Source organism: Squalius cephalus (assembly GCF_949319135.1).
Source record: "Squalius cephalus genome assembly, chromosome: 17".
NCBI lineage: Eukaryota > Metazoa > Chordata > Actinopteri > Cypriniformes > Leuciscidae > Squalius > Squalius cephalus.
In genome coordinates, this window is record NC_137138.1 from 14,910,945 (window position 1) to 14,983,033 (window position 72,089).

At 38.1% G+C, this 72,089-nt stretch overlaps 1 protein-coding gene across 1 annotated transcript; it reads left to right on the forward strand.

Annotated features, from left to right (window-relative positions):
* The first annotated feature begins 7,521 nt into the window (after positions 1-7,521).
* Positions 7,522-55,411, forward strand: efna5a (ephrin-A5a). Its single transcript, XM_079847368.1, has 5 exons — positions 7,522-8,364; positions 44,008-44,300; positions 53,291-53,356; positions 53,499-53,573; positions 53,690-55,411. Exons 1-5 carry the CDS (start codon positions 8,240-8,242, stop codon positions 53,812-53,814), a joined length of 684 nt encoding a protein of 227 aa, XP_079703494.1. The 5' UTR covers positions 7,522-8,239; the 3' UTR covers positions 53,815-55,411.
* The last annotated feature ends 16,678 nt before the right edge of the window (positions 55,412-72,089 follow it).

Here is a 72,089-nt window from a genome sequence, read left to right on the forward strand (position 1 = left end):
CCATAAAGACCCTCCGGAACATGAGCCTCACCGTTCACTCGCTCACTTCCAGCAATATGGCCAAAACTGCACTGGAATAAAGAGAGAGAAATGTACCCTGTGATATCAGAGCGTGGAACATAAATGTGAAATTTGGACAAACTAAAAAAAGTCTGAGATCTGTGAGTTAGTCCAAGTTGTGCTTAGAAGAGCAGTTCAAACTAATGAATCATAGGCCTGACAGATGTCGTAAATCTTAATAAGGAAGCTATTAAACGCATCAAGCAACCAATAAATCATTTCTTCGTGTCAGCAGTGTTTAGCTCGTAGATTAGTAATGAGATGAGAGAAGTCAGAAAGAAATGACAGCAGCTTTCATGGCATGACAGGGTCTGGTTCTCTGCCACTGGTAATTTTCAGCTCTGTCGTGTTTGATGCTCGCTGGACGAGCAGTGGTCACCTTGTGGTGCTTTTCTACCGCATTGGATATAAAGGTCACAGGCGTTCACCCGTGACATTACTACACAGAGACACCAGCTGCTTACTGTTCTGCACGCCGTAATATCTTCGCTCAAATGTTATGGGGTGCCTTGGTGCAGAGTGCACATAGGGATGGTGAGTTATTTTAATACGCAAAAAAAGGCTAGAAAGGCGCAGTTTGATTCTGAATCTTGTCTGGAGGGAAAATAAGGAGTCTGATACAGTTTCCTCATTCAGTATGTGGGTTAGAGGAATAGTTCTACTCTCGTTTCATTCCAAACCCACAATGAAACTCAAATGTTTTGAGAAATATGCAATCTATTAAATGAAGTTAATGAGGACTGGGGCTGTAAATCTCTAAAATGATACTACAAACATAAATAAAAATGGTTCATATGACTCATGTTCCAAGGTTTCGGATGCCATACAATAGTTTTGTTTGAGGAACTGATTGAAAATTAAGTAATTTTTCATTGAAAATGTACTAATATCTGCCCTAGCTGTCCTTGGAACATTCATGAGAGTTAGTGAGAGAAGCAGAAGTCATTTTCGGTAATAAGAGTAATATATTAGATGGAAGAAGAAATCTAACTGAATTAAGTTTTAGTTGAAATACTAAAATTACAACAACTAAAACTGATTTGAAAACTAATTAAAGCTCAATAGAAATATATGTTTTTTTAAAACTTACCAAAAACATACCATAAAAAATAAAAGCCAATTCAAAATATTAATAAATGCCAAAGAAATACTAAAATAACTCTGAGAGGTAGGATTTTCTGATTTGTCAATGAATCATTCTGTTGACTTAATTATCCAGGTGATCCTGTTCACAAAACCGGTCAGAATGATTCAGTACAGACAAGGAAGAAAGTCCGTCATACAGGTTTGGAACAACATATGGGCGAGTAAATGATGACTTCAATTTTTGGGTGAACAGTTCTTTAATAGGACGGAAAGGCAAAATTTCTGAAGCTTGCCAGGTTGTGAAAATAATTTTTTCTTTCTTTAAAAAAAAAAATGAATACAATATCCTCATTCAGAATATGGGTTAATATCTCAGCCGAGTTATTATGACTTGAGTGACATTTTCTCACAATTTAGTTTCACCTACGCCTTCTATTCACTAAACAATGCAAGCAGGACTCAACTGCTATTACCTTTTATCTTTTCAAAATTCCTCTCAGAAGTGACCCTTTCCCTTTCGATGTGTCAGTCATCATCAGCGGGACATGCAAAGAATGACTTAAGCAGGCTATGCCTTTTTCAGTCTGAGTAAAAGACCACCTCTGGCTCTCTGACTTTATTGAAATACATCTGTTTCATTCACGCTCTGCGGATCCCACCGGAGGGTCAGGTATCCCTCGGAAATGATGCCAGACATTCCTTTTTTTCTGTGTATTCCCACTTTTTCAAGCACAGACACTGTAATGCAGATCTCTGTCTGCGTTAAAGAAATCCCAGCTGGTTTGATTTGATAAGGAGCTTGTTGTCTCTCTTTTTTTCCCACACACACAAGGTCTTAGATCGGCGCTACATCTGCTAATGCTTCCACATGTCCTCAGATTGGACTTCCTTTGTCCCTGAAGACCTGTCCTCAACAAGTAGCTTTTTTCAGCAGAAACATGTTCCCATCAAAGAGTGCAGAATGAGTGTGTCAAGTGCTTTTTCACGGGGTAGGGTTCAAACACAGCTGTTTTAATGGGAATAGACAATTTAAACCTCAATCTCAAAGGTCTGATGAAAGACTATAGACATTGTTGTAGGCATTGTAGGCATGTGATTTCACCAAGGACAACACGTTCCTGGATAAATATCTTTATGTATCTTAGAACAACATTCCAATCAACCAGTCAGATTTGAGGGACAAGTTTACAGTTTATGTCAAATTTAGGTTTACAACCAGGGTTAAAGCAACACTAAGTAACATTTTTTACCTTAATGTTTCCAAAATGGTTTCAGTGGTTCATCAAGTCGTAACTGGCACTTCTGGATTCGCTTTGCTGCCCTATTTCTGCTATAACCACACTATGCAAGTTTGCCAAACCGGGTCGCGTTTCTGTAGTTCGAATGAGACATAAGAAAACTACAAATTTGACTTGCTTTATGTCACGCATTACAATAGTCATTATTTAGTTTTTCTTTGTTTCTGATGTTGCAATACATCATGCTTTCATGAAATCATGCAACATACTCTACCTTGTCTGTGGACATCGTTCATTCAAAGCTGGTGCTGGATAAACAGCGAGCGTGCGTGCGACAGTAGGCTGTGGGCGGCGAAACTATTTACAACAGCGGTAATGGACAATTCCGCTTCCAACCTGTAGGGCGACCGAAGAGGAAAAGTTCCTTAGTGTTGCTTTAAGTGCTTCTACATCCGTGTTATTTACCTATCATTTACCTCTGATTTTAGGGATAAGTTATGGGTAGGGTTAGGTGTAAGGGGATGGGGTTAGGACTAAATTTTCGGACAAAAAAGTTTCAGATCCAGGAACATGTCTTACTTGACAAAATGACGGTGTGCATTCCTGTGTGTGTCCATTTCATGAATGTTGTGATGTCTAAATTCACTTGTAGAATATAGTTTTAGTGTTTGTTTTTACATGTATTTTTGACAAGATTTTGTAGAATTTTTGTGTTTATGTAATCTATCAGTTATTGGCCATAACCCAATAATAATAATTAAATAAATAATTTAAAAAAATGATTGCATTTCATTTTAGGTCTTGCTTCAGTTTTTATTTTTCCTCACTTTGTTGGGTTTATAGAGTTGCCCAGAGTTACATCAAATTTTATTTGATTTTTTCTGCCTGGTCTACTCTACTCTACATCAGAAAATCCCTGAGGACTTATGTAGTATATGCTGAAAGAAATTCCTATAATACCTCCTGACATACACTTCTTTATCTGTTAGACTGTCATCTGAAAATTTGTTCGGGGAAAAAGATTACACGAACTTAGTCAGCTGAAACTGATAAGTGAGCTGATTGCAGCTGAGTGAATGAATCCGGGTCTTGTTCTGATCCGGCTCCATCCGGTGAGTGGCCCGCAGCAGCGAGAGCTTCCTCTTCTCCTCCTATGTCTGTCACGCCTGTGATCAGAGACATGCGGTCAGTCTCCACGGTAATGTAAAACTACGGAGAGAACTTCCCCTTTTTGGAATACTTGGCATTCCGATGTCAGTAGCGCTCATTTCATACGTTGAGCTTAAACAGGGAAGGTTCTGTAGGTCACTAGGATTTGGTACCTTGGAGCAAGGACATGCCTGTCAGTGGGAAACATGTGCTGAGCGCCGTCCGTCCTGTTGGAGGGCATTAGAAGCGTGATGTTTGTGAACCGCAGGTCATGTAGAGATAAGAGAGGTCAGATGGTTCACCACATTTGCACGTTACTCAAATAAATCGTGACTTTAAACAAGCTCAACATTCAGACATCCCTCGAGACATAGTCTCACCCCAGACATTGCAGAATTATTTCCATGAATCTGAAAATAACCTCTCGTTATTAGTATTAATCATCTCATTATATACTGAGTGTGCAGATGAAAAAAATTTATATATCTTTTTTTTTGAATAATTGGATGATACAGTTCATCTTTTATTTTAGGTGACCATTTACAATATGCCACACAAGTGATACTAAACTTATAATGGTTAATCTATTAATCTATGGTTAATTTAATCAATATTTGTACTTTAACTCTATTGAATTAGAAAGACCATTTTAATATAAATGATCCTGGTCAAAAGTTTGCATACCCTTGGTTCTTAATACTGTGTGTCGTTACTGATTCTGGTGAAAACTTTTGAACAAGATGAAGATGTCCAAAAAAAAAAAATGTCATACTGTCCTTCAGAAGCAACAGTAGATACTTAAATTTTTCCCTTGAAGTCAAACTAAGTACAATTTACCTTGATCTTCAAATTCAAAAAGTTTTCACCCCCCACTCTGAATGCATTGTGTTTCCGTTTGGAGCATCAGTGATTTACTTTTTTTTTTTTTTTTATAGTTGTGTTTGAGTCCTTCAATTGTTCTCAATGTGAAAAGATGGATCTCGAAATAATACAGTCTCTGCTGGAAAGAGTTCAAATATGCAAAAGATGCTGGAAAACTGAAGAATTTGCAGGATCTGAAGGATTTTTTAAGTACATTGTTTAACTAGGACAAACAAGGGACTCAAGAACAAACATCACAAAACAATACAATACAACAGTCGTGGATAATCCAGGTAACGACACACACTATTAAGATTCAAGGGTATGTAAAGATTTGAAGGGGGTCATTTTTATAAATTCAGCTATTTTTCTTTTTTTTGTCTTGTGGACTATGTAAACATATTTTAAGTAAATTATCTTATTCAGGACAGTACTAAATAAAAAATAACATGCATTTTGTATGATCCCTCTTATTTTGTTAAAATAATTAAACATTTTGCAAGGTTTATGTAAATTTTTGAGAACGACTATAATAAATCTATAAATCTGTCAAATATCAAAAAGTGATTTATTTTAATTGTCACAAGCATGCTTTACAAGCAAAACATTTGACAAAAAAAGTTTTTTAGGTTTCACGTTTATAAAACAGTAAGTCTATCTAATGATAGAACAATAGATATATTTCTCAAAAATAATTTAAAAAGTACTCTATTTGGTGACTTTCTTAGGAGAATGTCTATAGTTCAGTGGGCCTGCTGTATAGGCTATATGTTGCTGTTCTGTATGAAAGACTATTGATTAGACAGTCCAGCTGGAGTCAGTTACAGTTTCAACTGCTCAAGACCAGGCTCTTAAAAATAGAGAAATAAACAGCGTGACTGTAGAAGATATACTGTAAACATTTATTCTTCCAGGATTTTGTTCAGCAGATTGTAGGATGAGGAGAGAGAAATGGGAGCATATAATGGGAATATGGGAAGGGGTGAGAGGAGGAAAGGATTCTTTTAGCAAAGAAAAAACTGCACTCTAAAAAATGCTGGGTTGTTTCAACCCATGTTTGAGTTAAATATGGACAAACCCAAACGTTGGGTTTAATTGTTATTATTATTATTATTTAATTAAAAAATGTAAACCAACGGTTAGTTTGTCTATATTTGGCCCAATCATGGGTTGAAACAACCCAGCATTTTTTATAGGGAAATTGTCATTCATTATGATAGATTTCATCGCTTTGTTCAAGAGTACTCCATTAAAGAAACGTAAAAAGTAAACATGGGTGTAAAATGTTATTGTGCTCATCCATCATGTTGTAAAAGAGTAAAACTGATCAGAAAATTGCTTTGATGATCATAAATCACCTCAAATAAGATGATCAGTGTTTATGAAATCTAGTAAGGGACTTTGGACTTTACAATATTATATAGGCTAATGTAGTTTTGGTTTATTCCACACTTTTGGAATGAGGCTTTGGGGAAGAGAGTAAACATTTTCAGTTTGATGAAAACATCTTTTATTGGACAAAGAATAAAACCAAACAACCATGTAATATAGCCTACAATTGCAATCGTTTAAAATCAGTAACAATGCTTATGGCAGATGTAGAAAAAGGAAAATGAGCTGGACAGTGCATTGATGAGATTGTAGCTGAATGTAGATGCTCTCTTTTAATAGTAGGCATAAAGCCGGTGAGGTCCCAAAACACTGAGATCTCTTACATGAGAAATGGCCTAAAAATAAAACATTTTAAATGATAATGCGGTGGTAGGCTATTCTTTACATCACTGCAGTTTATTCTAGGTAGCCATCTGCAGACATGAAATGGAGAAAGAAAGCTGGGGGCTGGTGTGAAGTAACACAATAGACCATCCTGCAGCCTTGACATGGTGAACGCATGCCCACGTGTTCTCTTGGGCGGTTTTCAGTCGCTCCACTATGGGGCGTATTAGGGCTTTAAGGTCTACTGAGGGAGCGGGCAATGTCAACTGTTCAACTGAACCATGTATTTACTTGAGATGAGAGCGAGTGGGAACTGTTGTGGTTTTGAGAAAATGTGCCTGAATATATCAAAAAGCAAAACACACAAACCACCCACATAAACAAACACACTTTTTGAACATTAGGCCTACATTGCGTCGTATTTATGATCAGATGCATGCTTTCATTTGAACATTTCTCGTGAGGTATACCTAGGATAATTTAGCAATAAATAGTAGCCTATACATTTCACTTTATTTTTATAAATTAGCTTAGCCTACATATGAAACCGAAAATAACAAACAAAAACAAAAAAAATTAAGTTTCATTAGGCCTACTTATTAAAGGCCTAAGTGTAAAAAGTAGGATTCGTGGAATTAGAAATGTCACGAAATACATTTATTTACTCACAAGTATTTTTAGGCAGCATTTCCTCCAAAGCTTATCCTATAGGCCAACAGCCCCACGACTAAAGAAAATTCTGAGAAAGGGGCTATTTACCCGAGCATGCTGGTCTTGTTTAACAGGATGAAGTTAAAAATGAACGTGTAGCCTAAGTAATACTCGTCGTTCTATGCTGATTCAATTAAAAAACAACCGTATATTGATGGTGTTGTCCGATTCGTGTAATGAATCTATCGAATCCTACAAGGAATTACCGAAATTACTTAAGTGAATCTGTCAAATCCAGTACTGAATTAACGAATGACCAGAACAGCAAGACAATATTTTCCGTCAGTTTCATAGAGTTGGGACTGTGGGACACTCTATAAAGGCTGTTCAAAGTATTCTAACTGAAGTAGGCAGGCATAGCCTAACTATTTTGATATATTATCGTGAATGTTTCATTGGTTATTGGTTTTGGAAGACACTTGAAAACTAGCCTAACAAGTAAGTTTTTTGTTAAACATTTTTTTTATAGGCTAGGCCTATATATATTTTTCACAATAGTATTGTCAGAGGAGGCTACCATCTGCCAAAAAAATGGAAAAGAAAAAAAGGAAACTCTTTCAAGTGACATTACCCTGTGAATATATCCTTGAGAAATACATCGCCGTAAAAAAAGCAGCATATCACCTTTGGAGGCGGGTTGTCGTTTTTGTAACCGAGACGCCCATCATTCAAAATGCAAACCAATGAGAAAGAGGGAGAGAGCGCTGGAACTGTACCGTCTCTCTCTTTCTCTCTTTCTGTGACAGCATGGCTCATGCACCCTGACCAACTTAGCTGCCTGGAAGATTACTGTTGTGGACTATATCCTACCACTGAATCTTGAATGCGCTAAAAACCTTTGTGCATTTCGTCCAGGAAGGTAGTTTGCTTTCCTAATCTGAAGACAGCGCGTCAGGACAACATCTATGCAAATTCATTTGGTAAACGTCAAGGTTTACAAACAGAGCTCGGGTCTTCATTCACATGTTGGAAGATGAGGTGCCAGTGGACATACGCTGTTGTTTTCATTCACTCCAACTAACTACAGTGACAAACCGCACTTTGGGATGGGAAGTGAACACTCAAAGGACCTGAAATTTGTCTAATTGCTTTCTTTCCTCGTGGAAAACTAACTCGATAAATCGCAAGAAAGGATGTGCTTGAGATGAACGCATTATCAGACTGGACTATTGACAGACAGCGAGCGAATTAACCGGCTTCTTAGTGTTTCTTCTAAAAATGTACATGTAACTGTGACTCTTTGAAGGCTCTGACATTCCTTGCACTGCGGTCGTATAGATCTGTCATTACAATTAAAGAAACATAATTTAAAAAGAAAACATTCCGCGCGTGGGATATTCAAGGAAAACTGACGGGTCGCGCAGTTCGTCACCACCGGAACGCTGTATCGAAGGAGGCTGCGATTGAAACTTTCAGAAATGCCGCAGGTGGAGATGTTTTATTTTGCGTTTATCAGCTTGTTTATGTCTGTGTTGGGCCTGGATCCGGCGTCTAAGATTGTGGCGGATCGCTTCGCAGTCTACTGGAACCGAACAAACCCAAGGTGAGTTAGTTAATTGTACAGTAAATATAATAAAACGCAGCTTCACTTGTCAATAGAAGCGCCATAGTCCGCGATACCGAGCGAAGTAGGCTATAGCCTACTGCGGCTGCGAACTGAACAGGCTCGTCGACCCGCCAGGAACGCTTGAATAAGTTTCATGAATGATACAGCAGTCACAAAAAACACATATTGTAAGCGCAAAGCTTCTTTAAAAATACACGCGTGCACATTTCGCGCGCGATAGGCACTGACAGCGTTATTTTACAGTAATTTGGCAAAATGATATGTTACAAGCGCGGCAAAAAAACGGCGTTAGGAATTGCCAAAATAATCGAGGCGCGAATAGTTATAAAATTATTTACGTTGTCCGATTTAACTGCTTTTTAGTTAGTTTAGCAAGCTAGTTATCAAAAGTGTTCTCTAGTATAACTAGTGTAAATGGTGTGTGTGTGTGTGTATATATATACATACACACACACATAGCCTACATACATATATATATATATATATATATATATATATATATATATATATATATATATATATATATATATTAATCCTATTTTTTTTTGTGGAATTTTACCTCATTCTGCGATAACTTTGGACAGGATTTATATGAGAGGGGGTTCTTTCTGCTTTTGAGAGATTGACAGGCAAGCTCTTTCAAAGGAAAAAGTTATGCCGTACCACTAGCTTGTCCTAGACATTGCCCTCTAGAAACATCATTAGAAATAAATATCATGCCTCATTGGTCAGTTGTTCTTTAAAATCCAATTTACCTCTTTGAAATGTGATTTTGCTTGTTATCATAATTCTAAAAGGGCACAATTCTATCAATTCCTATTTCTTTTGAGTAATTTATAAAATGTGTGGCTGAAAACGAGCTAGTAATGGTTTTCAACAAAGGTTTTCTAATAAGGTAATATAACCTTCATGTGCAATGAAGGGTGTTAATGAAAAATAGCATCAGGAGTACTATTCTGACTGAATGTGAGATTGAATAAGTTGGTTTGATGACTGTTAATAGTCTGGGTAGTTTAATTTGAATAATTCATCTCTTAATATATTATTATTCGTGGGAGGAATTTGCTTAACAGATTAACATATAATAAATATATTTATATTGAAATTACACCAGGCTCGCTGTGCCCTTCTCTATGCCGCAAGTCTAGAGTTGCCTGAAAGTGCAGTGATTCCAGCTCATCCCCATTCTCGGTTGTCTCTCTTCAGTTGCCATGGGGCTTTCTCTCTGCCCTGCACCCCAGCCCCATGCTGGCTTTACACAATGGGTCAAACCCTGAGAGGCATTTCAGGAGTGGTTGATGCCCAGTTGGGTGCATGCTCATGAGAGAGAAGCGCATGCAGGGGTCACACGTTCAGTGATAACAGCACAAGGCTGCGGTTAACCATCATCGGACATTATTGAGCTCTGGTCAGGGTGAATTTGAGGGCGAGCCTTGTTTCTATAGCCTGGCAGCAGTGTGTGTTTGTGTGATTGTGAATATCTGTGTGTGTGTGTTGGAGGCTCCCTGCCTATGTTTTGTCCGGGCAAAATGAGGCCCCTCTAGCAAATAAATGAGTTAGTTCAAATGAGTATCTCTCATTCACATTCATGTACTCACCCAATGGCCTAATTCAAATCTGGCTGGGCTGTATAATGTAGCAGCACTCTCTGGCAAGACCCCGGGGCCTTAAATGTCACTCATAACCCAAAAACAAGTTACCTCCCAATCAGAATGTGTCTGCACATCGGCCTGATGTTGGACTTCTTCATTTAAACATTGATTTAATCTATCGGACCCTCGAAAGACCAATTCTTTAGCAGGTTTTAAGATGCTTGATCATTTCATTGTGTTGTTTTAAATAGCCTCTTAATGTCACTCATTAACATGCCTAAATTACGAACATTAGAGACAGCTGTACAAGAGTCCAACTCAAAGACTTAGATAGCCATGCCATGAAATATTAATTCATTTATAGATTGCCTACATTACAGCTTTAATTGAAGTTCTTAGTAGCTTAATGGCAATGAGATTCTATAATAATAAGAAACACAACTGTTTATAATTTTTTTCCCCTTAAAGTGTGCAGGGAGGCTTATCTCTTAAGGCTTATCTATCGTTATTTTGCAAGCGTAGGAGTTGCACTTTAAAGCAGCGGCGAACATACTGAGTGATTGCTAGTATTTTCACACGAGTGAGTACGGCGGAGTCTATAGAGATTCTTTAGAGGATTTAGGGGGGAATGGCTCCTTTAGTTTTTGGCCTGAGATTTGCAGTGCACCCATTCATATGTAAGCCTCTGTCTTGCTCTACATATGGTGGTCTTACAAGCTTCACTGGGTTTCGGGGGCTCTTTTTTTCCCCTCCAATGCGGTCCACGCCGTTTGCAATTACAAATTCAATTCAAGTTGGCAGATTTCCTCTGAAGTTTCCCAGCTCGTTCTCAGATTAGTCATTTCTCGAGACGTGTTCGTTCGCAGGCATTACTGGATTGGCTTGAGATAGAGAGCTTATTGTTTCCTTCCCTATCCTGCGTGTCTGAGAAAGTAGTGTTCTTGTAATCCAGATAAGCAATCTACATTACAAATATATTCATTTGTGACCCTGGATCACAAAACCAGTCACAAGTCGCACGGGTATATTTGCGGCAATAGCCAACAATACATTGTATGGGTCAAAATGATCGATTTTTCTTTTATGCCAAAAATCATTAGAATATGAAGTAAAGATCATGTTCCATGAAGATATTTTGTCAATTTCCTACCGTAAATATATAAAACATTTATTTTTGTGAGTGAATGCAGCACAATCGCAAACATAAATGGACAACTTTAAAGGCGATTTTCTCAATGTTTAGATTTTTTTGTACCCTCAGATTTCAGATTTTCAAATAGTTGTATCTCAGCCAAATATTGTACTATCCTAACAAACAATACATCAATGGAAAGCTTATTTATTCAACTTTCAGATTATGTAAATCTCAATTTCAAAATATTGACCCATGTGACTGGTTTTGTGGTCCAGGGTTTTGTGGTCCAATTTGTGCTAGTTCCTGGAATTTTTAACTAAAATAGATCTTGTGTTGAAAACGAAACCTGTTTATTTGTTGTTGATAGTCAGGATCAGTCAGGAATCAGTATTGAATTCCTACCTTAATCTTCTGGCTGTTTGTGTATGTGGTGCCATGGAAGCCGATACCGCTGTCCATCAAAGAGGTCTGTCGAATGGACCTAACAGCTGGGGAGAGGGATTTCAGCATTCTGACGGAGTCCCGTTTTAATCACTGATAATGCCTCTCAAATCTCTCAATAACAGATGTGGCACATTTCCTACAGTTTTTGAAGCCTTCTCAGTCAGGTGGTGTAGTGAGTAGTATGCTCTGCCTCTTTAGACTTGGGTTTTTTGTAACATTTCACACTTAAACACTTTCTAGGTTGTCTTTCTCTGCTAATTTCTTCACTACAGAAATGGGAAATCTCATGGATCTCCTGTAAAGCCCTCTCTTTTTCACCTCTTAACTCTAGCTTGTGCAATATGACCTCAAATGGTTTCCTTTTTGTGCCGGCTCAGTTTTAATCCCCACTTTAAAAACAAAGCCCATGGTTTGTGGTTTGTGGCCAGTTGATATTGTGATAGCTGTTCGGTGGTATTGTGTGGGGTTCAGTTTGTATTGTTCTGTGTGTTTACCCTCCTTTTCCCATGCTGGCACATCTAGCCTCCTGCTGCTTGGTTCCGCTTGGATTTCAAATGGGGGGTGAAAAAATCATGTCCAAATATTGACTGGTCTGAAGACCTCGGTCTTCTCTCAGCTCACGTGAAAGGGTGCCATTGTTCCTGTCTTAGTGGATCTTTTCCAGAGTTTCAAGTATTTAGGCTCTTACATGCAGGAAGTGCATACAGCAGGGCTTGTAGAAGGAAATATAGAGCGACTAAAGAATGGAAAGAGTTACAGATGGGAACCGCAGGCCTCTTGGTTTGAGTCCCACAATCGCGCCCCATCCCGATTAACCCTCCAGGGCTGTGTGGCAGTGTGCTGGTGCTCTCAAAAGATTTGGGCTATCAGAAGACTCACTCCAGCAGAGAGAAAGTTCTCCTGCAGGGTAACTAGAACATCCTGCTGTTTGATGACCCCTAACACACCGAGAGGTGCCTGACCCCCTTCCTTCTTCGCTCAGCTCTTGCGTTACGCTAATAAACTGTCATGATTGCGTCTCTGAGAGAATTCAGGGAGTGTCTCTTTTTAAATTAAAGTTAACCGTTCTTTCTTTTTTTTACGAATTCACGCTTGAGTCATCACAGCGATCGCTCATCCTCTCTGAACTTTTTGATGATAACTGATGCATTTCGGGTCTCTGTGTTTGCTTGAGGTAAGCTCCTCATACTCTGTGAGCTTTTAAACTGTGAGTGGTGAAATGTCTTTGCTGGGGTCTTTGAAGGCCTGGCTGAAGGTATTAACAGAGAGGCACTAAAGGGCTTAGGAGGTCATCGGCCCATTGTGTAAAGATACAAAACACTTCCTCTGAACCCCTTCACCCTTCTATGTCTCCCTCGGAGAGCCACGACCTCAACAACCATTCATATTAATCAGCTTCAGACCTTAATGACCTGATAAAGCTCCTGAAAGGATCCTAAAGTTTACTAAGCCCCCTTGATAAGAATTGGAGGAAAATGTAGCATGCGGTAATGACTACTTTGCGCATTCTTTCGCAGCGAAAGCGCAGAGCGGTTTGCTCTTTGTGCCCTTCATTACGGCACATTTAATCGCAATGAGAAATAATGAAGGAAGCATTTGTTCGACAGGCTAAGCTAATAAAAATGGACTGACTTGGCAGGAGTTAGCGTGAAAGGAAAACAAGAAAGAACAAGAAACAGAGAGATAGGATGAGAGAGAACGCTTCCTAGCTTGAAAAATGTGTCTCACAGATTTGAACTTGGTCTGTAACCTTAAAACTGCTTTTACCTGCACAAATGAGGGACTTTTGGATGAAGAATACCTTAATCTTTCTTTCTCATCCAGAAGGAACCTACAGTACAAGGATTACTTGAAGCTGCCTTCTATAAAATATTTCACCCTTTCAAAGCATGGAAAAATTGGATGATGAATATTTTTGTGCTGTGGTGAAGGACATAAATCTTTTCAAATTCACTGTTTGACATTAAGCTGCTTTGGCTACATTATTGTGAACATATTGCAATCACAGCTATGGTAGTGCTCCAACAAAATCATCAGATTGTTAATTAAATATTGTAGAGAAAAAGAAATACAATGTGACGTTTTCAATTTACCAAACTTTTCTGAACGAAAATAAATGATGAAGGAAAATCTCTAAGGATAATGCAGCAACTGATTTTCTTTTTTAAAAAATAGTTTATTTCTGGATAAACCCAATAATAAATTACACAGGAGATGCTTTAATCAGGCTGTTAATTGTTTACAAATATATTTTGGCTGATGTTTTTTAATGAAAAGTAAAACAAAACAAAAAATTAATGGTCAAAAAAACCTTTTTGGGATCTAAATGTTCCAGTCACATTCTTGGTTTGAGATTGCGGAACCGTTTATAGTAGATTATCAGTATGTGGTAAGTGGTAAAGCATTTCCATGTCACAAATTTGAGTACTCTCCGAGCATTGGGACCCATAAAACATTAAACGCTGTTTGCGATCTCAGAGTCAAGTCTGGCCAACAAACCTTCACACGCAATGTTGAGAAAATGAGGTCAATGTGACCATCATTGGAATCTTAAGGTCATTTTGCTATATCAGTGTGGATGACTATGCAAATTAATATCTTCTTTTCACTTTGCCACAGATTGCTAGATGTCATTAAATATAATTTTCTGTCTGTTTTAATCATTAAATTACACTTTTGTCACATTTGTCGTTAGTTAGTTTCCCTTTATTTTTTGTCCATATGAGTAGTCTAGTATTTGTCTTGCAGACTTAGGAGTGTATACGCGGCCATTTTCAAACTTGCTTCCATTTTGTGTTTTGAACGGAACAGCTGCAGATTTGGGAGGATAGGTTCCCATTTTTGGTTGCCTTTTTTTCTTCTTCACTTTCACTTTTTTTTTAATATGTAGCAACTGATTTCCTTCCAAACTCTGGTTAATTTATATCTTGCAGTCAGTCGATGCAAAATAATGAACTGTTTATTGATTTCTAGCAGTTTCAGTGTGTCGATCCCAATCCAAGCTAGTAAAGTATTCCTAAAACATTCGAGTTACACAACACAACCTTAAATGTACACATTTGATTTACTCCACAGAAGCACAGACATAATAAACCAGACTCATGCGACGGCAGCAAAACCGTGTCCTCTGTACGCTGGTGCTCTGGCACTAGTATCACTGGTAGGGGGAACATGCTGGCAGACGGTGGAGTCATAGAGGCATCCACTCCTCTTTTATGTATCTGCTGCGGCCAGGCCTCAGTTATTCTTGTGCATAATTGATGGAAAAGTTAGAATAGCAGAAGTAATGCGATGAGAGGGTGCAGCGAAGCGGCAAGGCGGACAAGCGCACTGCTGGCAGCCGGGAGTGGGATCGCGTGCGTGGGGCAGCAAACATTGCAGGGGATGAGAGGGCAGCTGGAGTAACAGGTCATCACAAAGAAGCAGGACAAAGTGTCAGCCGCTAGTCAATCAACCACTTCCTATCCCAAGAGTGACCTTCTGGCTAGCAAACGCACGCAAGATATATGCTGGTCAAACTGGAAGCCGTTTGCCCAGTTGACCAAACGTGTGACTTTTTTATTATACTTGATGCACTGCTTGTCGTTTGATTTGTAATGAAATGCCATTTTGAATATGCATATGGGCGTACGTCATTGTTTTGAATCCTTTGAACTCCCATGTGATTCAGTGAAACTGCAGGCATGCTCACGCTGCTCCAGTGACAAGTTGTGTGTCACACCTTGAGCAGTCACTACAAAGAGGTGCTAATGGGTGAACAGCCCTACTTTGTCTAATAGACAATGAGCCACTAACCAGTATCATCCTGTTTCAAAGCAGCCGTGCGACCATTCAGGGGCAGGGAGTCTGCAGGAAATGAAGGTATCTTCCCCTCAGGCTCTCTTTGAATCACTAGTTACTGAAACTAATCATTATTGGTCCTCCCAATTTGATCACTCTGTGATCACTTTAAGAACTGACGTGAAGCAAAACACTGAAACTCAGACAGGTGAAAACTGGAAGTGTCACATTTTAATAGGCTGAATAATTAGCATTACATTACTGTTCAGTATGTACTTGAATATATACCAGGAATAAGGATGTGGTCAGCGATCAAAAAAAGAACCTGTTCTTTCATCTCTGTCAGCTTTGCTGCTTTTTTTGGTTTGCCAACATTTTGAAGCATGAAGCAGGGAGAATAATCCTAAATGTGATTAAAAACATGAGTAAATGCACAGATAAATCTTTTCTTTTTAGGATTAGGATGGGAGCTTTTGTTGGGTTTAGAGAGCTGGTTGTGCTATTTATTAAAAATTTGAATGGCTGTTTTTATGGCTACATAAGTAAAAATAAAACTTTTAATAATGATACATACAATGATTACATGAGGCATATTTATGAACATTTTTATTTTTTCAGCGTTTAAAAGCACATTGTTTTTCTGTGTTTCTGTAAAATTTGTCTAGCATTAATTTTTGCTTTGAAAGATGCATATAATTTCTAATAAATCTACATTTATCTATCTATATGTTTTCCAAAAGCAATTCTTTGAAATAAATGTTCCCGGAATACAATGAACTAAAGTCATTTATCCATTAAATTAATAACTCTTGATTCACATGCTTCATTAGAAAATCATATCCAAAAAAAACCCCGATACATTTTTCAGGAGGAATTTTCTACAACCACTAGGCATGTACAGAAATACGATCCCATTGTAACTCAAAGGAAACCATCTGTCTTCGACATAAATATTATTGCGATGCCATAAAGGCTTCCGATGGAAACATAAGCACTAAATGTGCTCAGGAAACAAATAAACCATTTTTATGGCTGTACCTATGGCCCTCTGGGCATTTCTGCTTCCCTGAAAAGACACAAAGACAATCCTTCAAATCATCACCTTCTAATATTCTCAAAACTGCACGCAGTAATTTGCAGCAATTTACTATTTTATTACAGGATAATTACTCATGGTTAATGTAAAAAAAAATGAACATAGAATTTACAAAGAAACAAGATTTTACATTGTAGATTTGATCAGGTTTTTGATGAGGGTTTTTATGTGTCATGTATTGTTTATAGATTTTAAAATTTAATACAAGTGTGATCAAATTTATGATACCATCAACCCAGCCTTTCATGAACAGATTCATATTGTATGATGATTTTTTTTCTTTCTTTTTGGAAACAGTTTTTTTAAACGTAAAATATTAACATTAACGTCAGATAGATTTAGTTGTTTTGTGTTTTGTTGACCAGATGAGAATTTGGTTTAAAAAGAAAGTCTCAGTATCTTGTGACTATTGTTGTGGATGTGATGTGGATGGATGTGGTTCAGCTGGTCAGGTCCAGACACGCAATGCACATGGGATGTTCAAGTGCTATTGCCAGTCACAGATTTTCCATATAGCTTGTGTCAGAAAGCAAGGCTTTTTTATTCACTTTTTTTAAATTCACTTTTTACCCTTTAAATTCACATAAATATAATTGAGTTATTTTACATGCATTCTATTATATCATAAAATACACACTAATTTGTCTTTTGACTATCATTTTTAATAATTAGTTTTATTTTTGTCAATTTGATTCTTTATAATTTGCAACCATAATTTACAGGAAGCTTTTACATGTTATAATGTCCCTGTTTACTATCAAAAAAACTGGGGCACGGAGCAAAGCTATCGAGGGGAGTGTTTTCTAGAACCCACCAATTGAAACATCAGTACGGGCTCTGCAGATCTGGGGAAACCAATAAGGTTTTGTTGGGTTGCGTATCTCGGGCAGATTAGTGTAGAAGAGTAACTTGGGGTGGCCTGAATGAATGCAGAACATGTTCATTCTCTCAAGTTCACTTTAGGTTCTGGCGATTTGCATGGCAAGTTCACTTAACGATCAATCAACCTTAAAAGCATGTCACAACATTTCATAAGTGGGGAGAACAGCCACTACCGTCAAATTTACAACATTTAATTGTTGGCCCGGCACTGGCCCCTGCCAGCAGAGAGTGAATCATAAGTTATGTTCTCATATTAGCGTTTGTATAATTCAGATGCTCTACGGGACACCTGAAGTTTGCTAGGAGAGATCCGGTGTGAAAGTGAGAAGGTTACGGGATGCATGGGCCCCCTTAGCTGCTCCCCTCTCCCTTCTCTTCCTCCGTCGCCAGTTGTCTGCCACGTCCATAGACTCTGTCTTAAGGGCTGATATCAGATACGGTGGGGATGAAATGGCTTACGCTGGGCTGTAGCCTGGGCTCAACCGAGTTCTCACCCCTTTTTATTGTCCGCCTTAACTCTGATGTCATTTCCATCCCCTCTGGCGACCCTGTCGAACTGATAATATCTTTTGTCGGCAAGTCCCTTGTAGGAATAATCCCAATATGCATACCAGCCTTTGAACGCAAGGAATATGTGTTATATGGGTGTTAGGATACGAGCACGCAGACACTTTTAGCTTTCCCACTGGGGGAATGAATCTCTGTTTGCCTCTGTCTCATCCCTTATGTCTTATAATGACTTTGTGTTTTCTCTTTTCTTCGTTTGATTATTTTGCCTATCTCTCCACTCCCTGCCCGGGTGCGATATCTCATGGTGGCCATTGAATTCGCCATATGGAGTCGGTATGGCAGAGCCTATCTCAGTCCAGATGCTTTTCAGATGATTGTGTAGCACCGTGCGATTTTATTGTGAAACTCCGCTCTCGCCCAGACAGAAACACTAATTTCATTTGGTGCGCGCAGGATGAAGACGTGCTTTTGAAGACAGACCCCAATGCGGTCGTGCTTATCTGGAACAGCACGTCCTGCCACATTTGCACCCTTTTAATCTGACATCCTGGACGCTGGGTTTTGTACTCGGGGTGTGAACATTATTTAATGATGCTGAAATGTGATAATTTGTACAAAATGGCAATTCATAATGTTATCGCGTCACATTGAAAGGCAAAATGAGAATGTTACATTCGTCGTCTCATTTTTCACAGCCCTTTTGTTGTGGTGCAGAATTACGTTCAATTAAGGCAGAATTGTTGAAGCCGGTGTGGGAGTTCAGTGGGTTTAATTGTTTCTGGTTTTCTCACTGAGACAAAGAAAATTGCGATTGTGAGGCCAAATAAAAAGGTTTATACTGACCTCATGGCACGCAGTTTGATGTCAAAGCCAGAAAGGTCACAACCACATGGCTGCTGCTTCCAACGCTCTCTTGACTTCAGTCCATTAGCATCTCCAGCCAATTGGGTTCCAGCCTGAGCTAATCACCACTCTGAGATGTTTATGATGCATTTAGGATGTTTTATCTCTCAAATAAAAGTGTTTGATAAGTGTTTAAAAAGACAACCAAGGGTAATCACTCGGGCCATTTCACAGACTCTCACGCTTCAGAAATAAGTCCTGCTGCAAAGATCAAAGTCACCTACAAGTTTTTTCGTTCTTAAACATCTGTTAAATTATGATTCACAGAAAAAAAAAAATTGGATTTGCTCAGATTTGCTTCTCTGAATGTTCTCTCCAAATCTTGCAGTTGCACATTTGGTCAGATTGTTAAATAGTGTTTTTGTTCGTTTTATTCCGAGCGTGTTTGTGTTCAGTCATTTAGGTCATTATTCAGCTCTGTTGGGTTGCGGCTGCACTCAAATAACCCTTGATGGCACAGATATTTGCTGTGTCAAGGATAAATACGTTTACTGTTCAGGACTCACTAAGGGCAAAACAAATATGTATATATACCTCAAGACAATATCACCTTTCAGCCCAAGTAACAGATTTACTAACATAAAATAAATATATCTATGTATCCATCTATCCATATGTATATATTTTATAGTATGCAGACTGAAAAATATTTCACCCAGAAATTGCTAGTAAATTTCACAAACAATTACAAAGAATCAGCAAGTAAATATGGTAGGTCATTTGCGGGGGAATTTTTACTTTACAAATTACAGACATGGCCGATTCACACGGGATTAAGATCACAGACAACCTCTGCAATTATTACAAATGACTACAGGTCACCAGATATTACTCAGATAATACTTATCCTGTGCGAATAGGGCTAAAGACATTAAATTAAATGTGACATTTCACAGCAAAAACTGAAATAGTATTTTCTTGTAAAACGTACTCCAATAATCTTTATTTACAACTGGAAAAAAATATTTTTTTTACAGTGTATTTTTTATTTCTTATCTTAATGCCATTGGTGGCTGAGACCGAGGTACCACAGTTTGAATGTAGTTTAAATTATTGTAAATATAGTATTTTGGTAGAACGGGTAATTATTAACATTTAAGTAAAAAACAATAGGAATCAGTTAAAATTACATTTCTATTCTTTTAGAAGAAAATCAAATTTGAATATAATATGTCAAATTGATGTATAAAATGGTGGCTTTTAATGAAAAGAGTGCCCGTCAGGGTGGGGAAAACCAACTGAAAAGTACCTGGAAATGTTGTCCAGACCAGGATTGATGGGCCTGTGGCACATCAAGTTCAAGCCAACACACCCTGAGTCATTTTAATTCCAAATCAAATGTGTAATCACAGCAACAACCTCTGTGGTTTTCTGTGTTCCAAACAAACCAGTGGAAATGAACTGCAGCACGGAGAGCAGGCCGGAGTTGAAGAAAGCGACATTCAAAAGAAAGGCTTCCCAGAATTCTCCAATTAGACCGATGATATAATTACACTGAGGAGCCCACTTTCTTTCAGGTGCTAATTGAATTGGTGTGTTTGCCAAAAAAATGCTCCCATTCTAGCGGAGAGAGAGAGAGAGAAACTGCTCGGGCACATTCTTTCGTTAAGCCCAGGGGCGTTTTTACAGGGCGTGAGGACGGTGTTTTCAGAGAAGATATGTGAAAGCTCTAGTATCTGTGCTGGTATTTGAATCATATGTTGTGCTCTCCCAGGGCCCGTCAGATGAGCAACCTGTGGCCTGCCGCAAACATTAGGTATAAATAGCACTTAAGAAAACCAGATTTGATTAAAGGGCGTGTGGTCTTGAGCTATTGATTTTCTCAGCTAACTGTGCACTTAAATGAGAAAGGATACATCAGTAAATAGTTGTGAATGGTTTGACATGAATATGTATTATGTTATATATATATATATATATATATATATATATATATATATATATATGTATATATAATCATATACATAATTACATATATAAATATTTTTTGAGAAATATATAACAAACACTTATTAAAAAAAATAAAATATATAAAAAAAGATAATTCTGTAATATAAAATTTTAAAAAGTTCATTCAAAGCCATTAGATGAAAGGCTTGAATAGGCAAAATCACTCATAAAGGTGGTATTTAAAAAAGAGTAAGTGTCAGGGGTCATAATTAATTAATTAACTTTTTTATTCTTTTTTATAATTAATTACAAAATGAAAGGGTTTATTGAGAAAGTTTTTAAAAAGTCTCACAGTAAAAGTTTTAGAATATCTTTCAAATATTAGTTTGAAATATTAAGCACTTTCTTTTGAAAATGCTGGAAGAGCTTGTTTATTGTACTTTTTAGCTGTTTTGCTTGCCATGAAGATTTTATTTTGGTGCTGACTAGGCCTGTTACAGTCATGAATTTTGTATAATATATTAAAATGTAGTGATATATGTAAATGTATGATGAAACACAAGCCTTAATTTCGTAAACAAACCTTTGACTATCTTTGTGTACTTTCTAACAGTATTTTTTATACTCTTTATTCTTCACTCCCTGCCAGATTACATTCTCCCTACCATAGTTGATGGCATTTCTTTAAGTGCTTAAATCTCCATTATTTGAATGGCAATATGTAAATGAAATTTAAACTGCACAATTATTGCGGTTATCTCAAATTATTGTGATTAGGTTAAATAAACATGATCATATCAATAATCATGACAGGCATAAGTGCCAACATGGTGTAAAATTTAAATAATAATAATAATTCACAGAAAAAAACTGCTGTAAGTTGACAGGCCAAGTGAATCAGTTTACCTGACAATTTGGATTAGTTTGGTCTGTGGAAGCAGATGAAAGAACTGTTGAACAAAATCTTTGTAAATGAGAAGAGACAAGTAGCGCGTTGGTCCACGCGGTGTGCGGAGCAAGGTGTCTAATTGTGTCTGACACCTCTCTCATTGGTACAAGTAGGAGGTTTCAGCACATCAGCGGGATCTTAGCGGGAGCCGAACTCTCACATGACTTGGAGAAGCCTATTGTTAGGTTTATATTCTCGATGATGTTATACTATACATACTCGGTTTTTGGATTGATGCCAGCAACTGGTAATTTAGGACTTTTCTTCCATTAATAGTGTAAATATGCAGTGCACTGTTTGCATTGTCTGATGTGGACAAATAAACGCAAATGTGAGTCAAAGTGATTGGAATCTCAGGCCAGAATGGCTGCTCCGCCTAGTGTGTGTTTGTTTGTGTGTGTGTCTTTTCCCGCTGAGCAAGCAGCACAGGCTGTTTCTCACAGATGGAGGAAACTACACACCGAGAGTGTGACTATCAGCACCATCACAGGGACTTTTCCTCTCTTCATGTTGTGCTCCTTCTCACCCTTGCCACTGAGGGGGCCACAGCGAATCAAACGCCCCATGAAAGCTGAGTCGAAGGTTATCTGGTGGTGTAGACACATGATAGTTGGCAGCCTGTCTTTTAAAGCTGACTCTTTGAAATTCACAGTCAGCATTAATCATTCTGTCCTATCTATTTGTTCAGCTTATCTACTGATCTACAGTTTTGACTAACAAGGCAAAAGACCTAAGGCCGGGGTATACTACATTTTCAGCGTTCCGCTCCATCTCGCTCACAGTTGAGCGTGCAAGCCTTTCAAAATATACTTGTTTGGTCGTGAGCGTGGAAAGACGCGTTCGGCGTGTGCGCACTGTTTAGTGGACTTTGTTTTCAAGCGCTCAAGTCACTCGCACATGCGCTGTTGTACACACGGACACAAAAATTGTGCTTTACTTGACAGTGTGTGTGGAAATTACATCACACAGACAGTGCGCAGACCGTCATGGACACGGATGGCCAAAGTGTACTTTGGGCTTTAAAAGTTTCAATCTGTGTATTACATGGCAAGTTTGGGTAAGATTCAGAATTGAAGAAATGGCCCTCTTCAATTTATGAACGTGAATTTTAATTGAAATAGCCACATTCCATGGGAAGTTCTATCTATCTATCTATCTATCTATCTATCTATCTATCTGTCTGTCTGTCTGTCTGTCTGTCTTAAAAACTTTCAAACAAGCCAGCATTCAGTCTGTTTCTTTGTTCTAAAATTGTTATATGTATTTCTTAATTGTTATTTGAATTGATATTAATTCTACTTCCTTCCTACAATTTCCTGTTTGCTGCTGCAAATCAATATCGCACAGAGCCACAAGAGTATTTGCGTAGTCATGTATACCCAACTAATTGTATGTACCTAGAAAGACCATTGGTGATGTTTGGTGATGGCCTGTACAGAAAAACACTGGACAGCATGCAAGTCCTTAGAGTGTTCCCGGTGTGACCATTTAGAGTTATACTTTTGACACTGTAATATACCAACATCAGGCCTCTATTAACAAAATGATCCATACTGACCCCAGACAGGCCCTAAGACCGGTCTAGCACAGCACAGTCCACTCAACAAGACATTTATCTCTGATCAGAACCAGACCTAGACTATTGCAGCTATGACGAGAGAAGATATTACCCCCTTCCCTCAGCAGATTTTTCTGGGAATGAGAGCGGTTTCCAGGCTCTGGTCTGCTGGGCTCAGGCTGATTGAGCTATGCAGCGCAGGCTTCAGTTGTGGCTGCAGATTGTCTGCTGGATGTGCATATAACGGCAGTGATTAACACGGCCTGTCATGGTGCCATGACGTTGCATGGACAGAGAGCTTCTTTTATGGCGCTGTATTTTGCTGAGTGAATCAGGTTATAAAACTGTCTCTGCTAAAGAGCCCTGCTCTCAGATCTCTTTGCAGACTCTCTTTTATGTATGTTGCCCTCTTGGCCGCATACGTTTAAATGTTGTCTATTTTACTGAAGGCTCTGCCACTGAAAAGAGCATGATTGAAGGACAGATGTAGAGGGTGACCATTCACAAGGAAATATTTATATATATCAGGGCTGTCAAAGTAGTTAGGTTTAACAATGTCATTTTTAAAATGTTGTTAGTGCAGTTATTCATTTTGTTTCATGTGATTTATTTGTTTTTTTGAATTGATCGAAACCTTCAGATCTGATTGGGATGGACTGGAGCTGCACCTCACATATACATGATACAAACAGTACCAGTAGACCATTTATCATTATATGATGATGAAATACATTTGTTTTTGTTTAATTAATTTATAATTATTTATAGTTAAAACCTAGGACATTTAACAAAGGTAAAGTCATTTGCTTTCTTTATATGGTGAATGTTTTAGCATTATTGCAGATTTGCATTGAGTTGCAAATATGCTGATTTAACTAAGTAAGGGCTACATACATAAGTAAAAGTTACATACATAAAAATAAATAATTTATTTAAATTGATTGACAGCCCTAGTTGGTAAAGTTTAGGCTACACCTGGGTCAACAGCCAATCAGATTTCTCCTTAAAATGATATTATAATGAAACATTTTGAGTTGTGCTTAAATCAGGAAGTGTTGAATGAGTAGTGCATGACCACATATATAGAAATGCTGTCAGTCAGCCTGTGGATCCTCTTAAATGCACAGCTTGTTTCAAACGCACAGGGAATATTCATAGACCCACAGTGGAAAAAGGGACTTCAGGGCAAGCGTGAATCACAAAATAAGCATGATCACCGAACACGTCTATTCGCAGAATCTGTTGTCATGGTCACTGTAAACATGGTAACATATTTGTTGAACTGTGGCGAGGCACTGTTTTGACAGACTCTTTTTCGTTAGGCCGTTCCATTCGTTTTACTGATCCTGGCCGCTGACTTTAACCTTTAAAAGTTCCCCTTAAACATAACTCACCCGAATAAGCTTTACCACAAGCTGAGTGACACGCTAAATGGACGCCTCTGTGTTCATTGTGCGCGGCCATTCGATCCCAGATTTCCTGTGGGAATTACACAAACATTTTACAACAAAAAGGATAGAATTCCTCTCGCTTTAAAAAATGAGTTGGTGTGCATGCCATTGTGGTCTTGGTGAGTATTGTGAGCCGGCCGGTTTCTTTCTTTACATTTCATGCTGAATGTAGTGAATCGCCTATTAAACCTTGAGGTGCCCACGACATGAAAGGCCTCATTGTGACACCAAAGAAATCCTTGTGACACCTAATCACAAAATAAAGAGAAGAAAAAACCCTGGCACCTCACACCAATCTCCCCGGGTTATCTTGAGCGAGCGTGACCTTTGTGACATTGATAGGATTTCACACACACAGAAACGCGGCAATACTGACCTAAGCAGACGCGCACACATCCACACAGACGCCTTTCATATGTCTGCGCCTCTGTGGTTTTGTATGTGTGGGACTGAGCTCTTTGAAGCTGTGAGGATCATCAGGGCAGACGTCTCCGTGGTGATGTGCTCTCCTGGCTGTTTCTGGAAATAAAGCTCCGGAATGACCTTAGGATTGGGGCTCCACCAGAAAAAATAGACTTAAAAACATTTTATAATATTTTATACAGCATGTAACTCCCTGAAAAAAGCATCTATTTTGCGTTTGATGGCTACTGTGCTTAATAAAATTTGATGGGGCATTAAAAGTATTGCATGGCAGGTTATTAATGCTCTGCCATTGGCTGGATGGTGCTGGAATCAGCCTGGATTTTTCCCAGCCATTCAATCCAACTGACATTAGCCTCTAAAGTGAGGCCAAACATGTGCTTTCCCTTAACGCTGGCCTGAAGATAACCTCCTGCGCCTCGCACTCAGACGTTCCTATTTTTCCACAAGCTGTAAATAAAATAAACATTTCTTTCTCTTCTATATGTAAAGATATGGCGTGTCCGTGTGCGTGAATGGTCAGATGAATGAGGTGTGTCCGTCCTCAGCTTTAAATCTGTCAGATCTGAAAGCGTTTAGAGGAAGTCTGCATAAGCTGGTCATTGTAACTCAACCCTCACCTCATCATCAGCGCAGGTGGAGTTCGGTGCAAACCTCAGCCCTATCAAACCCCCATCTCACTCCCACACCGAAATAATGGTCATCTATCTCTCCTTTAGGGCCAATGAAATGGCTTGTGGCTCACTGAGTGATGTCACGGTAATGTGTTTTCTTGATATTTAAAGAATTAAAGGGATAGTTCATCCAAAAAGTATGTCATAAATCTGTCATTTACTCACCCTCATGTAGTTCTAAACCTGCATGACTGACTTTCTTCTGTGGAACACTCTTTTGAAGAATTTTTCTTTTACTGTTTTTGTCCATATACAATCTTAAAAATAAAGTTTCCAAAAAGGGGTTTTTGCAGCGTTGCCAAAGTAGAAACCTTTTGGATTCCCCAAAGAACATTTTTCAGTGAACAGTTCTTACATTTTTTTTTTATTTTAGTGTGAAGAACATTTTAATAATCCAAAGAACATTTTGTGCAATTAAAAGGTTCAATGGGTGCTAAGGCCGTGACACACCGAGCCCACGTCAAAGGACTAGCAATGATGCAAGCCGACTGTGTTGTCGCCTTGCATCAGCTGCGTCTGCGTATAACCCTCCAAAAGTGCATTCAGCTGTTTTTAAACTGTCTTGCACACCTGTGGGTCCTGAAACCCTAAGGATGACAGCCATACTATATAATCCAAAACATCTGGATGGGTTTTTGTTTAAGTAAAACATGTGGGTTATCACAATCATGTGCCCTGCTGGCAAAACAGGCGCTGTTTTTATGCATCAGAGGGATCTCATATGGATCGGTATCGGTAGTTCAGTAGTTTCGAATTGAACATGATGCAGTGTCATACCGAACTATCCGGCTCTCATTGTCACTTGAGAGGTGATGTCACAGGAAACTGGACTGTCTGACACTTTGACCTTCCCTATTGAAATCTACCAGGTCTCAAATGTCACTAATCATAACATGACAATTGAGAGTACCGTCCTCCAGCGCTCACGGTGTGAATGTCAGACACACCGTCTTACCACTCGCGATTCTGTCGAGGGAAGAAAGACTAAGCCTTTTCTCTCCATCAAAAAAGGGAAAGGATCAGGTACATGGTTGTGGTTCAGACTACTTATTCTTCCCTTGATCCTTTTGAACAGACAGTTGTTCTCATTCCAGCCTTGTGGGTAGATAATTAGTATGTACACCACGTCGCCTGTTTCTTCAAGAAATTCCAGGACTCTTTTTAGTTTTATTTTTGCGCTATTGTCCGCAGTGTGAGAACTTTGGGTTATCAGCATTATCAACATTCCTGTCCTTTTTTGTCTCTCTTTCTTATTTGCATGATGTGTCTGCTTCGGAAAATTCTAATTTATAGCTTGATGGCATCGGGTTGAGATGGCTGAGGCCTTTGCCAGCATTGCCTTAGGTGAGGGGCGAAGCCTAGCGCTGTTTGCATTACCTCTTCAGGCTGATGCACAGAAACTGGTTGAACCAGGATGCTCGCTGGCTCTGTTGAGTCATGTGATGTCATTTAAGTTCCAGCGAAGGCCTGCGGGAGCCGTGCCTCGATAGGATCAGCACTGTGGCTTTGTGTCTTGTTTGCGCCGGAGAGTGTGTCTGTACTCCCACACTCATTTTGCAACTCAGACATCCATAATAATCCCATAAAGACGATTTAAATGCATTGTGTAGCTTAACTATTGTTGTCTGGATGAGAAAAAGCCCCATATCCTCTGTGATGCCCCATATGTTTTTGATGAAAGCATTGTGTGTACGGTTATCTGCTCATAACGGTGGAGAATACAACCCCTTTCTTATACCCCCCCCCCCCCCCCCCTTCTTACTGCAAAGCATCTGGATCAGATACATCCTTGTTATCTTAGATCTGTGCAATACTTACAAATAAAGTCGTATATCACAGAGATTTGCTTTAAAAACCTTGAACATTGCCAGAGAATTTAGACTGTGAGACTTTTCATTTAGAAATCCGAGCAGAATGAGAGCAAATAAGGACAGAGGATGTTCTACACAGTGAGGAGAAAAAAGAGAGGACCACTGGTCTTTTACAAAAGTTTTGATTTCCTTGTTCAGGCACGTCAGTGTGGGTGCAGATTCAGCAGTGTGTGATTTGTTAGCGCTGTAGATCTCTTACAATGGGGAAATTGCCTTTGAGCTACTTGTCCAACAGCACTATAACTTGCAACACCCCCTCACCAAACGCACATGACCATGTTATTCTCTCCTCCACCACCTTAGTCTGCATATTTGAAGGGTTCATCATGGAAAACTGCACTGGGACTATATAAATCACTGAAAACAACCTATTTAGTCATTGGCAGAATATGTAAGTGATAAAGAGTGGAAAGGAAATAGGGGATGAATATTTTTGCCTGCAAAATGTGATTATGATAATAGTAATAATAATTATATTAAATATTATAAATATAACATTCTCAGTTCTAATATTGTTTACATTTAATATGATTATAATGTTATTTGTTATAATAACATATAGTATACTGTATGTAATTGGCAAATATAATGTATTATATTCAATATAAATATTAAATTCTCAAAAGATTCCAATATTATAATAATATATTATATACAACATATTTGTGTATATATATATATATATATATATATATATATACTGTATTTAAAACTATAAAATTAATATTGTATACAAATTATAATATTTGTAATTAAATTAAGTATTAATAATCCTTACCATCATAACATTTTATTAATTAAAAAGGGGTATTTTTGTCTTGAAATGGAAAAGCCAGAGTGGAATCGAGTTGGAGCGAAGTGATTTCAGAATGCCTTTGAGCTCTCCGCTCCGTTACTCCGGTCATCAGAGGCATCCCTCAGCTGTGACATCATGCTAACATTTAATCATCAAGTGTCCAGAGACAATTCAGGGGAGGCTCTAAAAGTTCATCATCCATTGTCTGCAGACTGGCTCATTTATGATTCAGATTTATTAGCCTTTGACCTGGCGGATGCCTGGATACAATGTCAGGACGGTGTGATGAGTTTAAAGAGGCCCTGATCAATACTGCTCAAGTGCTCTCCATTTAGATAATGGACACAGAGTCATAACTATCCACTCTGGATGAAGTGCCATGGGGTCACAGAGTGATCCTTTGTGCAAGACAGGAAAGGGATTTTCACCCACGCATTGAGGTAGAGCGAGAAGTTGGTTCCTGTGTGAATTCCCGGCTCCCTACAATTTAATGCCATTCTCAATGGTGCTCTGACTGTAATGGGCCGTTGAAGTAACGAGGGTGTACATGAGTGTTGTTAATATGTGGGTCAGTGTTATATTAGGTATTTTTAGCGTTGTGCTTTTTTTTTAAGCAACTGACTGATATAGAAACATCCAAATTTTTCTATCAATAGAATTCATACACAAGCTTGCTGTATTATTTCGGTGAAACAACAGAGCTATTTAACTGCTGCAATTCCCTGTGCTAGGTATTACAATGGATATATAATGCAAAAGCATAACCTGATAAACTAATGATTTGTTTTCTTTCTCTTTGTCTCTATGTTTCCTCGTTTCGGGTGACTTGTGGAATTTCCTGCTCAGGTAAGAGAAAACACATTCCTTCATGGCTAATGTACTCTGTTGTTATATAATTGCTTGTAAATAATATTCACCCTAGAAGCATAAGGATAAATGCTTGTGTATGTTTTATATGCATCATGTCACACTGCAATGTTTTTTTAAGTTTACACTTTTCAATAAGGTGTTTTATGTTAGCATTGTGCAATAGTTACATTAACAGCAAACAATATTTTTACAGCATTTATTAACTTTGGTAAATGTTTTTTTATTCATTTTTCTACATAAATATACAGTATGTTAACATAGGTTGATGCTAAATATAATTTTTTTTCTTGTTTTAAGTATAAATTTAACTAAATTTAGTGAGGTTTATTGTTAAAACAAGAAACAACAATTTACCAATTGAGTTATTTTAAAACAAGTCTTAATACCTCAAACAACTATGCTGAAGTACGTTTGTCGTATTTGAAGAATGTTTAGACATTTTTACTGGACAACGACAAAAATATTTGGATTAAGAATAAGATTTTTTTATGCGCCACCGTTTACTCTCTGTATTATTCGTTTACTCATAATGTATTAGCCCATTTTATCCCTCACTGGTTAAAGTTTCCCCTGTTTAGCAAAGCAGCACTAAAACATGTTTGCCGTTACACAACATCTGTGCCATGTTAGCTCCGTTCAGTAAAACATGTGGAAGCCCTGTAATAAATAAGCAGCCCATGGCCGCACGCTAACAAGCCCAACAACATGCATTAGCTATGCCACGCTCTCTCTGAAAGAATGCCGTGCGTCGGGACACCAACCGGCCACAGAAAAGCGGGAAGCAGATGTGCGCCTGCCGGAGGCTCATCTGGCTCCCCTCTCTGAACCTGCGTGATGTGGGAGTTATTGATGGGTAGCCACCGTGCGCCGGCAAGCGGTGTGGTCATTAGCGAGGTATGGTGAGAGAGGCAGAGAGAGAGAGAAACAGTGGGAGGTTAAATGTGGGAGTGTGTGGGAGAAAAAAACAAGTCTTTCAGGACTATTCATCAAATAGATAGACTGAACTCCCCTCTGGACATGATTTTTAGACAGACTGAGAGAGGGAGTGTGAATAAAAATCATGGGTACATGACATACAGTCTCTATCTATCAGTCCTCACCTCTCAAGGGATAAGTCCCAAACAGATATCCCTGTGCCTTATGTCAATAGTCAATGGTTTTGTTCCAGGAGTTAGAAGAACGAAGTGCATGCACCATCCTTCATGATTGATGCTCCATCTGTAAGAAACCCAAGGTCTGGCGTGGCTTTATTAAAGGTGCTCGTTTCAGCGCTGCTCTCTGAAGTTTTTTTCTGTTTGTGCTTGTTTGTTTCACGCAGAATTGATTCATTCAATACATTTTTATAGCTCTGTGGAATTCCTTATAAAAATTCAGTCCTCTCCCTTTGAAAGCACATCGTTGTTTTATTTGGGTTTGTGTCTTATTGAAATTGGAGTTTATTTGCTATTTTGCGGCTTGCGGATTCATCTGCTCTGCTATTTTACCCTCTGTGCACTTTTATAGGTCTTTTTTTTCTCTGGTTTTTCATATTTTTTTAATTATCATGTAACTTTTGCTTAAATTAAAATGCTGAATTCAAGATAGATCTCTAAAGACCAGCATTAGAGCAACTGTTGGGCCAGCTGCCCTCCCTTGGGCCCATGGAGAGGCCATGAGGAGTTCTTCTCTGCTTAGGTCAGGGTAGGAGGTGTGGAGAGACAAGACTTTGAGCCGAACCATAATCAGGGCTCATCGGTGCCTCCTGCATTCCCACCAGCCCGAGGTGTCCATCTGAAGAGACAAACTGTCAACGCGGAGGGTCCTCTCCTGGGCCACAGATTAAATTCCCACATTCCAAAGATAAACGTGGCGGTCAGTCCTCAACGTTGCGGTGGCTCCAGCTCATTTGCAGGTCTGCTAACGAGGCCGTGCTAGTTAAAGCCTAGCTAAAGCGCAGATAAGCGTATCTTCTTTTCATGTGTCATTGACAATATCTGTTTGTGTCTACCTGTCTTGGACAACTTGAAGTCCTCTCATGAAGGAGTGGGTGTTTGGGGCCCTAGCTGCAATTTTTGCAGTTTCCAAAATTAACCAGTTGATATCTAAAGTAATAGTTCACTCAAAAACATTTTTTAAATGTTTTTTATGTTGTTCTAAATGTTTTGTTTTTTTTTACTTCCATGGAATACAAGAGGAGATTTTATTCAAAACATCCAAGGTGTTCTTTTCCATGTAATGAAACCGAATGGAGCTGTGGTCCAAAAAACAGTGGTTCATATGACTTATTCCAAGTGTTTTGAACCCACACTGGGGTGTCGCAGTATATCGGTATTGATGATAACTGAGATATCAACTATTGATATCATATTCATTCTACATACTATACTAATATTGTTAATAATCCAGCTCCAGTAACTATCTGGTTGACACTCCAGCACAGTAGATGGCGGTATTACTGTTACACCATAACAGTTGGTTGCCACCTGTCATCTAATGGAAAAAAGAAAATGACGATGCAGTGTGTAGCTACTACTACTAATAGAAGCTTTACCCAAAACCAAAAAAAGTTAACTTGCCAGTGTGTAAAATGCCGTTACACACCCCAGTCTACAGGAAGTGCAATAAGTTATTTTATACGCTTTTGTACAGGTTACAACATTGTGGGGTTAAGGCTAACTCAATGTTCGGAGGAGTCTAGCAAACGTTACCAGAGAGAAGTATGTCATTTCACCAGAAGATTGAGTTATGACATTTTGATTAAAAATTACAATGATCAAAGATCAATAACATGCATTTAGCAAATAGATAGGGTGAATTTCCATTTCATGCCAACCTTATGTCACTATTCACTAAAAATCTTCCCCCCCGCCATAGCTTTTAAAACTCATTTGTGTTTGTGCTTGTGCTTGGTTCAAACAATTAAACATGTTAAATCACAATCACCCATAGGGCATTATAGTAAATGTCTCCTGTGGTAAAAACTTAGAGGTTTAGAGCTACATGAGGTTGAGTAAGTGATTTGTATTTTTTTTTTACTGTTCCTTTAAAGCTTTCAGGCCTCTGCAGCATTTGATTTTCACAGTGTGCCACAGCGAAACTGCCTGTGCATGATTCATGCAGATAAATGAATGCTATTGTGCTTATTCATTCTTTTGACCTCTCGCACCCTCACATACCTGCATTCATCTTCAATCATTTGTTCGAGGTCCCTCCTAGAGTTGAAATTACGGGAAATTATGAGACGTACATGTCGCAAGCGTGAACACTGAATCACACTGACGTATCACCCTCAAACTTTCAGAACCAGCATCTTTGGCACACTTTGCTTCCTTGTTTTCTGTTTTTTTGCCTGCAGCAACGTGGCATCAGATCTGTTGGTTTAGGAAACATTCACACCTGGAACAGTGCTGTATTGTTCTGCCACGCCCGCAAGCAAAAAGAGGCTTCCTCCTCTCCGTCTGGAGTCTGGTCCCATGAGGCCGCAGAGTAGGCCATTGATAAAACGCCTGCTTTTTATCTCTATAAACTCTTGGCTCACACTAGTTGAGCTCATCCCTCTGGCCTGGTCTGACAACTCAGGCTCGGTTAAGACTTTTTAATGGCATCGATTCCTGTTAACTTACGAGCGTATGTGTGGAGCACGGCTTATTAGGCGTGAATGAAGGCAGGGATGTGCTGGGGAATGTGTTTTTGTTTGGAAAGTTGCCTGACACTCATTTGTGAGGCAGTCTAGAGGTGCCTGAGCAGACTTCCCGGTCTCGTATTTCAAGTCCTCTTAGATGAGGAAGATGATAGTGCTGTGAAATGGAGATGATTATGTTTACTCTAAACAATGCCTAACAACATGCACAGGGATTTCCTTTAAAGATAGGAGTCTATGCCATTCTCTCCTATTTTAACCTGGTTTGGAGCGTCACGTGCTGATCTCGCCCATTTTACCGGTGGTATGTTGTTTTTTGGTTGACTTTACAGTGTAAACAATCCTTTAAGCCTTTAAATCTCCATAGAAAAAGAGCCATTTATCTGAACCTGTTGAGTGACAAGTATAGACTCAGAAGAAAGAGTGTACTAAAAAAATAGTTTAAGCACTTTCTATGCATGCCAAGGTGTTTCTTTTAGGCTGCTGTCATTTTGAACATATGTTGACATTTTCAAACCCTTCACAGAACTGGAATTCACTAAATCTCTTTTCATTCCATTTGTTTACATTCGGATTTGTTGAGGAAAACGGCTAAACATGCAGCAATTGTCCTCAGTAAGAGGTGCGTTTGTCTCCCGTTTGACATGTTTGGTCAAAATGGTGTTAAATGGCTCAGCAGGAGTGACTGACAGAAGAAAGACCTGGCAACCCACATATATGCCACCGCACAGCACACTGATGCTCATTAGGCACTGCTGCTTGCTTCTAAAGCAACAGCATCTTCAGAAAGAAATGAAAAGAAAGCGAGGGAGAGACAGTATAGAGTGGGATGTGGTCATTGGCATAGGTAACTGGATCCTTCAGCATGAGAATTTACTGTAGCTTGAAAATAAAAATAAGAGTAGAAATTTCCGTGTCCCTTAACGTGCCTTACATCTGTTTGACATTTAAAACTTGATACTTAAGATTAAGTTTCCCCCCAAATACACTTCAGGAATAAATAAAACATTCAGGTTTTCAACTGTATCTTCGTCTTGTTGCCAAGCTTTATTTTGAAAGGCCTGAAGGTCCAAAACCTGAGCAGGAAGTCTTAAATTCAGGGATGTGAGGAGGAGGAGTTTGTGCAGCCAGATGGTGCTAAATACTGATTAAACCCTGGATCTTTGAACCCTGTAGATCTCTCCAATTAGCCATTGTGTGGACGACAGAGTGAAGTGGAGAGGGCCAGGAGGCCCCCAGTGAGTCCTTAAGCCTGGCTTTGTCACCTGACACTTCCCCCGTGCTAACAGGCTTGCAAGAGACTCTTCAGAAGACTTTAAAACATTCGAGCGGGTGAATTTCAGTGTGACAAGTGTAGAGGGACAAGAGCCAGCAGGCACAGAGGAATGCTGATACTTTGCGCTCAATGCAGGAGAAACTTCACGAGTGTGCGAATACGTTTGTCTTTGTGCGCTTTCCTCCATGTGGGTGTGTAAGCTCGATGAATGTTTGAATATCGCTCTTCACTTGCTAAATCTTAGGATAGATAGATAAGTCATCTATATTAACATATGGCAAAAGGCTTGCGTCAACAATTCATTGTTAAAGTGTTAAATATAGATGAGGGACACAAATGCCTGCCGTTCTGTAGAATCCCCCTCATTTTCCCATGCTTCATGTCTTTGACCTTTCTTTTTTCTTTTATTAATCCTAATGTCTGTCCTCCATCTGGAGGTGTAGTATAGTGTCAAATCTCTTGTTAATGGTGGCCTGCTTTCAATTAGTTAGGAGTGAAAAGAGGATTAGCTCTGTTTTACCTGCTGCAGGAAAAAAAGCCACATCATTGGTCTGCCAGTGACAGCACTTCTTAAGATCTTTCACTGAGTCCATCAATACTGCACAGGGCGGCTTGCCAAGACCTGTTTCTCAAATAAACCCCTGTACCTATTCACACTCACTCAGAATGCAACCCATACTTGCTTTTGTGTGTACCATGCTCCAAGTCAAACACACACACACACACGCACACACACACACACACACACACACACACACACACACACACACACACACACACACACAGAGGTAAATCCCACTTACCACCCATCTGTAAACTTCACCCTCCCTTCAAAATGCTGACTTTGAGTGATCGCTTCTCCTTCTGGGGCTGAAAGTAATTCGTATGAAGGGTAAATAAACTGGGAGAGCCTTTGTCTAGTTAACTCAAAGTCTGCAGAAATAGCCCAACAGACTGCTTTCTATACCTGTTGAAAGAAAAATTCGCCCTTGATTTAGCAGAAACCTGAAGCTTGCGGAACAAACAGGGATGTTTCCATTAGAACACCTTGAGGGCCATGCGTATTCAGTAAATGTTGCTCAAAAGGCCTTAGTGCTCTAGCTTAAAACCTAAAAGCCAACATATCACACCAGTGAAATTACTCTCCAAGTCTTTCTACAACTAAACAAGGGTCTGTGTGTTGAGTTCCTGTGTTGATAGACGCTTGGCGACCAGCCTGTTGAGAACCGCTGTATGCGTGTTAAGTGCGCACTAAAAAAACTCAGTAATGTCTGTTGACTGATGCCTGTTCGCACCATTTTCATGCTCCCAACAGCGCTCTGGATGCTGCGGTTTGCAGAGTGAGTCCAAGCTGCTATCTCTTCATACATCACTAAATAGCTCATGCTGGCATTGAACCAACACAAAAGGTGATGCCCGTGCTTTTCTGAGAAACACATTATAAACAGCTCCTCCACCGCATATGATCGTGCTTGCTGAAAATCATCTATTGTTAATAATAGAGCGATTACAAAACATGTTTTATTCATTGTAGCAGAATATGTCTTTATTAAAGTGGGTTAAGGGGGCCTTGCTTACAGGAAAGAGCCGTAATAGTCATCTGTCCTTTTCAGTGTGGGGATGAACATGCCTGTCATTCACAGAGGTTGTGTATTAATACACTGCACTAAGTGTTAGCCTTGCCACCTGCCTTCCCGGCCCCCTTCTGCTGTGCTCTTATGTGGTCTGAGGGCCAAGGCTGCTCTATCAATCTGTTAAAGCGACAACAGTGGAGGTCTTAGCTGTCTAACAATAGCAAGGTAACTACCACATACCATGAACTCATACACGAGACCACAGATTAAATCTGGCAGTTTTCTGGGATGCTAATTACTTTAGCAGGCTCAGACAGGCCACTGAAGAAACAAATATGGATTATGATATTGACAGAGGACGTTAGGCAGGATTGACGGCATATGTAATTTGACAGGGATGCGAATGAGGCTGTGAGCTATAGTCAGTTGTCTTAATTTACATCAAATTCTTTTTACCACAAAAAGGTTTTCTAACTTTTTAAAGCCAAGGAACCATTAATGATCATCCTATTCCAAATGACCTTTGGAATTGATTTTGACCTTGATTTTTAATTAGTGTTTTCATTAAAAAATAATTATATAAAATATATTACTTTTTATTATATTATATTATATTATATTATATTATATTATATTATATTATATTATATTATATTATATTATATTATCACAGCTCTATTTCCATTCGTGTTGTATTAAATTTGGCATCTACCCTAACTTTGGTTTAACTTGACTCCAAAATTCAGAAGGCCAATCAAAATCTAGAGACATTCAGTGAATTCAGCATGACAATATCACCTTCGCCAAATCACTTGTCCTCGTTCAACAAAAATATCTCTGCCATGGATCGGTTACAGTTGCATGGCAGCCTCTAATTCATAACTTCAAAGAGTACCGCAACATTCCGTATTCCATCATATTCCACTTCATAATCCAGGATGTTATGTTATGATGTCAATCACACAACCACAGCCCATAATAAATATTTTCCTCACAAGGGCTTGTTGAACTTGGAGCCCTCAGCTCTTGAATGCAGATAGCAGAGGAAGCACCCGGAATGAGAGGAAAGCTCTCCCTCCACTAAAAACATACTTCAGTCATACACAGAACGTCTTGCCGCAGAGCGTTATATACTCAACTCACTATTCATTAGCTTGTTCATGGAGATAAGAAACATCTGTATCCTGGTTCTGTCCCTTCATCTTTGGTCCCTTGAACTGAGGCAGGAATACCCCGATCTGATTTACGGAGAGGTGTTCTAGTCTACTTTAATCACCTGTCATCAAATGGCGATTATAAATCCTGGTGATTATATGGGCTGGGGCTGCCCATACCCAGACTGCCTCAGTAGAGGGAAAATGAACTTTCCAGAAGGGTTCCTTCCCAGAATGCTATTTGGCTATGCTGTCCGTACAGCACAATATGTGGTGCATCAGTGAGCTAATCCTTCCAGGCCAGTATGAGGCGAATTCAAATGAGGTCTGGAGGTGTTTCTCGTCCAAAGCTATGAGACCATATCTAGTCAATACCATTGGTGCGACATACGGTACAGGCATATAGTTTTTTTTCTCCCCCCAGGGAATATATTCAGCTAACTTTTTTTTATTATTATTGCAGGCTTCCATTTCTGTGGCAGCATTATGACACAGTGATGATATCAGATAGTAATACCATGGTACTTTTTCATTAGAGATTACCTGGACTATACAAATAGACTTTAAAAGCAGTAAATGCTACTTTAAATAGATTTTAGGTGGATTTCAAATTTACATTCTCTATTGAAGTCGTGTAAGGTTTTTAAAACATTCTCCTAAATTATAGCTGCATGCTTTCCAGCTATACTAACAGTTTTCAGTGTATGTGTGTGTAGCTGTTTGTTGGCTCTGAGCCCTGCAGGGTGTGTTGGCTGGCTGGCTGATGGACGAGGCTCTGACAGGGCCGCTGAGGGTTCTGATGAACTGGGCTGGATGGGGGAGATTGAGAGCACCAGGTGTGGGGGGCCTGAGCACGGCATGCCTGGCACTCTGAAGGGACTCTATGTTTAGATGTTACATTACGTTACATGTGCTGTTTTTTCTGGCGCTGATGCGTTTGTTGAAGGTAAAAACGCTTCTATGCCAACCTCTAGGCCACCCTCACTCTCTCTCGCTCTCACTCCAGTCCTAATATTAAAACAGCATAGTTGGTCAGTGTATGTTGTGTTTTAGAAGGTGGTGGTCCCCACATAGGATGTTGATGTGCTTCTTTCTTCACCAGGCTGCTTGCATAGCTTTCTTGGTTAACCTGCTTTAAAAGTTTGAAAAATGAATTATATTGTAAAATATAATATTACGATATTTTCTATAAAATTATTTTAAATGAGAATATATTTTATATACTGTATCAGGGTGGCACAGCGCTGTGAGACCATAAGACATGAGAGAAAAGATATATATGCTACAAAATCTTGGTGAATCACAATTTAGCCTTATTATACAGGGCTTCTTTACGAGCAATTAGTTGTCTTTTTAGGCCAGACAGTCACAATACCTTCCTCGCCCACTCTTTTCTCTCATGCCTTATTTTCTCACAGCGCTGTACCACCCTGATGATACATTAAAGTGTAACTTGCTCGAAAAACACCATGGTAATACTCCCACACAGGACTTTAATAGGACATAAACAAAACGTGTTGTGCCCTAGACTATTTTAAGTCACCCGTAAATCAGTGGGAGAGCATTGTGGACAATTAGCATGGGTTGCTGATTGAAGCCAGACTTTGTGGCTTGCTAACTGCTGCTCCTCTACTTTTAATTGATTCAACGTTGTCTTGATTGGGTGCAGAGCGGCTTTGCCCAAGGCACTGTAAAACGACCCGGGCAGTTTGAGGCGTGCAATGGCCCCTCTGGGAGAGGTCAGATCTCCAGCCTGCTCTGGGAGGCAGGTTCATGTTTGCTTAGATGTCCGTAGTCTGACTCTTACCCTTTTCTCTTTCTCGCTTGTGCTGCTGAGCTGTTGCTTGTTTGTTTTTCTTAACAAATAATTTGTTCTTCTTAACATTTGTCTGTTTGCTTAAATTTGATGTTATACACACCCACTAGATGAATGACCCCAGGGTCAGCGCTGTCATTATATTCGGTCTCTTGAATACGGAGGCCTTCATTAATAATGGCCGAACCATGACCTCTGATCCTAGTTCTGACCTCATGTGGTCTCAATGTTGCATTAGGGCCACTAGAGTATATTTGGTGCCAAGCACTCATGTCAATCTAGTTATTTGAGATCTGTAAAGCATCTACTCAATATTCAGTTGCAGCAGTAAAGAGGATCCACTCAAGATAATGAGGTTTTCAATCTAAACAAGTATGTTATTTATAAGAAGCATGTTTACTTGCGCTTGTCCGTGAAGTTCACGAGGCCACAGGGTGTCCCATTTTCGACCTTTTGCTAAATCTAATGCAGACTATTCTAGGGTGGGTAAAAATACAGATTTTTCTCGATTGAGATACTGATTCATAAAGAGGTAATTCATGGAATGATTGGATCATTATGTGAACATTTACTCACCCTCATGTCATTCCAAATCTGTATGCCCTTTTACTTTTGCAGAACAGAAAAAAACAGTGTTTTAAGAACATCTACATGTTTTTTATCCATACAAAAAAATGTCAGTGTGGTTCAGTGTTGTCTTGGACCCCATTGACTTTCATTATATGGACAAACAGTTCAGACGTTCCTCACAAAAATGTTGTTTTCTGTTCCACAAAAGAAAAAAGTCATACTAGGTTTGGAACAACATGAGAGTGAGTAAATGGTTACTTGATTTCATTTTTTGGGTGAACAATTACATTTACTTTTTTCAACCAGTGTAGCCTGATTCCCAAAACAAACGATTCGTATGAGCCGATTATTTTATTGAGTAGTTTAAAAAGATGTTAACTGTTTAAATCAGTCTGAAAAACTTGAGATTTTTTCATGTATGATCATTTATGACCATATGATCATGACCATAATTTATGAAATATACTGAAATCTAAATGAATCAAAATCAATCAGAATCAGAATCAAATTGAATCAAGAGCTTGTGAATATAAGATATGAAGGTCAGCCGTTTGTGTTTGTGTCTTCAACCCTATCAGCCCATAGGGTTAACCACAGGATAGTCCTGTTACTTGATGAGTGACATATACCATACTGCACTCCACTAATCACGACGACACGAGAGCAGGAAGATTAACCTGTAGCACTGTGAATATTTTCCACATATCATACATGTTAGACAAGCAACAATCGCACCCAAGACCGATAGTCCCGTTCTCACTCACTCATGTTTGCTTGCTTTCTTCTATCCACACATCCGTCCTCAAATATCTACCTTAACCAAAGCCTTTTTTCTCTAATCCACTGCTGTATGTCCTTTGCCAATGTTTCTGAAATATAGACATGCCTCCCACAAACACCAATATGTTTTTAATGTAGCGAGCCATATATCTTGTCTCTTCAAGAAAATCTCACACAGAGTGTTTTCCATGGGAAACTCGCAGAGAGACGGCTTTTATATGCCTTTTTCTCCCCTCCTTCACCTTCATCCGTCTTTTGAGGCGTTTGCCAAGCCAGCACAGCTTGAAGTCCTGGCAGGCCATTGTTTGTCTGTGATGTTAATGCTTCTGGGCAGACATTCTTTTGGAAGGGGTGAATGAGTGATATCTGAGGCGTTGGGAGATGTACGGTTGCCTCCCCACTGAATGATGGGACAACTGCTCCACGGCTGGCCCGAGAGCTGTAACCTGAGGAGGAGATCCTCCATCTGTGCCATTGTGAAAGGCCTGGAGGGCTCGAGGCTTAGCTGACCGACACCCCTGGGAGTCACGTCAGTCATTGCCTCGAGAGCGCCTTCTACAGGAAGGTGTAATATAGTTCACCCAAAAAATGACTCACCCCTCATGTTGTTCCTCTCTTTCTTCTGTAGAACACAAAAGCAAAATATTTTTCAAGTTATTTTGTTTTTGTCCATACAGTGAAAGTCAATGGGGTCCTAAATAACATCGGACCCCACTGACTTTCATTGTAAGATTTCAAAATATCTTCTTTTGTGTTTCAAAAGAAAGAGAGAAAGAAAGCCATACAGGTTTGGAATGTCAGAACATTTGAATAGTCATTTTGGTGAACCCCTAAATACTCCCTAAATTGTCCTGAGGCTTGTCTTGATGTTTTTGCCAGTTTCTTACCTTCATTGGAAAATCAATGGCAACCTCTCAGAATTCTTTTTATGTAATTTGGCTTCCGTTGGAAATTCTTAAGTGAAGAGCTTGCTTCATTTTTCATTCCATTGTTAAGTCTGAGGAGTCTGACCTTGGGATGAACCAATTTTAATCATGAACTCCTAGAACCCACTGCCTCCCGGTGCCCTGCCTTTCTTTAGACTCGGGTCTGCCCCGGTCATCACCCATCACCCTCTGTTTGAACACGCAGAGAAAGAGCGATGGAGAGAATCGACTGAATAGGGGGATTATCATTATGGGAGGTTTTTGTTGTAAGACTTGTTCTGATGCAGCGATGTGCCATGTTTGTGTTAGTAGCCCTAATAGATAAAGCTAATGAGCTTCTTTTTTAATCCTAATGATGAATTGGCACAGCATTGTGTGGTTTATCGACCAGCTGGCCCATCGCTCTTCAAACGCATGAAAGAAATCCCAACATTGATGAGCTGTTTGTCTGTTATTGGGTTTAATAGGGTCAAATCTCTTTATAACTCGCTGGAGCTCATCTGATACACATTGAAAATGAATTGCTGAGGTGGCATTTGATTTAGAGTCCGCATAAGAATATTATAAAGTGACACAATGTGACTCAATCCTCTCACTCATTGATTTTTCTAACACAGGACATAGAAAAGCACTCTGTTGCCTTTAGGTGTTGTTGTCCAGAGAGCTAATATATTGTTGTCTGGTCTTCAGACTTTTTGACCCAGGGAAAATGATCTTTTAGTATCCTCTAGCAAAGATATTCCCCATGTGACAGGTGAAACGTCATTCGCTTTGACTAGAACTACATTTCACAGTATATTTATGTATTTGGCAGATGCTTTTGTCCAAAGTGACTTACAGTGCATTGAAGATGTACTTTTTATATTAGTTCATGCATAGCCTGGAAATTGATCTTTGTGTTGCTAGCGCCATGCCTCTACTGTTTTTGCACTAATTTAAAGCTTAGTTTGACATTGAATGAAAAAAAAAGTGATACTGTACAATAAGCAAGCAATAAGCAAATGACTTTACAATAAACAAACCCTGTTACAGCATTTAATGTTAATGTTAATTTATAAATATAATATTGTTTATTGTCAATTCATGTTTATTCATAATACTTAAATGTAAAATGACACAGCTGTTCAAACGTTTTGGGTCATTAAGTCTTTTCTTTTTTTCTTTTTTTTTTTAAAGAAATTAATACTTTTAATTCAGCAAGTATGCATTAAATTGATGTAAAAACACTTTGTAATGTTACAAAATATTTGTTATATTCAAATAAATTCTGATCTTTTGAACTTTGTATTCCTCATGATCAAAGAATCCTGCAAAAAATGCATCAGTTTCCACAAAAATATTAAGCAGCACAACTGTTTTCAATGTTGATAATAATAAGAAATGTTTTTGAACACCAAATCAGCATATTAGAGTGATTTCTGAAGAATTAATCTTTGCAATCACAGGAATAAATTACACTTTAAAATATATTAAAGTTATTTTAAATTGTAATAATATTTATTTCACAATATTCCTGATTTACTGTTTTTTTATCAGATAAATGCAGCCTTGGCAAGCATTAAAGATTTCTGTGAAAAACATAAAAAAAAACTTTCCACCCCTAAACTTTTAAATGATAGTGTATAACTTTAAATGTTAGAGATTTATTATACATTTAATATGAACCAAAATGTATAAATGCTAGTTCATGATAACTAATGCTTTAACTAATGTTACTTTTTTTGAAAAGTGTGTCCCTTGTTTTGTATTCCATGATCCTATGTTCTGGACACCAGTTTTGGAAATCTGTAGGCTTACGCTGATTTTGTCAACGCTAGACTGAATCATTCCACTTTATAAGATGACAGGAAACACAAGAAGCCAATAAATTTAATCAGGAAATAGCTTTGTTTTTGCCAGTGCCCAATGATGAAAAAAACAAAACATGTTTAACACTTTCAAATTCCAGATTTTGAGCTGGAAACATTGGACTGCGTGATCATTCAGAAAGTATGTTTTTCACAGCTGAAACTTTGCTGTCCCAAATGATGTAGCTCCCAAAAGTAGTAAACAATAGTTGTTCTAAATAGCCCTAAAGTGCTTGCAGACTTCAAGCAGCATCGATACACAGCCCCACACACTGCCAAACATGTATTCACGCACACAAACCACCGCCAAGCCGACCAAACCTACAGGGAAACTTAGTATTCCAGCAGTGAGTTTGAAATCCACATAATGATAATCTGATAGGTCTCGAGCTCCATCTGCTCTCAATAGTCTTTTATTGTCCGTAATGAGTGGAAATCTTTGTGTCAGCGTGCACAGCTGTGCTTCTGTCCACATCAGGATAGCAACACTATACTCACATTAGCCTGGAAGCTCATCTGGCTATCCCCAGGGTTTCTGCTGGGTGTACACCGGCTTACACCCCGAAAATTCCCACCAAATCCTGAGCATCCTTCATGTTTAAGCCGAGTCACTGGACCACGGTCACGTTCGCTTGCGTCACCTTACTCAGTCTTGGTGGAAAAATAATATTTTTTGCAGTGACTCTAAATGAATCTGACCAGAGCGTATCCATCTCCGCTAAACTCTTATATGCAGCCTATGGGAATCAATGTTTTTAAATTGCTTCCTTGTCAAAATGAATTTGTGCACATTCTGTTGACATTCATATTTGGTTAGATCCTCTCGAGGTCATCTCGATTTATAATAAACAAGATGTAAATCTGGAATAGTTGGCTGTTTTGGCACGAGAGATGCACATTTTTTCTTCCAAAACATTCCTCAGAGTGCCATATTTCAAGCTGTCATCTCTCGCCCATGGAAAACTCATTCTTTCAGGAGTATTTAAAGCATCCACGTCAACGACAGGATTATGAATTTTCCTCGTGATCCTCAGTGAGCCCTAGCGGACTCAGATTGGATGATTTACGTGCTTTCACATTTGCGGTAATTGCCCTGAAATAAGTGGCTTCCTCCAGAAGTGGCCTTTCTGTGAAGTAGGGGCTCGATGGCTAGTAAAACATACGAATGAGAGTAACTGCATCGCTAATATTTCATATAATATATACTCACTGAGGCCTCTCTCCTTTTCACAGGTTCATCCGAGGAGACTACCACATCGACGTATGCATTAATGATTATTTGGACGTATACTGTCCCCACTACATGGACGCGACCCCTGAGGAGAGGACGGAGCGCTACGTCCTCTATATGGTCAACTACGACGGCTACAGTTCTTGCGACTCCACGGCGAAAGGTTTCAAGCGCTGGGAGTGCAACCGGCCTCACTCGCCCAACGGGCCCCTGAAGTTCTCTGAGAAGTTTCAGCTCTTCACACCATTCTCATTGGGTTTCGAATTTCGTCCAGGCAGAGAATATTACTATATTTGTGAGTATCATTTTATTTTATTTTTTTATTTTTTGTGCAGTAGTGATTTGTATCCCAATGATGTTTTATGGTCTTTGTATCCAAAACCCAACACTGTGCATGTTAAATAGATTTGTAAGGTTGGTTTTCAGTGGAAAAAATGTTGCATTGCTTTGAGAAGGATGTTGTATTAGCGTCTTCACGGAGGATAACGCAACACAAGTCTTACATTTAATAGTATACTTTTAAGACGCATATCTGATTACGAGCATTAAGAAAAGGAAGTCATTGCCAAGTATGACTTTGTTTTTCAGGAGTCTTGGCAAACAGACTACAAGGAAAACATGAACCTCAGGGAAAAACATCTTGGTCTACCACTAAAGGGTCTTTGTTACAAACTCCTAGTCTCAGCTTTCGTTTGCTCATGAGAGGGCTCTTAAAAACAAGCATCTAAACCCATGTTTTTACAACTGGAGTCAGATCCCTACAGGGCGGGAGTGGGAAGACAAAATAAGGCACAGGAGTGGTCCGACTGCTCGGACTGCTCAGGGCCGCAATGGGTTCATTTATGCAGGCGCACGCAGGAGATGTGGAGCGTTTGATTTGGCGGAATCCGACCTGATGATCTGACAGATCTCATGGGCGCATAAAATGATGGACATGTTTTTATGAGATGTGAAGGAGAAGGAGAATGAGGAGGGGGAAGTGGTAGAAGCAGGAGATAAGTACATGGAGACTGCGAAAAAAGACAGATAGGAATGCACAGTACATAGCATTCAGGGGTTAGATCCCAGCAGGAGATATGGATGTTTTGCATGAATGTGGGTGTCTATCTGAGACGTTTCAACATGGTAAAATGGACTTTTTTCCCTGAAGGCCTGTGAATAAGAATAATAGGATGGGAAACATCTCAACGGAAGTGATGGAGCTGTCAGGTACTATGAGGGATTTTATTGTTAATTCGACTTGGAAAACAAGAATTCATAGCGCACTGTGTGACTCAGTGTCATGATTTAACTGTTACGGGCTCTCTCAGGAGAAGAGGAAGTTTCTCAATGTAATCTCAAGTAGACAGTGGCTTTCAGTAATCTTAATTATATCAGAAACAGTTTTAAAGTATAAACAAAAGCTATTTGAGTGGTTGGCTAATAAAAAATATATAATTATAAATGTATATATTTTTTATTGAACACACATATATATATATATAGTGTATTTGTGTGTATATAATTTCTATTTTTTAAAGATTATAATTATAATATAAAATAATTTTATATTGTTTACTGTTATATTTTTACATTATTTACAATTAAATTTGAAATACTGTAAAAAAAAAACATAAATAAAATTTAAGTCTATGTTGCTATAAAAACATTGCATTATATTGCATACATTATATATAAAAAATATTAAAATAAAAATGTTTACATATATTTGTATTTATACCTGTATAAATATAGTATTATTTTGGTAGTTTTTACTATTTGATACATACTGTATATAAAATTATTATTTTTTAAAATACAGATTATAGCAAAAGGCAAAAAAACATTCAGTTTTCCTAAACCATTCCCTTCATTAGTTTGATGTCTGCCTGTCATGATTTCGTTAGACAGAATGTCTTTGTTAGCTGGTGTGGTGGCTAATCATTCTGAGTGAGGGGGTCGCTCCAGGAGAGCAGAGGGTGACAAGCGCGGTCTCTGTGCTGTCAGTCAGCGCGCCCGGCCCGCTCAGGAAGCGATCGCGGGGGATCAGAGGGCCCGGCCCTGCAGGTCAAATGTGAACATGCTCTGATGACTGCAGTTGAACTCACAATCCTGAACGGCTCAAGGCAGCATGTTTTTCCAATATGGCCGATGTGGAAGTCTGATCTTAATCTCAGAGGATAGAAATCCAATTTCAAGGAAAGGTTTTTAGTTGGCCTCTCCCTCCTGCGTGAGCGGGGCCAACGGCAGTGCAGGCTGTCTGAAATGAGCCCGCTTCAAAAGACCACGACTGCTATTTGTAGTCTAGTCCTTCCATCTTCATAATGTAGGGTAAGGTAAACCAGAAACATTCCCACTTTGTGCTTAAAGGAAGATCTGATTTGTAGCTTTGATAAGAATTCTGTACTTTGCGGTTTACTTATAAGTGGTGTAGTCGCTACCTGAGCCAAAATTATTCCCCGTATTACAAAGCGCTCTCTAAGCACTCAAGAATGCACAAGAAAAGAGATAGGTGTGTGTCTTATCTCAAAGACGGAGCATCCATCCATCTTTCCCTTATTTATCAGACTTCTCGGTTACATCACATCTGATCTCTCAACCCATAGCTGGAATAGTGGTGTCTGGGAGGTTTATTGCCCCGGGTCGTCTGCAGCTCGGGTAGATAACTACACAGGGATCTGGTGTCGGCCGTGTGGGAAAGGAGACGTGGATGAGCAGCTCGGGCCGCGACAGTGTAGTGTGTCTTTGAATAAGCAGAGTTGGTGTAGTAGTCTAGTCTTAATGTCTGTCAATGAGAGGTTAATTTCACACTGCATGCTGACAGCGAGGGAATTCTGATGACTGTCAAAATGAGAGTTTGTCATATAAGCCACCCATGAAATCCGCCTAATACGGCCAAGACTGTTGATTATTGCCACAGTTTATGTTAAAGGAATTTTGGTGAGAACCTTGAAATCAGAGAATTGTTTTCTTTTTGGCATTGAGCATTCGTGCAGACATATACAGTTCTTCAAAATGAATACTTGTCAAGTGCAATTTGCAAGTAAAAATTTGCTTTGATGAGTAAATAGTGAGTGACTTGCCAGTAACTGATAACTTCATAAAGAACTAAAACTTAATATTTTGTTGAATCAAGCTGTAAGATTAAAAGTTTGACTGTGGACAAACCGTTTACCAAAGAAAGCATTTGTTATGACTTTAAACAATTTTTAACTTGCGCTGTCGATCATCAGACATTTATCTGGGATGTCTAAAGCTTTTTTTTACATAACCCCATGTGGCGACACACATTAAATATTTCTTACTTTAATGTCAAGAATAGATAGGTGGTCTTCACATTTGTATAACTCTGTTTAACCTCGCGTATGATGCCGCTGTCACGTGTCAGCGTATGTTTGGACTTCGGTTTGTGTTTTGATTTGTTCCTGTTTTCCTTTGTTCTTTTCCTGCCACTCCTTCGTTTCCATGGTTACTGTCATTACCAGTTCAGTTGTATCACCTGTTTAGGCATCATCGTCATCTGTATCACCTGTGTTCTGTTAATCGGTGTAATCTGAATGCTTTTCAATCATTGTGCTCGCATCTTTTGCAGGATCTCACACATGACATGACACGGCATTCTAAAAACACGGTGCTCAAATTAAAATAAATTAAAGTTTCAAAAAATATCTCTAGACCTTGCGCTTTATTTTTTAATTCTTCTCACCTTCATCTCTGTGTGAACCAGCCCTTAGTCAGAATATATATTTGAGATTAGTCATTTTATCTGCATAAAATTCTTTCTTTGTTTAAAAAAAGGGGAGAAACAACCTGCGTCAGGGCTTTAATAAATTATAGATTTCTTTAGTGTGAATGTTGTCGCTAAAATAGAATTTTTTTAATGTTTTTCTGCGATTTCGCACTCCTTGTCATCAGTCATGAATCCCTGTATAGACAGCAGTGTTCACTCCTGCACATCTTTCGTCCGCACATATCCAAATGCCCACCCCGGGATGGCATCCTAGTAACGTCTCTGGGCAAAAAGTTAATTCTGGACTCTGTGGCAATACTAACACTACATTATGCAATACTCCGTTTGCACACTCACACTCAGATGTTATTTATTGGTAGTAGCCCACATAAGGTTGTGATGTACAGTGTGTGTGTAAAGTGGTGTTTCCAATCAACACTGGGATCCTGCTCCAAACTAGACTAGACTTGAGGAATGAGACAAAAGCAATTTCAGCCATATCAAAGGAAATATGCTTGTGTGGACATGATTAAGGGTTTATAAGCCCCAGTATGTCAGTGTAGACAGCATATAAGCACATTGATTTAACCCAACCTCTCCCCGCAGTCATGAGGGTGTGGGGATGAGAAGAGAGACAGCAGATTAAGTGCAGCTGGAGACCCCACACAGCAGGGAATCATGGGGGTCAAGGCTAGAAGAGCCATGGTGCATTATGGGAATGTCTGCAAGCTCAAAGATGAGCCAGTCAGCTAATGGGGAAAAGAGTTATAATTCTTTTCTTCCAACATGTCTTCCTCTTGTTTCTTTTTCTTCCCTCTACAGGCAACAGATCCTGTTATAGCTTCATCTTGGCACTTTCATGGTGGTTTAACCCTCTGAGGTCTGAGCTGTTTTCTGGGCCCTGGAGGTGTTCTGACATGCTCTGACATTTGTGGTTATTTCTGTTACTTGTGACATTTTCATGGCTAAAGTCTAATTACACTGTATTCAGCACAAACTCTGCTACAATAATATATCAGCAGCATGTATGTAAAAGTTTGTAGTTTTGAGATAATGACATTTATGCGTGGTTTGTGAAAATACAAAAATAAATTCTCACTGAAATAAGGTCATGAAACCCCTACTGATTATTTCTTCACAAGACTTTTGAAAATTGTATCACGTAGCCTAGAATATTTGCTCTAAAACTATGTGAGAATCACCCTGACTGCTCATTCAGAGAAGACAATATATTGATTTAAAAATTTTACGACGTGTTTTGTGTTAGAAAGCAATATGCGAAGGGGCGGATCACCTCATTAATATGAAAGCTTTCCACACCTGAGAAAGACAAAGAACCTCCCTAATGGCCCTATTAGGAGCTTATCAGGGCCCATCATTCTGACCAACCTTGCACAAAGAATGAGGAGATTTAAAAAAGAATGGCTTTTAAAATTGTTTGGATTTATTTACAACACAACATAATCCAAAGATACACAACAAAAAAGCACTTATTAAAGAAAGAGACCTTTGTGCCATTCCTAAAAACATTGTACATACCTTTCATTTTCTAAGGTGTTTGATTTTCACTTTACCATGTTCATGTACAGAGACATGTACTGTGAATGTTGAAGTCAGCAGGACTCAGTGGCATCTGGGCCCTGAAAAAAAAAAAAAAAGTGAACATACTGATATCAAGAGAAAGGCCTGCACGATTTTGGGAATACATTTTAGATTTTTCTTGTTAAAATTGCTTTTTAAAATTCACAGAATACACACACACACTCACACAAATGTTTCCAACAATATATAATGAACACCAGGTTTGTTGTGCCTTGTAGGTATAGGCTATGCGCAGTGCTGCATAAAATAATAACAATATAGCAGCCTATATATATTTTCAAAAAGATTTCAGTAACAACTAAGCTAGAGAAAAATATATTGATTATCATGTTACTTCAAATGTTTCCATTCTTTATGATGATATGAAATGAGATAATAGTAAAAACATGAAGCCGTTTGGAGCGTTTTGCTTTTCCAAAATATGATACATTCAAACGCGATCGCGATCAAAAATATGATACATTAAAACGCGATCGCGATCAAAAATATGATACATTAAAACGCGATTGCGATCAAATATAAAACATTATGGTTAGGCCTACCATATACATAGCCTATCTACGTTTGAGCAGATATCCACAAACACAGTAACAGTAAACACGGGTCTAAATATTATAATATTCACCATATATCTAGCAACAGTTCAACTGCAATGTGAAATTTATCCAACAATAGCAAACTAATATGTAAGAATTACTTACCTTATCTTTCTTGTCTTCAAATATCGTTCTTCTTCTTCTGATGTAAATCCAATGTAAGCTCAGGCACGTCTTTCAAACTCGACGAAAAGTGAAGTGAAGTGTTTTGTTGTTGAGGTAATGAGGGCGATCGCGTTCCATGTGGAGATTTGCATGTGAATATCTTTTGCGCGAGTGGGCGTGGCCGAATTAAAAATAATTAGGAAGCGTTTGAGAAGCTGGAAATCTTGTTGGTTTTATACAAATTACTTAAACAGAGAATATTTGTTTTCGTTTTGAATCCGATCATTTAAAAGTACACACTTAAATGTTTATAAAGGTGTATGGCTCATAAATGTGTGACAAGTATTCGCTGAGTTTTGTTTCAGTTTATAGACGTGCTCAAGAAAAAAAAGTTCACCGCGACGGAGAGGCAGAACGCACACACTGTTTATTTTCTTTATTTTACAAAAGCACAATGTTTTGATTTGATTGGAAGTGGACACATACAAAAGTAGAAATACCACAGATTCTTTTTTTATATTTATTTTTTCTGTATGACCATAAATGACGGAGAAATTTAAGTTTATAGTGCTACAATGTGGAGAAAATCCAGCAAAACGCGCCGGCGCGTTTGTCGACCTCAGAGGGTTAAAGTGTTAAACAGATATATGGTTCAGTGGCAAGCAGTTTTTTAAAATCTATTAATTTATAAAAATAAAAAACCCATTAAAATACAGTTCACTTATTCAATGACTTGAATGACTGTCAAGGTCAAATGTCTCTTATTAATAAATTTTTTAACTTTTATATAATTTTCTGTAACATTTTCAGTTTAGTGACTCTAAGTAAGTCAAAAGGAAAAAGTAATTACACATTTCATTACAACTTAAATCCTTATATGTATGCGAGTGTAAACACCTTAATTAATACTTTCCATTTTTTATATATTTCTCAAAAAAAGCAATATATATATATATATATATAATTCAATATATAATATATTTTGATCATCAAAATTACAATTCAAATTATATATTTTACTCATTTTACTTTGCTATATATATATATACATATATATATATATATATATATATATATATATATATATATATATATATATATATATATATATATATATATATATATATATCCTGATAGCAATCACTATATTAAGCGGTCTAAATGTATTTTTATAAATATACATCATCAATCCTTTCATTCGGTCCGAATGACTGCCCTATGCAGATAATTCATTGAGATTTGACTGTGTTGCCTTTATGTCCTGAAATCGCAAATTAATTAAGTTGAAATAGAGTGCATTCTTTCCTTTATGTCAACAGCTCAACTTCTGACTCATTTCACAATCACATACTTATGTATGTAAGCAAGTGCTTCTGTTTCTCCCCTCACTACTATAAAGTTTTCTCACTGGTAACTGACACATGATGCAATCCATAACGTTGTTTCTGGTCGTCTCGCTTGTGGTCTGTGCGTGTTCATGTGTTTTGGAGGAGGCGGGGCTTTGAACGGCAGTTTGCAGGGTGGGTGGGATCGTATGCTTTCAATGCTAGCAGGCTAAAGTTAGCATTTCTTTATCATAGACACTCTTATATACTCAATGACCTATATATTTCCTCAGTGAACCAGTACTGTGAATTCATGAAGTATGACTGGAGGAGATGATGTAAGGTTCAGCAGTTCAGAGTCACTGGCGATATGGTCTATGGACTGAACAGAAGTCATTTGTATCATCACAGCTGATTACAACGCTTTTAGTGGCAGGTGTTTCTTTCGGCCTGTGATCTGTCATTTGCAGCTGTTGATGTTACTAGCTGCCAGTACAGCTTTAAGTAGTAGGTGTTGATGTATGTAGTGACCAATCAACATCTAAGAGGCTTGTGGAAAGGTCACAACCAGCAGAGGTTAGGAAAAGAGCTCGGAAAGATGTAGCACAAACTTTCTGTCCAGTAAAAAAAAAAAAAATATATATATATATATATATATATATATATATATATATATATATATATATATATATATATACAGTATAACCTGTTGTTAGGGATGTCTGTGTTTAAGATGAGGGTGTTCAATAGTTGCTGCCAGTAAACAAATTTAAAGGGAAATAAAGACTAATTCATCACCCTGCCACTAATGGGACCGTATGTGCTGTGAACATTAGTCTTATCTTATTTATGCAAATTGTCAAATAATCCAAATTTTAGGCATTCAATCAGAAAAACAAGACATCTGAGCCTAGGTTTTTTTTTTTTTTTTATCATGAAAAACTGAAATCACAGTGGAGCACATGTCCACATCAGTGAAAACGAGCCTCACCTATTGAATTATCAAGAACATATTGTGTTGGCTATAAGGAAATTGCATTTTGTGCAGTCCACACACATTACTTTGAGGCTTTGAAGAAGGGGATTTATTGAAGTTCGTTGCATTGCTTATTACCTAGTCACCTTTACATCCAGAGTGATCTGTGGGAAAAAATACCAAGCCTTCTTTCCCCTGCACCCCACCGGTCCTCATTTGCATCACTCCCTGACTATGCCAGATTGCATTATGTACTGCACAAAGATGGGACAGTGGAGAGAGAGGCTGTCTACCTGTTCTTCTTAAAGCACTAATAAGCTTTTCTTTATGGAGAGGACAAATTGAGAAACATGGCTCATGGTTGAGATGACAAGGGTAACAGCATAGCAAATGTAGCACCTTCTGCGTCTATCAGTAAGAACCAAAATGAATGCTGATTGTACATCCCTCTGAGGCCGGTGGAAGCATTCAAATGAGGCCTTTGCATGTAGATAGCCGCAAACTGCTAAGACAGGTAACATCTGAGAGATATTCTGATAGACTAAACCTGAAACAAATGATCCTAGTGGCCTTGGACCTGTGAAGCTGTTTTGCTTTTACCTTTTTGGAAAGCATGTCAAAAAAGAAATCATTTTCTAACTTTGAGGTTTTGTCTTTTGTTGTTGGAGGAATCAGTCAAATGAATGGCTGCTCACATGTGAAGCATTGTGCACTGTAAATATTGTCTCTTCTGATAAATGACTTGTTGTAGCTCATTTGCAAGTCGCTTTGGAAAAAAGCATTAGCTAAATGACTTGATGAAATGTTTGGCAGTGCGCGTAATCTGCGTATCTGACCAGGCCAGTAGGGAAAAAAATCCTTATTGTTGTGCCCTGTAATGTATCTAAAGCTAAAAAAATGACTTGATGTATTAAACAATGTGCAGCATGAATCGATTGAGCCTAATATTGACAATCTAAAATGTTTCCACAGCATCTACAGTCAGTGAAAATGGGAGGCGGAGCTGCTTGAGGCTGAAAGTTTTCGTCAGACCTTCGAGTAAGTTTTACAAGCCCCTCAGGAGAGATCCTGGCATGGCTTCTGACAAAACGTGGTTGCAATTGCATCGTTTATCACTGCTGGAATAGTTAAAGATGATGTCATGACCCTGACAACACCCTGTTTTATGTTTTTCCCTCAGACAACTGTGAGAAAAGTCACGACCGTGTGGACAAGATCAATGATGGAAGCATCAACTCCATAGAAAATAATAATGGTTCGTATTGGATGTCAAAGGCATTTCCATATTTAAAACTATCAGTAATGTCAAATGTTTTTGCACACTTAGGTATTATAAACCTCTTTTAAGACTACGTTCTTTTCTCCATTTAGATGGAACGAGTCATGAATCTGCCGAACCATCCCGAAGTGATGTCAACGGTGCTGGATGCTTTCAGACTGTAGGGCCTTTGTTGGCCTCAGCGCTGGTTCTTTTGGCTTCACTGTCCTCCTTATAGCATCCCTTATGAGCTCAGTGACACACCTGAAGTATACAGGAGGACTCGTGATCGAGCACTTTTAAGGAACATCTTTCTCTCAACTGAAAAGTAGTTTCTCGCGCAGAAAGACGCAACGATTTGTCCTTCTCATCTTTTGACGATATAACTGGATGGGTTTCAATGAACAAAATCTCTATCCCATGAAAAGAAAAGAAAAAAAAACACTCTTGTACACACAAATCAAACCCACTAAACTATGACACGTGTACAAAAATAGGTCCGTGTCCTCTCAGTGCCCTTATGTAATGTTGGAGAGGGCCTTGTAATTGGAGGCAGAGGAAGAAAATGACTTTTTCACAAAGACCTCTTTCTGTGTTGCCGTCCAGAAAAGAGAAGTCTTATAACAGATCAAGAGGACTATCTGAGGGATCTCTCCACTTGCATTGTGGGTAAACGTCGTCACTATGGACTCAACTGCTGACTCTACTAGATATCATGGCAAATTGTTGCCTGATAGCAACCCTTATAAAAGGGAGAGCATGAAGCGTTTTAATATCTAAACCAGAGTAGTCCACGTTGACTCAGGTGCTCAGGTGAACGGTGACGTTTTTGAAGAGTTTTCGTAGATAAAAGAAAAAGATAAGCACTCTTTTTGTACATTGTGTACAGGTGTACATGGGACTGAAACGCAGATATGGTGTTCTTGAAGTAAAATGCTCATGTGTAGCTGCCAAAATCGATGTTTTGTTAGGAGTACGGAGCCTCACTGATCAATCATTTGAGTGAATATACTAATTTGTTTGGTGAGTCATACTTTTCTTATTTATTGTTCAGTCTTAGTGCTCTTGACACTTGTTGTGCTAGTCATCAGCCAGAATTCAGGAGAAAGGAACACAAAATGCCTAGCTTCAGTCAACTTACCTTGGTTTATACGAATAACAACCGCATTGCAGAGTAACTTCGGATTGTGGTTTAGTATCTTAGCGAGTCAATTCTTGAAATGATATCAGGGGGGAAAAACAGCTGTAATTCTACATATCATGTCCGTCAGGGGTCACGTCACTCCATTGTTATGGATGGGCGGGAGGGGGAAATGGCTTGCATTAGTTTTGTAAATGCTTTTGTCTTTTTACCCTAGAGTAACCAAAATGAACCGCATTAACATTTTAATTCAGTCAACAATTTGAGCTCATACCTTTGCCAATTGAACTAATTATGTAAAAAACGTTTTCAAGGATTCTTTTTTCTAGGCATAAAGTGCAAGTAATTCAGTTATTTTCTTCTATCCTCAAAACGAATCCTCACATGGACTTTTCTTTTATCAAAGTGCATTTCAACCATGCTGTTTTGTATTTATTTACTTTTTCAATACGGAGCTGTGCGCTCTAAAAGCTCATCTGGGATCTACTGAAACAGTAGCGGTGCGTCGCTTCCACCCCGGTGGCAGCTGACACCCTAACGTGATTTAATAGGCTCTTTGATGTTGTCCAAAGTGCCTGGCATGCAGACCACATACTGCGAGGCCTCATGTGGGTTATTTCTGGAATTAAAAAATCGACAGCAGCACAGGAGGAGCGCGGTGTCCAGTTTAGCCGCGGGGCTAGCGTTACTCTTGTGAACTTGGCCAGAGATGGAGAAAGATGAGATCTCCTGCTGGGATCAATAGTAATGGCCTTTACAGACACAAAAACAGGGTAAATATTTGCCCCAGTCCCTGTTCTCCTTGCTCGAATGGTTTCCATGTTTTTCATTCACATCTACGTATCGACAGTTGGGTAAGCCACATAATACGATGTTTTTAATACGATGTACGGCTATTTTTGAGTAGGCTAGCTTCTATGGTTCTTTTACACTGGTTATACAGGAGCACATGGGTCCTATGGATGCTATGTATCCGTACATTGTCTAGCATCATATCATATAGTGATGTGATAAATGAAACGAAACATTTAGGAATATTCCAGTAAAAAAGAAGCATAATATCAAATACACTTTTTAAGTACATTTTCAATCAGAATACTTCTTTTATTTAATTTAAACATTCGTTTTATTTTTAAACGGTTCAATATTCATGAAGACAACTAGGAATGTGTGCTGGTTCATCCTCAAAAGCACCACTGTACTATAATTAAATCATATGCTTCAAAACCCATCTACATTTTTTAAAAATCCCAAAAAACATTTTGATGTTGCACAACAAAAAAATGCTGTCATCAATTTATTGTCATGGGAACAAGCCTAGAAGGACATTTTTATTAGATTTAATTCAGGAAACTTTTATTTTCATATAACACCTGCTTTGTCTGTTTTTGTCCATATGCAAAAGACCCGTTTGAGGTCAGAGTAACAACTATCTCATTGAACTTCCTGCATTTTTCACCACAAGGCAGTCATGTTCTTATATTCTCTCATCGTTTTTATCCCAGAAACTATTTCTTCAGTGTTTTCATTTCCTAATTCTTTCCACACCTGCTTCTTCATACAGCTGTGAAGACCATGATATCTAAACCACCATTTCCCTTAGCTTCTTGGCTGTGTTGCCTGAATATTAGACATTTGCTGTGACGTCTCTTGACGGTACAGTGCTGACTTGCATTATGATATGACACGTTTTTATATCTTTAAATGCCATTGTTTGTAAATACACTTGCTGGAGCAGCTCAAATAAATGATTAAATAAATTTGTCACTGTTGTAAGAATCATCTTCCTCTCTCTCATTTTTATATTTACTATTTTAGGATGGTATTCATTTCCATTATCCAATGGGTTAGTATAATGGAGCCGGTTGTATTCTACCGTTTCAGGGGATGATACAATTAAAATAATATTGAAATAATAATTTCCCAGCTTTCCAATGAACTGACATTGTGAAAACATTATTTGGCAGCAAATTCCAGCACTTTATTTTATCCCAGTGTTTCAGGATTTAGCTGAGCCTTAAGAAACCCGCAGTTTTCTTTCAAATCCTTATTAAACACAGAATTATACCAAGGCATACAGGGATTTCTGATAACTGATTGTTCAACGAGTGAGGGATAGAAATGGTAACATTTGCCCATCATTATTATTACACTCAGGTGTCAATGAATATTAATGAGCGAGTGCTCGCTCTTGGGCATCGGCCAGTTTAAACAAGAATAGGCTTCAGGGGAATTCATGGTGTTGAATCCTGTCTAGTGTTCTTGCTGATTTGCCTCTAAATACTTGGTGCCTTGTTCTATTTCTGCCCCCTGACCTTTAAAAAAAACAGACAGAACGTGGTTAAAAAGGACGACTGAAATTCATTCCATACCGTCACATGATGCATTTCAGCAGTTTCCTGCTTTTTACCTTATTGAGACATAAATTAATTCATATTAGATGTATTTAAAGCATTTTATTGTAATTATTTATATTCACAAAGTTTTGTTAAGAAACTATAGTTACTGTGTGATAAAGCAAAAAAAAAAAAAAAAAAAAACTCTGAACATGCTTTGACCTTATTGGCCTTTAAAGTGAACGATTGCTATAAAAACAAAAAATAAAAGTGTTTGTTCATCCTTTTACAATTATATGCAAATAAGTTCTGGTTGCTAAGGAACTGTAAAGAAAAAAGATGTACCTCTGAACTCTGCTCAACTAACTGAAATTCTCTAAGAGAAATTAGGCTGGATAATGTATTAAAGCTAGTTCAGATCCTGAAACATGTATTTGCACACTTGACCCATGTTCTTTTACTCATATGATGCATTATCCTCTGAGGAAAGAGATCAACATGTAAAAAAAAAAAAGGTGAAATCTGAAATCTTAAGCTCAGTGTACAGTCTAACTATATTTACAGCAACAAAATATTTTATTGGCCAACTTCCTATTTAATTCTAAAATGAAACAGTATCTGGCTTTATAAGGAACTGCAACTCCATTCAGCATTCTAAAAATAACTGCACACTACAGCTGAGAGGATTCATTTCTCCTTTCATACAGGGAAAGCCTGGGGCTATGTGATATTTCCAAGGCCAGGGATCACGCAGAAAATAAGGCACTGTGAGTGACTGTATACTTCCAAAGTGTAATGTGAAGTCAAGCCTCCTTCTCCAACAGACAAACAGCCTGCACGGAAAACAGAAGGGCTGCAAACCTGGAAAATGATACATTTGCAGCTTGCACACGGAGATAGGAAGGCAAAGGCATATCCGAATCCAATGGTTTGTTTTTTTACATATAGAATATAATGGTGTCTTGAATGTAGCAAATTTATTTAAGCCTTTTAAATGCCCTTTTTATTTTATGCAACTCTTGACTGCATTTCAACAAAGAATTAAGAATTTAAGTCAATAAATATTTTACTGGTTATCTGTAAATATCATTTAAAATTAGAAAAAAAACGTGATGGTGGCATAAGAACCTGTGAAACCAGTTTCCTGAGTTGAAACCATAGACTGTGAAAAGGTTGAAACAAATGTGCTTTTTGTTGTATTTTTGTGTTGCCTCAAAAATACAGAAAAGCTCCGCCCCTTCCTTCACATTCAGCCAATGAGATTAAAGCGTCAAGCCTACGAATGAAATAGGATTGAAGCGAAACTTGTGGACTCTTCAGTTGCGGATGCAAACATTACTAGAAGCACGAACACGCGAAACAAATCTGGCGAAGGTTACAAGTACAAGTACAAGTACAAACCAGTAGGTAGCCTACTTTCACACACAAAAAGATGACTGTTTGTTAATTAACTGACCGGGAATGAAATGGACCCTTTTCGCAAGTTTTCAGAAGCGGAAGTCGTCATTTGCTAAACAAAGCCTGTGGTAAACATTTAACTTGAAGATACTTTGCAGTTTTGTTCTACAACATACACTGCACACAGCACACCCTCACAGCAGTGTTTAGTTTTTGTAGTTTACTGCTAGGGTAATATATGTATATTAATAAAAAGTAAAGTAAAATATGAATAACTTCTCTAGATGTTAATAACTGTGGAAAAGCGCCATCACAGTTTGTGAAAACGGTCCATAGGGTAGCAAGACAAGTTAGATTTTGGACAGAATGGACACAGACACTTTGAAACGTAATTTTTCCTTTTACCTGATGTTTACATAATAAAGTAGGCTATTTACATGTATTTAATGAGCATATGCTTTTATCCATGTGATATGCCTGCAATGTTTTTCTTTCATTCCACCATGCTAAATATTATTTCTTACAGAGGAACATGTTCTAATAAACAATAACTGTCCTAATTAACAATTAAAACAAACACTGTGTTAACTGTGAATGCATGAATGCTTCAGATGTGGGACAGTGCTGCACGTGGAACAGGTGAGCAGGAGAGCGCCTCAGGGATCTGTAACAGTTGTCACAGACAGTGAGAGGCCTGTGGGAGCACCTGGCTGATTACATACAGGTCCCGCTGGGCCGGTTCAGCGACAGGACAGCTCAATTACAGCAGTAAGCAGAGACAACAGAGTGAAATTAAAGCTGATAAACAGGACAGTGTCATATGCGGGACAGGAAGGAGAGCGTCTGAGCGTGTTTGTGTGTGTGTGTTCAGGGGTAAGGGAGATGTCAAACTGCTCTCAGTAAGTGCTGCCATGGGAGGTCCTGTGAGCAGATGCATGCTTGTGCGTTAGCTTGAAACTGAATGAAGTGTCTTTAAACAATGCTGATCTCTAGAAAGCATCAAACACTAAGGGCAGTGTTATTAAGTCAATTGTGGTAAGTGTGTTAGAGGAACATTATCCTTGTCTGGTACAGGCTCTTTTCGCTCTATTGTGGTCTGTTGAGGTTCTGCTTACCATCTCCTTTATACTGGCTTTGCATGAGCTTGAGAGGTGTGCCATTTCTTTTGCAGTATATATGATGTAATCAAGTTACTTATAAGTGGTAAATAGCTCTGCTTCTAAATTTCTTTAGCGATTTACACACACAAAAGACCCCTTAAGTGAACTCAAAAGTGAGCTTAGTGGAAAATGACAGTTCTTTTTAAATTCACATCGTCCTTGACCTTGAAAGTGGACTCGGCTCTCATTCAGGCCCATTTAAGCTGCGATATGGTCCATTATTCAACATTAATGTACGAAATATTATTCAAATAATTTTGCAATGGTACTAGACCCCAAATAAAAAGCAGAAATGTGTAGATTTTGTGATCACAATTTCACAGACAACTTATAATACACTTTTATATATACAATTGCTTGTGAAGTGCAGAGGTTTTCAATTTTTTTTTTTTTTTTTTTGCCCACTCTATCTTTCTTTTTTATCGCTGCCTTGAAACAATCTGTAAAGCGATATATAAATAAAAGTGACTTGACGTGATTTATATTTGTGTATGATATGCATAATAAATTGTGGCTGTCGGTAGACTTCCCATCTGAGACAGAGACTAGGTCTAACAGGCCTCTCCTTTTTCCAAGAGAGACTCTCTTCCCAGTCTGGATAGCAAACTGCATGTCACCGTCAGCTGTTTATGTATTAAAGCTTATAATTGTTTCCTAAGAACTGCATTAGCTTGTGCATATAGTTTCGAATTGACCACAGGTATTACAGCAACAATAATACTACAAAGTACTCATGCTCAGTATTACAAATGGAGCAAGAGACAAATCACTTTAGGCTAAATTGTCATTTTATAGAGTAAAAACAAGTTTCATTTTGAACTGAGCTCACTTTGTCTGTACAAGCTTGTAAATAATGAACATCTTAAATCTTTATTACCTTGGTGATCGTACTGGCACAAGAGACTTTTGAAAAAATAGGCCTTGCACTGTCAGAGCTCTGCATATTGTAATTGCTCTGCCAAATAGTAAGACATGATGACAGCAAGGAATCTGATCATGTATTTTGAGCCTGACATATAATGACCTGACCATGCATCTACTCAAACCTAGCGCATATAACTGCTGCCAATTTGAGTATGATTTAAAGTAGTTAGCAAGTTTTCTCTGCCAGACTGCATGTATGTGTAATTTTGTGCAGATGGGTGGACCGATGAGTGCTGAGTCGCTGGTGTGGTTTATGGTTTAACATTGACCAAGCAGCCAGATGCAATGTGAAGGATGTGGTTTTCAGACATGAACTTCATATCATTATGGGAAAGAGTATGATGTTTTTTCTTTTTCTATCCTGATTTACAGCTATCTGAATTTTCCTTCGTACAGATGTAGCGAGCTGCGAGACCAATTACGTCCCGTAGGAATAAGTTCGGTAAGTACTACATCTTAAATATACAGCAAAATACAGAAAGTGCAAACTTAAATAACCTCTTGCCTTCCACATTTGTGCAAATGTGTTAAAAGATCTATGTATCTGCATGGGGAGCGATTGGTTTGCTTGGAAATACAAAGTGGTCTTCGCACAAATAATTTCAAAACCATGTAATTTACTTAAACCTTATTAGCACAAAGTGAACAGAAAACAGATTGAGCTATACTGTGAATGTAAACATTTCGTGAGAGATATTTTATCCCCTCCTCAGAGGTCTTGATTTACACACACTGGTCGCACACATTTCCTCGACTTCAGTTTTTCCATATGCCGTCTCAGAGTGCCAGATTATCTAAACTCCTGGAGACGGCTGAAATGAATATTTCTCTTGGCTCTGTACTTGTCAGCATGAAATTAGGCGTTCGCTAAAATAACGACTGGTGTCAAAGTTGTACATTGTCTCAGGAATCTTCTGTCTGCCAAGAGGAGAGAGAGGTGTGAGAAGAGGGAGTTACCCTGCTGTCTTTCATTTAGAGCAGTGCTTCTCTAACTGGGGTACGCCGATTGCCCCAGGTGGTACATGGCAGGACTCTGGGAATTGACTAGCCTATACAATTTAATTTAACTTGGTATTTGTATTTTTCTGTGTTTTATTTCTAATTTTGATGGAAGCCCATATTTGCTTCAGAGTAAAAAATAACAAAAAGGTGATTGTGACCTGATCTCATTAATTACAATGTTTTTCATGTAATTGTGACTTTAGTTTGTATATCTTATTGTGCAATTGCAATTGCAACTTTATTTCTAACAATTTTGACTTTATATTTCACAATGTACCTGGCAATTGTGACTTTAAATCTCACAGTGTGACTTAATATCTTGAATTTGCAACTTTATTTGTCACAATGTGACTTCATATCCCACAAATGCAATGTTATTTCTATGTGACTACTATATAACCCGGTTTCACAGCAAGGCTAGTTCACCCAAATATGAAAAATTCTGTCATCATTTACTGGGTGAACTTACCCTTTATGCTACATCCAGACTAAAATGCATGTTTGAGTTGTTTTAACTGAAAGCAACTTTCACTGATATATCTTAAAATATGTCAGTGCCATTGTTTTGTTTCAAGATGCACATCAGTAACGTTTTTTTTCTAAGGCACGTTTATAAAAGCTACTTAAATGTCCTAATTAAACTAAGGCACAATCCTGGCTTAGTCTAAGCCCTGTCTGTGAAACCAGACCATTATCTCACACTTGCATCTATCTTTTACCATGTCACTTTTATATCTCACAATTGCGACTTTAAATGTCACAATATGACTTAATGTCTCGCAGTTGCGACTTTATCTCACAATGTGGCTTTATTTCATATTTTTAACTTTATCTCACAATTCTCTTTTGAATTTTGTACTCTGAGGCAGAAACAAGCTTCCTTAAATTAAAGTTATCATTCGCTACGACGGATTTGGGGCAAAATGGCATCAAAATTAACACAAAAATCCCCCTAAAGTCAAATGTGAAAATAAATGAATGTGTAGATTACATTTAGATCTGCTCATATTGCATCAAAGATGCAATAATTTTTATGTATTGCCTTTTGCAGCGTTTGGACTGCAAACTGACAGTAGAAAAGCTGTTCTAAAACGTTTTCTACCCTTAAAATGCTATTGGTCTCACAGTTAAAGGAATATGATGTAGCCTGAAAAAAGTTTTTTTTTAGCCCCTGTAAATTTCTTATCTAGATATATTTTTAAAACAGCTTTGCGACCTCGAGTCTGGTTCAGGCCAATTTGGTAGGCAAAAAGACTATCTGCAAAGCCTCCCTATTTGTGCTAATAAAGCCTGTTGGATTATTTTCAATCTAGGAAACACTGGATCTCAATTTGCTTGTTGACATCTGGTAAAAGCATCACAGCAGTGAAATATCGATTAGTCGATAATAAAACGGTAATGAGAGATGACATATCCGTTTGCATGTGGTTAGCAAAAGCCAGCGAGTTATTAATCACATAGCAGATTTAGAAAGGCATACTGAAATTGTGTTGCATGTCAACATTTGGCTTCCCCCACCCAAAACATGTGCTCCAAATGAGGCTTTAAATGCGTTTCCCTGCTATTCCAAGAGAGCAGTGGGATCTGATGGAGTGTTGCCTTCAGACTGCCAACGGGTCACGAATCAGAGGAGGGTGAATAAAATCAATGCTTCATATCTCACAATGTGCTTCATTCATCATCGCTAAACTTTATTTACGATGTCTGGTCGCCTAGTACATGTCAGGACTCTCGGAACCAAATATTCGATCCGGCCCATCAATGTTTATGAGATTTTCTCCCATTTATGTACAGCATTACGTCAGTATTGTTTAATTGCTTGTTCAGTTAAATTTACGATAGAGTCTATGCCACGTTATGCAAAGACTTATGGCCCATAACAATGTTTTGTTGCCATTTTTTTGTGTCTCTGGTTTACCAACAAGGCTGTTAAACTCAAATCCAACACATAAAACAATTCTCATTTCATGCTCAGATTTGCAACATTATGTCAAGCTCGACTTTCATCCGAGGCCCACAGAAACCAGCTGTGTTTAAGACCGGGCTTTGTACAGTATCAGAGGTGCTGGAACTGTGTCAAAAAAAGATGTAATGAGATCTAAGGCTCTGAACAAATGTCCCTGGGAGATTTACTCCAGCCAAACGGCAAAGGCTGACCTTAGTTCAAACCTTCAGTCTGATTTATGTGCTACTTTATCTGATTTAATGAGCATTTCAACAATTAGCTTAGCCTGTATCAGAGCGCTCAGAGCGGCCTATCAGTCATGACCTGCGAAAATGCAGCTGCTTTTTTAACGATGGCAAACATGGGGTTTCGTTTTAATGGGCGGATCTTACAGCTCGGTCGCAGGCGAGGCTCATTATGCCATCTTGTAAGAGGAGCTGTCATTTCACCCCTCTTTTTCACCATTTCAGCCACTGACTTTTAGAGGAATAATATATCATCTCTTAAAATAGTCCGTCCCACGCTGCAGGTAGGAGAGATCTCCACAGAGGAATATTGGGAGATCAATTAGAGCCACAAGGCAGCTTGTTGTCACTGACGCATCATTAGTAGCTTAATCAAGAGTAGTTTGATGCTTCTTCAACTAAAAATGAATTCTGAGTCCATCCCCTTGCACAGCAAATGAGGCGTGCTGTTTTGATTTTTCTGGTCAATATACTGGAAAGACACATGGCCACTGTTATCGTGTTGACATGTGAAGGGGTCGATGAAAGATTTCTCCATTTCACCCCCTGCGTATATTATGAAATGTAGTTCGGTGTTTTGCACGATGAGGCTTTGTTAGGCCGCATGTCCAAAAAGACAGACGCACACACACAGTATGTGTCTGCAGAGAGGTGGAAGAACAAAAGTCCAGCAGCACCGCTGAGATTATAGCCTTACGAAATATGAAACGGCGCACTGTCATGATGACATGTTGCTAAGCAACTATTAACAGTTTTTATACTGATATTCTTGTTAGGGAGGACATGCAGCTTTGCAAACCGTAAATAAGAGAGACGTGAATCATGTGTTACTGCAAATTTCATTCATATTCAATGCATTTCTATATATCAGGTGAAATTCAATTTCTGCGCTGTACAACGGTAAATTTCATTTAAAGCGAAAGAGTAAAGCTAACATCAGAAATATGATTATGGAAGGAAATGAATACAGATGTTACCCAATAAAAAAAGGCTGCTTAAGATTCATCAGTATAAGTCAGATTAATTCAGTTGTTTATCAGGCTTCTCTCTCCAACTGGATCTGATTTAACAGTCGGATCCAAGAAGTCTGTGTATGTCTGGAGTTTCTTTAGACTTTGCATATGTTGCTAATTAAGCAGACCGTCTGAATCTAGACTCTTCTTAAAGGGAAAGTTCTGCCATCATTTACTCATCCTCATGTCATTCTTAACCTGTACTCAAATTCTGAAGACTGAGGTGGTCGCTCTTTTCCATGCGATTACAATGAGTGATGAATCAAGTTGCTTTGCTTCAGAAAAGGATGCAAAAGCAACCTAAAGGTATATGAGAACTTTGTGTGAAAGATTGTTTAGTTCTGAATAAAATCTGCTCTAGCTCTCGTGTTCATTAGAGAAGTAGTGATTTATGAATGAATCATTGTTTTGAATGAATCAGTTGGCCGTTTCACCAAACCTGTCTGAATCTTAACTCACTGACATTGCTTGAGTGTTTTTTTGTTTTTTGTATTAATAAACCTCTATATAAGCTATATGAAATATAATTCATCATAATGTAATAAGGATCTGACATTTAGGACAAATTTCAGTAACACTTTACAATAAGGTCTCATTTGTTAACATTAGTTAATGCATTAACTAACAATGAGCTCTTAAATCATTTATCAACCTTTGATAACGTTAGTTAATAAACATGTTAATATTCATGTTTGTGAATCTTTCAATCTAAAAATGTAGTAGTAAATGTTCAGATTAACATTAAGATGAAAAAAATGCTGTAAAAGTATTGTTCATTGTTAGTTCGTTAACTAATTTAGTTAAATAATGTTAACAACTGTAACCTTTTTACCCAAGAGTTACCCAAATTTCTAAATGTAAAAAAACAAAAACATATGCATATATTTAGTAATTAATAGAGTAATGATGTTGAACAATGTGTATTAAATCAGTTACAGTATGTTGTAATCATAGACGTTTGTAATGTGTAAATTATAGAATAAGGTCTATGTTAGAAAAGGATTTGGTTTTTCTGCAGCTTATGTTTAACTGCAGAAAAACAGGAAATAAAACAGACACCCGTGTCGGTCACAGAAGGTGAACTTTCCACTGGATAAAAATTGTAGAAGCACCATTTTCTTCCTCCCAGTAAACACAGTGAAACTTGGTAGTAAAACTATTTGACACAGTTAAATTAATCACATCTCCATGCCTCAGGCGCCCCATGTGAATCCCCACATGGTGCCAGCACAGACAGGATATTGGCACACTTGGAAAGATTGGCAGATAGAAAAGGACAGTCTGTCAATGCCTTTTTCTATTCTAGAAAAACCAAAATGCTTAATGTTTGCAAATACCACATATCCTTTCAGAACATCCGTTTATGAAGGTGTTTTTGTGATTTTCTTGAAGATAAATGATTTGGACTCTTAGATAAACAGGGCTGTTGATGTTTGCGTGATTAAAAACACTGTCCTGGCAGTCTAACCGAGGAAAGTCAAGGTTTATGAGCGGGCCGCATACAGTAATGATTTCTGGAGAAAGCTCAAGGCTGACGGAGACATAATAGGCCAGTTCTGCCTCTCATGTGGTCGTATAGGAGAGTGACTCATGCGATACTTAATCCTGGTGATTCAGGGAGGGTAACCCGACATTTTATGTAAAGCAAAATCCTTGAATTATAGGATTTATCATTTATTTGATCTTTTATCATTTATTTGATCTTTTACGCTGACATATCCTGGTCCAGTAATGAATTGGGTTGCAATTTGTCAGTGAAGAGCGATATAATCTCCTGTTCTTTATCTGCTCTGAAATGAGCAGTATTCTCAACGGAGGACCGTAAAACAACACATTGTGTCACTGATTAGCCAAATCCATTATGCTCTAATTAAATCACTAGATACTGCACATTACTGCTCTGAGCGCTGCAGTGGCCTTTATCACTAGAGCCCACATAATTATTTGATTAGCTTGTTTTCACTTTGCAGTTCTTACTTTTTACAGAATATTTTAGACATTCTCACTTTTTATTTTCATATTTCTTTTAACATTTTCACATATTCTTGTTTAATAGATCTGTCTACAAGACTTTAAAACAAACTATTTAGTCTCGTACTTTGCACCCTGCTTGTTTTTAATTGACTAAATGTTTTAATTTAGTGTAAACACTGAAAACGTTTAATGCATTTCCTCATGTCATAGTGCTTCCTTCCTCATTTTACCCTTTAGCCTGATGTCAGACTGGCACTCCTGTCTTGAGCCAAGCCACCGTGCGAGAGGGCAGCTGAGTTAATTGTCAGATCGCTGTGAGCCCTGAGGCATCTGAGGTGGCTTGTACTGTTAAAATGTCACACATTATTTGTATTTTCCCATCATTTTCTCTCTCTGAAAGATACTTTCAAAAGTTTGGGGCTCAGTATGTTTTTTTTTTTTAAATACATTTCTGTCTTGACAACTCTCTGAGTGTTTGGCGAGAATTGCACTGAGTGTTTGGCAATGGATATGACAGTGTTGATATGTTTGGTCTTTGCGGAATAGATCTGCTATACGCTGTTTTTGGTTATTGCTGCTGCAGAGCAAGTTTGGGACTTGCTGATACCAATACATGCAGACACGCTGCTGTGAGTAAATAAGACATGCTTCTGCTGCACAATATAGCATACATGAATTACCCGTAGAAGATTTATACAGGTGGAGCTGGGAAAGGTGGAGGATTTCTGAAAATGCGCTGCACTGCTAGAGCAGTGCTGACCAAGTATTTGAAAGCTGCGCCCTATAGAAACCCGAAAGGATAATCAACAGTTATAATTTGATTATCTGATCATAATTTGACTGAAGTTGCACGGAAATTAACGAAAAACAGATTTAAAAATAATTCTACCAATGTTTTTCATTGTATACCTAAAGGAAAATTAGCATTTGATGAGGAAATAGCTGTCTAAAGTGGAATGGTATCTTTATTGCAAACTTTATTTACTGTTAGTGTTCAGAAAAAAATCAAGCATAAAAATAATTTACCGTGGTTCAATGAGAATTTGTGGAAGCTGATGAAGAATAGGGATTCAGCATTAAAGAAAACTATTAAGTCTGGAAGAGACACTGATAGGCTCTGTTATAAAGGTCTGCGAAACAAAGTTATTCGAGAGCTGAGAGTAGCCAAATCCAGTTATTATCTTCATCTAATGAATGAGGCTAATTTGGAAAAACATAAATACTCTTTTACGGAAGGAAACAAATTTTATTGGAGATGTTAAGCTTAAAGTTCAGGGAAAGCAAATTGAAGAAGATTGTGCCATTGCTACTACTTTTAATATTTTTTTAATTAACTCTTTTTTGAGAATTTTCGAGAATGGAAATAAATATTAGTCTGATTGATGATGTAGGTAAAGGTTTTAATCTAACCAAGACAAATGAAATGCAAGCCAACAAAGTTATTAGCTCGTTGAAAAATTCTAAATGTAGAGATGCTCATCAATTGGATATGTTTGTTAAAACTCACAAAGATATTTAACCCCTGTCATCACTCATTTAATTAACATGTCATTTGAATGTAGTGTTTTTCCTACTGCGTGGAAACAAGCCATCGTTACTCCTATTTTTAAATCTTGAGATCATTGTGAAGCTAGAAAATGCAGACCCATAAGCATACTGCCAGTATTCTCAAAGGTTGCAGAGAAGATTGTTTTTGAACAACTGACATCCCATTTTAACACAGTTAAGTCTGGCTTACATTGTATGCAGTTTGGTTTCAGAGTAAATCATTCTACTGAAACAGCTACTTTAGAGCAAATAAAATTTAAAGTTGACAAAGGAGGATTTGTTGGTGCTATTTTTTAGATTTACGTAAAGCCTTTGATACAGTTAATCATGCAGTTCTCCATTCTAAACTGAATACATTTCAGTTTTCATCTGAAGCTTTAGCATGGGTATCCTCATATTTATTAAATAGAGAACAACGTGTAAAAATGAAAGGGGTTAAGTCCTGCAATTTACATTATACAATGGGTGTACCTCAAGGATCAGTGTTAGGTCCCTTATTATTTAGTCAGTATATTAATGATCTCCCGCAACAGTGTAAAGGGATACAAGTATGATGTACAAGGATGATGATACTGTTATTTTTACACATGCGAGAACAGCAGAGTTAGCAGCTGAAAAGTTAAAAGCTGCTACAGAAAGGATTACACAGTGGCTGGAACAATCATGTCTTAGGTTGAACATTAATAAAACAAAAGGAATTTTTTTTCTCAAAAACATATGCTAAATCTCCTGATATTTATATGTTTATAAATGGTGAAAATATAGAAATAGTTAATGAGTTCAATTATCTTGGCATAATATTGGACTCAAATCTCAGTTTTAAAAAACATGTTAAGAAAATGGTGAGAAATATTAAATATAACTTGGCAAATTTTAGACAAATTAAACAATGTCTCTCTGTTGAGCTAAGACTTTTATGCATACTACAATCCTTTCTCACATGTCTTACTGTCTGACATGTTGGGGTCAAGCTGATGAAACTGTGATTAAACCCTTAAAATCCCTATATAAACAGATATTTAAAATTTTAGATAAAAAAACAAACCATTTTCATCATTGTAGGATCATAGAGAAACAATAAAAATTGAACTCTTTAGACTTTTTTCAAGTTTGTGTGTGGTTTATAAAATCTTAAATGGCTTGGCTCCTTCTGCATTATGTGACTGTTCATTTTCACTCTGAAAACTCAGTGAGATCTACCAGATTATCATCCATGAGTAATTGTCTGGTTCTCTTTCGTTGTTCTGCATTTGGACTATCGTCTTTCACAGTGAAAGCTAATCAGTGGAATGCCCTACCAGAGGATATAAAAGGGTGTAAGGCTTTTGGTAATTTTAAATTGAAGTTAAAATCTTTTTTAAAATCGAGCCAACTCTGTAAACATTGAGATTATTTTCTTGATTTATTTATTGATCTTTTTTATTATTATTATTATTATTTATTTATTTATTTATTTATTTTGTGGTCCTGATGTGTGTGTATGTATGATTTTTATTGTATGTGAACATAACATTTATGTTAGTGTTGACCTGCCTGGGGACTACGGATGAAAATTAGCCCTTGGCTAAATCCGGTACAATGCATGAAATGGAAACATTTATGTATAGGCTAATAAATTGTACATGGTCCCTTTATAAATAATAAATAAAAAAAAACAATGTGACTTTATAGAAATATTTTCTATTCAGCAAGGATGCATTAAATTGATCAAAAATGACAGTAAAGATTTGTGATGTTACAAAAGGATTCTGTTTAAAATAAATGCTGTTATTTTGAACTTTTCTATCAAAAAATCTTGAAATATTAAAATATTGTATAAAATGTCAAATTAAGCAGCACAACATTTTTCAACATTGATAATTAGAAATTTTTCTTGAGCACCAACTATTAAAATGATTTCTGAAGGATCATGTGACACTGAATACTGGAGTTTGATTTTTTTAATCAAATAAATGCAGAATTGGTGAGCATAACAGCCCTTTAAAAAAAAAAAAAAAAAAAAAAATCGTACCAACCCCAACCTTTGAGCGGTAGTCTATTTACAGGTTGTAACCTACTAGCCAGAATAAAAAAAAAAGTGTATATATATTAAATATATATATATTTACATTTTGTCTGCTTATATAGTCAGCACACACAGTGGATACATTAGGACTTTTATATTCTCTCAGTGTACAATGTCTTTCCAGGTGGCTTAAATATCCTGACATGTGTACGCAGTACCGTAATTTACCAGAATATGTTTATTCTGAACGATACTTGGTGGGGGGTGAATAAATTGAGACAAATTAACTGTAATTGGCAATTTTACAGAAGACAAAATAATGAAAATAAATGGGAAACCGTACACTCGTTCACTCGGACACTTCCAGCATTCCTAACACAGCGTGTCATGTGGTCGCATCTGTCCAGCTAATAAATTTACCCCAAACAGCGAGACACTGACGGCAGGTTTCCCCTTGCAAAGCTCTCACCGCACATTAACTTATAAGTACCCGGCACATGGAAATTGGCTTTTACATTTTCTGCCCCTCTGCTCCTTTGGAACTTATCCCAGACAGATGTGTCTCTTTGAAAGATTACACTGAAAAAATAAGAAGTAAAATAAAAAATCACCTCCATTAGAGTCAGTCGAGATGTTAGAGAGATATTAACAGGTTAGCAAGGGGCAGGGTGCTTCTAGATCATTTTAACTGTCACTGCCAGGAATTTTTTCCAGGTACAAATTTATTTGGGGATATAAGGTGCCAAAACATCGCAGGTGTTGTTGTGAAAATACCATCTGGTTCATTAATCGAAAGTATCCCAGAAAATTGCGGACCCCCCTAGGAATGATATACGAGCTGAATGTATTCCGCAAGCAGACTTAGCATTTTAAATACCACTCTGCAAAGAAAGGAAACTTCAGATAGCTTAAGTGCTCACAGCATGTGTAAATTGATTAGAGACGAAAGTGTAAAAAACCAACTGCTGAGGAATTCCTAGGGGTTACGATGATGAAATAAGCTGACAGACTATTGCCTATTGGTTGAGAGTAACTGGCTTTTCAATAGCGACTCCTGGAAGTGACCTGTGGGGTAGCAGGGCAGACCTGTCTTGGCACCGTTTGACACATTCACCCTGAGGGGGCAGAGAGGCGGTAGTCTCCCACACTCTCTGCTTAACCTCCTGTCACTCTGGGGCGGCAAGTAAGACCCTTTTGAACCCCAATAAAGGAGGCAACTACTCGCATATGCCTGGTCTAAGACCACTTGCCAAAAAACAGGTCCAGAATTACTGAGTGCATATAGTTTATCCTGACAGTTGCATTTGGAAATTCTGATCACACATTTTATCTACACACATTTTCTGCTACTTATCATTTTATGTACCGCAAATTTAAAACATAAAAATGTAAACACAATTACACCATTTTCCCCAAGCCGTTTAGTGTTGTGGTGATAAATTACAGATAAACCACGGCTAAACTGCACATATGGAAAAATTAGCCTATATTTCAATGTTTTTGCGTCCTCTCACAAATCGTTTTCATTGCGCGAGTGACATTGCGTTCACATGCAAAACTTGTGATGGAAATGTGAGGTGGGACAGAAGCAATATGGACCCTTTTTACATGTCTTGCTTCGTTCTCGGAAGCGGAAGTAATCTTTTAGTTTGGTTAATGTCTCTAGTGCTGAATCGAAAAAACAAAAAAGAGTATGTTCCCATTTGATCTTATAGCAAAAGAAAAGATAAAAACCACGATAGCAGTTATATGACTTTCCAAAAGAGATAAAGATCCAGAGTGCTTGATTAAGGTATTCAGAATAGAGATACCTATTCTGTGA

What these genes read in the sequence shown, in the direction of transcription:
- efna5a (XM_079847368.1), top strand. Translation starts at nt 8,240, where the DNA reads ATGCCGCAGGTGGAGATGTTTTATTTTGCGTTTATCAGCTTGTTTATG. An exon ending in TGGAACCGAACAAACCCAAG is followed by an intron (nt 8,365 to 44,007) that starts GTGAGTTAGTTA and finishes TCCTTTTCACAG; the next exon opens with GTTCATCCGAGGAGACTACC. An exon ending in CTCCATAGAAAATAATAATG is followed by an intron (nt 53,574 to 53,689) that starts GTTCGTATTGGA and finishes TTCTCCATTTAG; the next exon opens with ATGGAACGAGTCATGAATCT.